Source organism: Vanessa cardui, chromosome 4 (genome assembly GCF_905220365.1).
Source record: "Vanessa cardui chromosome 4, ilVanCard2.1, whole genome shotgun sequence".
Classification (NCBI taxonomy): Eukaryota; Metazoa; Arthropoda; class Insecta; order Lepidoptera; family Nymphalidae; genus Vanessa; species Vanessa cardui.
Window position 1 is genome coordinate 14,494,473 of NC_061126.1, and position 72,089 is coordinate 14,566,561.

General features: G+C 34.5%; 1 protein-coding gene across 1 annotated transcript; it reads right to left on the bottom strand.

The window, feature by feature from the left end:
- Window positions 1–7,838: 7,838 nt before the first annotated feature.
- Window positions 7,839–39,333, bottom strand: LOC124544388 (tetraspanin-2A). The gene is made up of 5 exons (XM_047122916.1): window positions 39,132–39,333; window positions 17,134–17,331; window positions 16,244–16,420; window positions 9,584–9,769; window positions 7,839–8,169 (listed from the first exon to the last, which is right to left on the bottom strand). Exons 1-5 carry the CDS (start codon window positions 39,237–39,239, stop codon window positions 8,089–8,091), a joined length of 750 nt encoding a protein of 249 aa, XP_046978872.1. The 5' UTR covers window positions 39,240–39,333; the 3' UTR covers window positions 7,839–8,088.
- Between the last annotated feature and the right edge of the window lie 32,756 nt (window positions 39,334–72,089).

Consider the following 72,089-nt stretch of genomic DNA (forward strand, 5'->3'; position numbering starts at 1 on the left):
CATGTTAGTTAAATACAATTATTTGAATTAATATATTCTGCTTGGAAGTCAACAGGTATTAACTCCACGCTCTTTTATCGTGTATAAAATCTTGTATCAAATACTATGCATTTATTCCAATGTATTTTTTACAAACGATTTGAATTTGCGAATCGACAAAGTTAAAAACTACAGCGAAGATTTAGTAATACTAAAATGATATTTTAAATTAAAATTAAAAAGCTGTTTTAAGCCAGAAAGAGAAAGAGTGGAGAGAAAGCCTGGAGGTAGTATAGTGCTTCTGAGGTGTGACAATTGTGGTGACATTTTCTACCTGATCATTCTACTGGAAGCTGTGAAAAAGAACTTCGTTCCAAAAACAGTAGAAAAAAAACAATGACGGCTAGCACTTTTATAATACTTTTAACAATTTACAGTTGTTTAATTTTAAATCGTAGTGTATGTAAACAAATAATAATTACACTCTTTCGCTATACGCTATTATATATACGCTACATGGATGCTAATAAATACCAAATGCTTTAAATTAGTAAGCCTTAGTGCTACTACGCAGTACGCCCTAAGATCAATAAGTAGCATAGCAAGCTTTGTTTAGATACGTGAATAATAAGTATCGATACTGAATAACAACGAGCGATTAATCGAATCATTGCTCATAAAGGAACGAATAAAGGAATACATTAATTAATCCAATCATAGAATCGATTTAATATTATTTTGTATCCATCTATTGATAAATTGCTGGAGTGTATCGTATTTAGTTTTCATCGGACATGGCTTTCTGAAACGCTGCTTGCATTTCAAAGGATGTGCTCGATAAGACCATTGAATACGTGAATATTAAGTAATGCTTCAGTAGTCCCTGTCTAAATTCCAACTGGGGCGTTCATTGACTAAAGAAATTGCATTTGTGTGAATCGTCCTTACATATAAATATATGCTTGGCAAAAAGGTGTTTTTAGATAAATCCTGTGGGGAGAAAAATGATATACTGGTATGTGGATTGTTTTAAAATGTTGCCCTATTTCAAAGCAAATATATAAAGCAGAAAAATGAAACAAGAGGTGAAGTGTCAAATTACATTATAAAATCAAGTGGTGAAGAAAACTTCCCGGGAGTCTGCACATATGCTGTGGTGTTCCACGTAGGTTCAAGCCTTCTTCTCAAGTGATGAGGATATCTTTGTCCAGCAGTTCGAAAATTCCGACCAATTTTGACTTTATTTGAAGCCTTTGATAATTGTTTCAATACCTGTTCATATACGATTCAGATAATTACTATATTAATTCTTATATACATTAATAAATTTGATAGCGTTAATAAAAAAAAGTTTATCCTTTCTTTGTAATATTTCTTAATAAGATACGAAAATGCCGCCCAAGCAAAGTATTAATATCAATAAAAAATCTTTCGTAGTCTTAAATTTATTCTTTATGAATTTGCAAAATCATTCGAATCCGATTAGTTGAAATAAAATCTGCGGATCAATTCACGTTACAAGAGTTTACGGTCAGATATAATTTATTCTAAACTTTGAAGTCCCTTCTCTTATATTTATAGGAGGGATATTATAAGGGTTCAATAAGTATCCCATGTAATTGGTACTTATCTATAAATTTTAGAATGTCTGAGTGTTTTGCTATTTAAATTTATTGTGTTTAAAGTATCATGGCGGCTATTTGAAATTCATTTCTTTTTGACAACGATTTTTTTATATTTAAATATTTATGGATATTTTTTAGCTTCATCTTTTTGTCCGTGACTTACTTAAAATATCGAGGAGATTCAACAAAAAAACATAGCATGGCTTTTGCCTGCGGATGTGATAACATATATTTGCTCTCTGGGGGGTACAATCGGCCGTTGTCGTTATGGCAAACGGAATGATGGTCTCTTCGCCGTATAAAAACAATATTTCAGAGGATTAAGTTGGATTATGGAATTGTAATGAACGAAGCTAAAACATGATAGAAATTTAATTTCAGAAATCAAAGGTGGAATTTAGGATGAATAGTTAGAACTCTTTCTTCCTATCGAAATTGGTGAAGTTCTGTTACTGAAACGGCTATACGTTAAATAGTTCCAATCTATTTCCAGTCAATCATCCCATGTTTAGTCGATTATTCCCCAAGCGGAATATCAGCGCCGTTTGTAGCAAAGTTGCCTACCAAACAATTAGTGAAAGTAAGTTAGGATCGGGGCTCAGAATTATTTGTTCTAAGTCGTTGTTTGTTGCTCATACACATTCAGCACCGGATATTAGCCGTTGTCCGGATGCGTAGCGCCTTCAGGCTCCCTCTTTTCCTCGTGTTTAATTTATTCTTCAGTGTTTCTTTTATATTGACCTATATTAGAGAAATGGGTGACCAGCGCCAGCGGCTTTTTAAGTGTAAACATATTCTTCATGTCGTATATTGGATTTTATTTCAAGTTTTTTTTTTGACTCTGTATTTCTTAACCGTAAAATGATTTTTAATATACTCGAAGCAAATCGTTGATCTCAAAATTGACTGACCTCGTCAGGACATAGAGCTCTGCGCAAGATAGGATGACCAATCCGACACTACCAGAAAGAGTGCCAGACACAGGACGATATCCCGCGACAAGAGTTTGTAAATAATGCCATCGTTTAGATACTGAGTATTTCTCAAAAATACCATACCCAATTAAATGATATTGACCGATTCTGGAATGTAATCTTGGGGTTAATACCATTATGAGGTATACGACCTAGGCAGATTTACATACAAATATAAATTAACAAGTTCTTTCCCAAGAACTTATCCGTGCCTTAGTGGTATCCAGGTAAAAAAGACTTCGTCAATTATATTTTTCCATATAAGACCAAATATTAAGATCATGAAACAGTAAACATGTTATTATTGGTATCATATAAACAAATGGTTCATCACCATTAAAATATTGGTGCCATAAGAAACTTTAATCATTCCTTACAAATCCAATACGCTCCTAACCTTAGAAATTAAGATATTAAGTATATCCCTTGTGCTCGTACGTACACTCGCTTACTCACCTTTCAAACTGGAACACAACCATTCCAAGTATTACGACTTAGCGCAGAAAATATGATTGTGCCTATACAGACTGAATTTTGCCATCAGGACTTTAATTTTAAAACTATGTAGTAAAATAATTGCGATTCTGTTTGCATTGCATCAAAAGAAGTTTCTCATTAAAAAGCGCTAATAGAGTAGAAAATATTTATTGCACGAATATTCCAGTTAATATGAAAAGGATGTGAAATTGTTTCAATTCAGCCCGTATGAGAAATAGAAAGCGCCTCCAAGACAAATAAATGTCAACATTTCCTTCAATAGAAACCTATCAAACGTCGAAGGATCACAACTTATTACAGAAGCAAATGAACCGATAACAAACTTACATGTTTCTTTAGCGAGCATCAATTCTCGTTAGACCTCTACGATACTATGAAGATATCGTTCTCTCCTTTGACTTAGTAAGAAAGGGCGGTTATATTAAGGGTCAAGTTACGCTAGTCGTATTCTGTACTGCAGAAATTCATACAAGCTAGGGGCGCCTTCCGCCGCGACGTTGGTTGTTATGTCGAGGAAATGGACCCGCACTACCGAACGGAAAAGTCAAAGTGAAGAATCCCTGTCTCACTGTTAGCGTTGTTTTCATTACGGTGGATGTGTAAACAAGAAATAACGATACACACTGCTACTGCGTTCGTATAACTTAGAAAACTAAATATTTTTCAACTTAAATATAAACATAGTAGTGATGAATAAACGTTATTACACATTGTATGGTATTGTTTACACTCAAACCAATTGATATGTATTTTCCAAAAAAATGTTTAAGTCTATTTTGCAAGAGTTTACTTCAATTAATGTTTTAATTAATTATTTAATAAAATGGTTATAAATAACTTCAGTTTTTAAAAACTATATGTTTACAACTATAAAATCTTTACTGACATTATTAATGGAAATATGATTCCGTCGATCTTTAAAAAAAGTAACAACCTGTAAATTTCCCACTGCTGGGCTAAGGCCTCCTATCCCATCAAGGAGAGGGTTTAAAACATATTCCACCACGCTGTTCCAATGCGGGTTGGTTTCTAATTCCATCGACCTATATACAACAACAACATACAACGAAAGATGGAATTTCTTGTAAAGAAAAGTAAAGTAACAGCCTGTAAATTACCCACTGCTAGAATAAGGCCTCCTCTTCCATTGAGGAGAGGTTTTGGAACATATTCCACCACGCTGTTCCAATGCGGGTTGGTGGAATACACATGTGTATTCCAACAACATTGTTACTTTACTTTTCTTTACAAGCCAATTCCGTCTTGTATTGTATTTATAGTTTTTTATCGTATTATTTTTCTAATTAATTTGTATTTAAAAGTTCCACGAAACATTCGACCGTATGTAGTCGACAACGCATTACCCAAAGCTTTGTGTTTCTGATTTATTTACTTTGTGTTCGCTTTTAAAAGCAACAGAGCGATTGTACACTTCTATTTTCATAGTCTCATCATTTCGCCGACGTTGTAAATGAAAAAAATAAACTATTTGCCAGGGGAAATGCGTTTTTAATGCTCGAATTGATAGTTAAGTATTTATTTCAACAACGCTTTCATGTTTTATTTAATATCTTAATATATTTTAGTTTCTTTGTTTTTAATAAACACGGATAAGCTTAATGTTTTATAGTAGCGACCTGCCACCTTGTACGCGTTTGAATTTAACAAAAATAAAAAATATTTATATATACTGTAGCCTTAGATACTCATTATTATATCAGTTATCAGCTAGTGAAAGTTCCGTCAAAATCGGTCCAGCCGTTCCAGAGATTAGCGGGAACAAACAGACAGACAGATAGAAGTTGTAAAAAATGGTATTTTGGTATATGTACCGTGTACACCAAATTCCTGATAGTGTGAAACGACGCCTTTTTTGTTAATTTGACAATAATTAGTTATTAACTATAAATAACTTTTGACGTATTAGCTAAAACAGCTCTATTTGCCTTTCGTTTTGTAATCCGATCGTATGTCCGGAAATTAAGTAGCAGATTTTATGGGGTATCCCAATTATTTTAATTTGATCTTTTAATTATTTATTCGCTTTTGTTGCTTCTGAATAATGCTACAAGCGCTCCATTTGCCTTTTGTTTAATTACACCGTAACGTATCTACGCAAGCATACGAGTATGTTATAAAAAGTGGTAAGATCAATTGGGCAGTATTTTTTACGATTACCATTCCGCATGAAAACAAAAAAAAAAATCTAGAAATTCTTACACACTAACAACTAGGTAGAAGAAGAACGATAGAAAATGAGTACTTGGAATAATCAGTTCTCGTTACTGAGTATTTGGCGATCTTTGTAGATATAGGTGATATTTGTAGGAGCATATGATCCGATTTAAGAAATTGTTCAATAGTAACATAAAAAAGAAATATCTGCGATGTTTAACGTGCTATTAATAAACTCAATACTCCATCACTAATAATAAATATCAATCATGGATTAAAATACAGATAGATAATTTAAATTATACTTTCTCGTAAACAAAATCAATAAACTTTATTCAAGTGGGCTTTTACAAGCACTTTTGGATCGTCATTTAACAATTAAGTGAAGCTACCACCGGTTCGGAAAGTAGATTCTACCGAGAAGAACCGGAAAAAAATTCAGTAGTTACTCTTTTTCAACAATTGAAAAAATACAACCATATTATTTAAATACCATTATATATGTATGTAATGTATCCGGCCTGGAAGTCAACAGGTATTAATTCCAAGCTTTTTTATCATCTACAAAATCTTATATGGAATAATATGCCTTTTTTTACCAATGTAGTTTTTATAAACGATTTGAATTTACTAAACGGCAAAGTTAAAATAGTAATAATATTTATGTAAAATTTAACTTGATGTCCTGGGCAATAACATTGTCCAGTCGTGGGATATTTATAGATATAATTTCTATATAATTTCTATAGAATTTAAAAATTATTATTTTACAAACGAATCATTTAAAAGTAAACAGCGTGTAATGTTAACTTCCGACATTAACAGCTTGAAAATGTATGATGTGCACTCTAACTGTTTGTACAACTTGTTTTCGAAACTGAATGAGATATCTGAGTTACTAGTTTGTAATTTATCGCTTCGAAACACTTCTAAATAATATTTCACCTGCTTTTTAAGTTCATTTATTTATTGCAATTGTTATACTTATAATAAACTACTAAAATGGATTAAAGAACTACAATTTATAACTACAAACGAAAGAATACGAACCGGTACGTCTAAAAGTGAAATTGCCTTCATCTTAAAATATAACGATTACTATAAGAATGCATTTAAATAACAAAATAGAAAATCAAAAGAAATTATATTTTTTAATTTATTTGTAACTCTTATTTTAGTATTATATATTTTTATTTAGTACATACATAATAGTGAATTTTATTAATGTCTTAGGATAAGATTGAGGAGGTCAATGACATTGGTTTCGAATGGAATCGAAAAAATCGCTTTTCGTATCATTTTATCAGACAATATTTTATTCTGAACAATCTATTGACGCGCCCTAGGGGTAAGGCGTTTCGTATGCCTTAATGGCATATACCATGCACTCTTCGATTCTCTTATACCGTCATGCCAGCTCTATCCCACCGCTCTATTCCCTTGTGTATATATACAATATAATTAATTCATTGCTCCATATTTTATTATACAGCAACGAATACTAAAAAAAAAAATAATGGAACTCTGTTTTGATTTAATTTGATAATGGTCTACTAATTATAATTCTTTGTAATAATCATTCATTTTCATGAATCATTTCTCCAAGATTATTCATCATACAGGCTTGTCTTTAAAAGTATACATATCGATGTTTTAAGAAACGTATAATTTGTTAATTGGCTTTAAGTAATTCATTGTTATTTTGATAGAAATTAACACGAACCTTTTTTTAAAAAAACAACTAACACTGAATATCTTCATACATTAATATTTTATCACAATCACAAAATTACTTGGTACACGATAAACGGGAAATTATGGTGAATAAAATAAATCGAAAATCAATAGTAATACATTAGTACATTTTCGTTTAATGCCAAACTGAAGAATCAAACAAATATACATATATTATTCTTTTATAAAATTTATAAAAGAAGATGCAACGCGTTCTGTAAAACGTTTAGGTATATAATTCGAAGTTTATATTTTATTTTAAGCTTTGAAATTACAAGGTAAACTCGTGTTTGAATGGATCTGGAAAATGGTATGTGAAAGATGTATTATTATAACTTCTATAACTTCTAAATAATACTTAAGTAGGACTTATATTGCTTAAGTATTATTTTCAATAAACTTTAATTTTCCAAGAATAAACACAAATTAAATACAAATTGGAATATAATTGTTTAGTTTTTTAGTGTGGTCTAATTTTATTATAAATCTATGGTCTAATTATACCATAATTATCCCTACTCTTACACTCACACACACATTATAATAATAAAAAGTATTTTAGCGTGGAGCGTGCGGATCGAGTTGTACGTAATAATTTATATTATAAATAATGATTAGTTTATATTACATAAAATCTGAATCTGTTGAACCGATAATCCATTAGTATAATTTTATTTCAGGACGAGTGCGACTTACAGTTACATTTTGAAAAAAAAAAATTTTATTAGCTGTGCCCGCGGTTTTGTCCGCAGATACATAAAACATGGTATATTTTTCGCCTGTTTTGAATAATGATAAGATAAGACTACCATGGAACGCGCGATTTGAGACTATTGAAAATAATAAAAAAATATATTGTTGATATCAACTTTATTACTATTATCATTAAATGTATTACAATTATAACTAGTGTATAAAACGATGGGAAGAGAAATACAACAAGTAAGTAATTAATAAAAACTTGTAATATTTTATTATTAATAAAAAAATAATCAATTAAAATAAAGATTATAAAAAAACAATTTCATCGGGGAAATAAATTTCTATAACATTGTAAGCCTAATTATTATTAATAATATTAATATATTATTATTTTTTATTTATTAATTCTTATATACGACGGATTCTTCTTCTTCTTTCTTTACAGCTTGGATTAAAACTAGCGACATAACGGCATTTATGACCTGAAAAACAAAGTATTTGTTTACTGGAACCGACTATATTACATTGACACTTAAAGCCCAGAAATTTATTTGTGCATTTTGTTTATTACATTTAGGTTTTTAGATATTTTGAAAATAGTTTTTCTTCAGTAGTTTAAGAGCAGACACAGCTCATTAGGTCACGTATTCAAAAAGACTAAACGTCACAATTTTCATGTGCCTAACTCATGTGTAATAGTGACAGAAGATCATCGTTATTATTATGAAACCATGTGTCGAATGAAATTCCAACACATAGACTTCTAATTGGGGGAAAAAGGATTTTGGAACAAGAGAGGTACATTGACAGATTATTATTTTCTGTCACAACATTGTTAATACAGTCATTAATAATATGTACAACCTTTTTTTTCTATTGTAAATAAATCTTGAATTATTTTAAAATCGAGAACAAAGTTTAGTAGTACTTTATTTATATTTATTTCTAAAGTAAAAAATAATGTTTAATATTTATAAGTAGTTAAGATAAGTACAACTTGCAGTAAGACACGCCATGCTTTGCCTAAGCATGTATAATGTATATAAACTGCAATAGCGTGACCGGTGATTTAATGACCATTTAGTTTAAAAACTTATTACTTTTATAATAAAAAATAAAAGCGCGTGCATATTAGTACACGAAGTCATTTTGCGTTTGAAACTTTTAAATGTATATACAAAAACGCCACATTCACATGCGACCTTGGAATATTAATCACATTGCAACACAGATTAAAATATATTCTTTTAAAATGTCTAAAACCTAGAACCTACATACAGATAGGCAGACTGGTATACGTGCCACCTGATGGTAAGTAGCCGACATTTATCATTGAGACGGTAAGAAATATTAATCATCAATCTCGAATCGTGAATACGCTACCAACCTGGAAACAAAGATGTCTCTTGTGTCTGTAGATAATACATATATCACACACAAAAGAGTCAATCATTTAGAACCAATGGCTCAAAACTCTTTGACATGGTATCAGAAGCAGAAATCGTTGTGGAGTATCAAGGAGGTTTACCTCGATACCTGTGCCTATAATTACACTAATTCACTCAACTTTCAAACTAGAATAAAACGGTACTGCTGTTCCTGGGTAGAATATGTGACGAGTCGGTTGTACCTACACAGCTGGGCATGCAAGCCTTATAAAAAGCAACACCCTCTATAATATGTCCTACCTAATTTCATCCCGCTGCTACAATGCGGTTGATACTCAAGTAGCAAAATTTCATTTAACTTAGACACACGCAGATTTCCTCGTGAGTTTTTCCTTCACCACCAAGCACGAGGTAAATTATTAACAAATTAATCATTTAAAAATGTAACCCAATCACTGGTCCATCTCGGTTCTATACGAATTCTACTCCTTACTTCGATACTACTTACACATATCATGCAAGACGCAAGAACGATGCCAGCCAGCCAGCCGGTCTTTCCTTCTAAGTACCAAGTCAGCTCGTCAACGCAACCGTGGAAGTAAGCGTTGCCAGTGACTGAATCACGACACTCGGATGGTAAAGGCTTGTTCATGCTGATGAAATCCATCGCACCATCTGCTCCACAGCAGCCGATCTGTTGAAAAAAAGATGTAATATTTAAAGTATTATTATGGCCACTAACTGTACGGCAGAGGGCGGGCCACCGAGGCACAATGCTCAAAGAACCGACGCTCAATGGGGCCGACGAGTTCTCGTGTGGCGACCATGGACCGGAAGACGCAGCGTGGGTAGGCGCTCCGAAGACCTGGTGAAGGTAGCTGGAAGCCGCTGAAGCCGTTACGGGCTGCATAAGACCGGTCGTTTTGGCGATCTTTGGGGCAGACCTATGTTTATCAGTGGATATTTTAAGAGTTGAAATGATGGTGATGATAATTGTATGGGTTCTATACAATGCCTCTTTTAATTTGCCTTCCTAAATATTCTCTTTGCCCAAATGTGTGACAATTCAAAGATTGACTGCGAACTGTTACAGGATTGATAAGCCGAATATAAAAGAGAAAAATCTTTATTCAATATAGAAGCATAACGTTGATAGTCAAAAACAATCAGTAAGAAAGTGCAACGTTCTACCATTGGTTCGGAAATAAACACTTCGGAAGTTAGAAAAACCGGTGAAAGAATTTCTGGAAAATATTGTCATGGTAATTGCTTAAACGGTATAAAAATGGATGTGCTCCAGTGCCGTCCACGGGGAGTTACAACAAAAATATGGCACAAAACCAACATGGAAAAAAATCGAGAAGTGTCTTGGGACATCCAGCTTAAGTAATATAAAAGCGTATAAAATAGAAAGAGACAGAGCGTAAGAGAAAGAAAGGGAAAGGTAGCCTGGAGGGGCATAATGCTTTTTCCTTACGTGACGATTCCTACCAGTTCACTTTACTGTGAGCCGCGTTAAAGAACTTCGTTCCAAAATAAATAGTTCAAGGATAAATGGTCAAATATTATTAAAGTATTTTATACACATTTTTCCATCTTCGCTCATAATATCGTACTCCTAGAAGTATTCACATTCTATAACCCTCATGCTAGTATATTATTACATCGAAAATAAAATTTGTGTCTATTATTACTCTTATTGACGACCTCCGTGGTCGACTCGTGTGTACACCGGTATTTATGGGTACGCCACTCCGAGGTCCTGGGTTCGATTACCGGCCGACTCATTGTAGATTATCATTAGTTTTCTATGTTGTCTTGGGTATGGGTGTTTGTGGTACCGTTGTTGCTTCTGATTTTCCATAACACAAGTGCTTTAGCTACTTACATTGGGATCAGAGCAATGTATGTGATGTTGATGATATTTTTTTTATTATTTATTTATTACAGGTAATTCTCCTTTAGACCGAAATAAATAATAGCCATATAAAGCAACATCATCGGTATAACTAAATAAAGAACTAATATCATATTTTTTTATTTGAAACAGTAAGATAATAGAAGACAAGAACAAACGTGTTATCCGATAATAATTTAATTTTATCACTTTATGTTAAGATAAACAATCTCAATACAAACATTTAATAAATATTTATTTAAACGAAGATATTTATTGAATGCGTATTGTATTCATAAATAATAGCAAAATCTATTGAAATTTTGAGGATTTCTATGGAATATTAGGGCAAATTCTTATAGCGGATGTAATTTTTATTTCATAATCATACCGTGTACTTTTGTGTTTAATAATTCGTATTTAGAATATAAGAAAAAATAGCGACCCGCCCGTCTTCGCACGGGTGCAATAATATGAAATCTTAGTACAAACTTCTAAAATTATCAGCGTTTGTGTACTAAATTGTCCATGTATTATATGTAAAAACCTTCCTCTCGAATCAATATATCTTTTAAAAAAATCGCATCAAAATCCTAAAAGTTAAGGGATACAGGGACAGAGAAAGCGACTGTTTTATACTATGTAGTGATTATGATACTTAAAGAAAAACAAATGACTTTTTTTTTTTGTTTAATTACCAAAACAACTTGATAGTACTGACTGGATTCAGACTGTGTTGACAATCAAAAGTACATATCTGCGATCACGAGATTTTTGTTCCGATATTCAATCGGACATCGCTGTGAACGCCGTCGAGGTCATTTGATTAGTACCGGCGTCCCTAACGGCAAACCTACGCTACGTTTCAACATCGACTGTCCATTTAGTAAATGTGTTTTGGGTAAGGTTTGATTTCGTCTCGATACGTCAGGCGACATTGCGTAGATAAAGAATGTTATGGTCCCACTTTATTTATAGTGCTTACGAGTTTCATTTACTTCGTTCAGGTTATTGAATAGAAATTCGTTAATACAAGAATAATCTGAAAGTGACTTGTTAATTCTACATGTTTATACAGACGTAGAAACATAATGACTTGTTCGTTTTGTTTTCTATATACGTACATATATAGTCAAGTCGTTTTGCACCACCTGTACCCATAGATTTTTTAAACTACGCAAAGGATTTTAAATTTTAATGCGATTTTCATCAATAAGAGTCAAGTCATTCATTCAAATCAGAGTGATTCAAGAGGAAACTTTTATGAGAAACGCAGATAATAATTTAATTGTTTCTTTTGGGGATGTAAGGGGGCGCAATCTACACCTTAGTGCCCCATGCCAACCTCACCTGCCCGTGGTGCATCCTGCCGACCAGCAAACGAGGCTCTGGCGACCGACTGATGGCGGTATAACCATCAAATAAAATAGGCGTAGCTAAATACCACAGACCGGTGACGGGTAGCAGCGTCACCGGTGCGAGAAGCTACGCCCTGCGATCGCCAACCCGCCTGCCCAGCGGGGCGATTATGGGCAATAACCTCCACATGCTGCACACACGCAAGCCACGGCCCCCAGTTCCCGGCAGCCCCGCTATTCCTCGTCATGGTGGCGACGATGGTAACGGCTGGACGGGGGGTGCTGAATCACCGGGCTACGGGAGGCCACCACAACCGACTGACCCTTGCGACGTACAACGGACGCACGCTACGGCTTCACTCGCATCTAGCGCAACTTGAGGTAGAACTTGGGAAAATTAGGTGGCACATATTAGGGCAATGTGAAGTCCGTAGAGAGGGAGAGGACACCGTAACCCTCGAATCGGGCCACCTAATGTACTTCCGAGAGGGTGACCAACAATCCCAAGGTGGCGTTGGGTTTCTGGTAAATAAGTCCCTAGTTAACAACGTTATGGAAATCTCCAGTGTTTCGAACAGGGTAGCGTACCTCATTATAAAGGTCACCGAGAGGTACAGCCTGAAGGTGGTGCAAGCGTACGCACCGACCTCGACACACTCGGACGATGAAGTGGAAGAATTATTCGATGACATATCGAGGGCTCTCCACTTCACCACGAAAACCCACTACAACGTTGTCATGGGGGACTTTAAGGCTAAAGTGGGAGTACAGAACTGCAGCGAATCGGTAGTAGGACCCCATGGATTTGGAAGCAGGAATCATAGGGGGCAAATGCTTGTCAACTTCCTCGAACGGGAGGGGCTCTTCTTGATTAACTCCTTCTTCAAGAAGCAGCCGCAAAGGAAGTGGACGTGGCAAAGCCCTGACACTATGACAAAAAATGAGATCGACTTCATAATGACGGACAAGAGGCATATATTCAGAGACGTCTCAGTGATTAATAGGTTCAATACCGGTAGTGATCACCGACTCCTCCGAGGCTCTCTGAATATCTAAAGCTGCTCCAAACCATTGCAGGATCTGAAACATTCCAGTCAATCCTGGAGTACCGATTCGCTGCTGTGGAAACCACAACTGACATAAACCAGAACCTCGAAAATGTAGTTCGAATTTTCAGGGAAGAAGGCACGAGATATTGTGGCATGCAGTGTAAGGGCAGGAAGTCGAACCTTTCGGAAGAGACTTTGGGGCTCATGAAGAAACGACGTGAAAACCCACCTGTCACTTCGTCAGAGAAACGGCAATTAAACCAAGAGATCAGCAGGCGCGTACGACACGACCTCCGGTGCTCCAATACTCTTGCAATAGAAAGAGCTATTGAGCAGAATCGGGGGTTTAAGGTGTTCGTACAATCTCTTGGAAGGAGCCACCTGACGAAGTTGACCACCACCAATAAATATAGGCACAGTTTATTCAGAGTCACTTTTAACGTTTTTTCATAATTTATACTAATCTATACTTATATACCAATATTATAAATGTGAAAGTATCTCTGTCTGTCTGTCTGTCCGTCGCTCTTTCACGACCAAACCGCTAAACCAGACAAAATTTGGTATGAAGCAAACTTGAGCCCCAAGAAAGGACACATGCTACTTTTATGCCTACCATAAAAATCAAAATCAAATAAACTTTATTCAAGTAGGCTTTTTCAGGCACTTTTGAATCGTCATTTTACAATTAAGTGAAGCTACCCTATATGTCAATCAATCCATAAAACGCAAGCGAAGCCACGGGTGACAACTAGTAATGTATATACAATATATTTCCTTAGTTTAAATTAAAGTAAAGTAACAGCCTGTAAATAGCCCACTGCTGGGCTAAGGCCTCTCCTTAATGGAGGAGGAGGTTTTAACCACCGCTTTTAGATTAAAAAGTATCATATACTTTTATATATTGTAAGATGCATAATTCTATTATAATGAAATAAATATTCTGTTGCTGATTATTTTCAACGAAAACTACGTTAATAAAATGAAAATAATATTATAAACATAATACACATAGTAAGTTATAAAAACATACAAAGCTTACATGGCATAAATAAAATTATACATTGTACTCGTGCTGATCAAAATTAATAGCTGTTTCAAAACGTACAATTAGAATAATGTGTTTATGTATGAAATTCAATTAATTATTCAAATTCGATTGGATTACACTATGTGTTGATAGTATATGAATTAGTTGCACCTGCTCGCTCTACATTAGGTAAGGTAATCAATGACGGCGACTTTATTAGGTATAAAGCTGTGCCACAACAACTGGGAAATGAATACTTTCTGTAATATCAATTTATGTATTGCATTTTGGTACAGTGATAAAATTCGTGGTGATTTTTTGATGAATTCCAAAAAGATTTTTTAATCGATAACTAGGTATGTCGCTGAAAACTCACTTTTATATTTTAACTATTTAAATCAATAGAGATGAACAGATAATTTATTTAGAGTCATTTTATGTATGTATATGTAAATTAGTATAATTCTTGTTAACTTAACTAATTATTAGTATTGATATAAATATCTTTAATGATGTACAGTAAGTACGTAAAATTACAATGCTGATTGAGTTTATATAAATTAATAAATATACATTTTAGTTCTTTATCTGTTGTTTTAAATTTATTTTTAAAAATTTCAGCTATGTATACAGCAAAGTGGTGTTGTATTTAATTTACAGAATAGCCTAACTGTTCCACTATAGGAGAGTAAGACGTTTATTTGTCTCGTCTCAAGTATTCTATTTTAAGCGTGGCCGTAGTAACATGGCATGTCACGTGGTTATTATTTCTAATACAATGACAATAAGCCGCTTTTCACTATCCGTTTTCTGAGAACTACGTCACTGACATGAAAACGTAGGTTACGAAAGTTAAGATGTTTTCTCACGAAGGGTTTGTAATTCAGCGTAGGTAAACAGTAACATTTCTTTTTATTTTATAAGTAAATAAATATTGGACAACATCAGATACATTACTCTGGTCCCAATGACACTAGACAACATACAAAATTATTTTTTTCTTCATCGACTAGGCTGGGAATTGAAACCAGGAATCAGTTGCGTACCCATGAAAATCGGTGTACACACTATACAACCACGGAGGTCGTAATAAAAAAAATAAAAAGCATTTTCTCATTGCCTTATTTTTTTTTATTTTAATTATGCTTACATTTAACTAAATTCATAGCTAATGATGTGTTCTCATATAGTTTACTCGTATATAGCTTACTTATAGCTATGGTTGATGATTGTAATTACTAATTAGGGATGTAGCCTGATTAACTGTAACCTTTGTCAATCAATTGATCAGTCTAATTCAACTATACTGCTTCATAATACTGTCCTGTCTAGTTTCACTGATAAACGTTACTGCTTCTCTCGTGGGTTATTTTTATCATACGAGGTGTTATGTTTTCTATGTGTGTGTTAGCATTGGTAACAACTGAACAACGTCAAAATTTAAATATAAATTAATTCGCAATATCTTGAGTTTGGCACAATAAATAGGTTAAAAATATTAAGTTCTATTTAATAATTCTTTTAATTTTTTATTGAATTTGTTTTGTTCTATGTTATTAACTTCATAAGTTATATTACAAAATTCGTCAATTATAATATTAATTGTCTGTTTTTTGGTAATTAAAAATTATATGTTTTAGTAAAAAAATATACTGTGTGTATTGTACCTTAAAATACATGTAACCGTCTTAGAGAGTTGCACACTTTATATTAAATATAAACTAATAATAACGCTTTACATATAACATGTGTAAGTGTAGCTGCTGAATGTGCTTAATAAATAGAACTAATATAGATAATAGAATTAAAAAGTTTAGAAATGTCTATTACTTACACCTTCTTGTACCATCCTAAGTATCTCCCGACTGCCTTCATGTTGAGGGTTGTTTACGAGTCTGAGGATTACATTCCTGATGAGAGGCTGGATGCTGGAGTCATACGTTGAGAAGTCTAATACGACACACGCGCCCACCAGCCCGAACACGAATAGAGCGCATTGTGTCGCTGTAAACTGTGAAAAAGGATATAAAAATAAATAGAAGTGACAAAATGTTATGTTAAATTAATTGAGAATTACGTATAATTCTTATGATGTCACTTCCTACCAGTTTTACTAAAATATATTCTCTGTAGTCTTGTAATAATCAAAATAAACGAAGATTAAGATTAGAGTTTCGTATTGTGGCTTTTAAAGCACCATTCGATGTATGAAATAAAATGCATTATAGTTTTATAAATAAGGAAAAAAAATTATAGACACCTTTTTTTTTTAAAGACATCAGTCTCAAATTAGCTAATTTAAGCTTTATCTAAATTGTCATTGATTATTGACAGCTAGCGATGCAATAGGCGACCAATGAACGTTCAATTAAAAACAAAATTAGTTAATCTTAAAACTAACTTAATTTTTTAACTGTTTGGTTTTTGACATCTTATATAAAAATATTTAAAAAATATAACTTTTCTTGGTGGCAGGGCTTTTTGCAAGCCCGTCTGGGTAGGTACAACACACTCATCTGACATTTTACCGCCAAACAACAGTATTTAGTATCATTGTTTTCTAGTTTGAAGGGGTGAGTGACCCAGTACAACTAGAGGCCCGAGAGACGTAAGTAGTTCCCAATAGGTTGGTAGCTAATTGGTAATTTGGCAAGGGTGACGACTTATACCATAAAAAAGTATTATTAAGCTCGTTTTCTAAACTAATATAAAATTAGACCTTACCACTAGCAGCAGAAATACGTTTTCCATTAACGCGGAACCGCATCCAATGAAAGCTACCACCATGATGCCAAGCGATCCGATTAGAATGATGTAGATACCGATGAAGTACTTCTGCAGCTCCAATATTCTCATCCACTCGTTGAAGCCCGGCTCGAGACATATCCAGAGACATAGTGCGAATATTGACACACCAAATAACTGCAAAAAAAATTATCAATTAAAATTAACTTTAACACTTTGTAGTAGTTGTAGTGCTTCTGAAGGAATTTTAGCTATGACCAAAAATCTCCAAGTACTAGAAGACGAAGGGGATACCACTAGATTTACAGTGGGTGTTTCGGTATCATAGGATGCATTAAGCATTCGCGTCACCAACGAGTCCCACATACCTTGTTTGCTTACAAAAGCGTTTTTTCAAGGATATATAAAAAGTCGGTATAAGTATGCTTTATCAAGTTATAAATATAATGTAGGCAAAGTTACCGAAATTTTATAGGCTTAAAAATATTAATATTATTAATATTAATGACGGTAATTAACCCGTGACATAATTAAAATCTTTCGATAATTTACAAAATGAACAACAATTAATTTCAAATGTTTGGTCCAATATTATCTAATTGTCTATTTGATTGTAAATTAATTTTCTATTCGGTATTTGTTACAGATTCAATACTCTTTTTTTTTAATTTCATTTATCCGAGTCGAGTGTCAAAGGAAAAAGCACTATTGTTTTCTTTTACACCAAATATATTCTTAGGTAAAAAAACTCATGTCTCAAGATAAAATTTAATGTTAAGCAACTGATTCAGAATGTTGATGAGATTGTGCTAAAGAACCGGTAAGAAACTCAGTCGTTACTCTTTTCTCAAAGACACTTACGACACCAAAAAAATAGTACAAGATCGATGTTTCAAAGGTGTATTAACCTCAAACAAGCAATTTAGACAATTTTTGTACAACATGTTTGGGCATATCCCAAAAGTTTGGATTATTTGATATACCAAGATTATCATACTACAAAAGAAATTTTAACAAACGCAAACGTGTTAACTTCATCATTTTAGTGTGCGTGTAGTTCTGTATTACATAGACATATAAATAACATTAAAGCCTAAAAGTTGGTCATTATTAAACCTTGTGTACAGCAATCCTATAACTCGAAGAATAGCCCAATATAACCCCATTATATTTTAAAAACAACTATAAAACTATGCCTGATCTTTTTTTTTTTTTTTTTTTTTTTTTATGGAATAGGTGGCAAACGAGCAGGAGGCTCACCTGATGGAAAGTGACTACCACCGCCCATGGACATCTGCAACACCAGGGGGCTTGCAGGTGCGTTGCCGGCCTTTGAGAAAGGAGTAGGCTCTTTTCTTGAAGGTTCCCATGTCGTATCGGTTCGGAAAAACCGCCGGCGACAGCTGGTTCCACAGAGTGGTTGTGCGAGGCAGAAAATGTCTAAGAAATCGCGCTGTTGTGGATTTTTGGACATCAAGATGGTGCGGGTGAAACTTAGAATATTGACGAGATGTCCGAAGGTGAAATTCAGCAGCCGGGATTAATCCGAACAATTCCTCGGAACATTCCCCGTGAAAAATTCGGTAGAAGATGCAGAGCGATCCAACATCTCTACGCAAAGCCAAAGGATCAAGGAGATCGGAAAGGGCTTGATCGTCGATAATTCGAGCCGCTCTACGTTGGATGCGGTCAAATGGAAGGAGCTGGTACTGGGGAGCACCCGCCCAGAGGTGAGAGCAGTACTCCATGTGAGGCCGAATTTGCGCCTTGTAAAGTTTTAGGCGATGGGCCGACGTGAAGTACTGTCTCGCCTTGCTGAGCACACCGAGCTTCTTTGAAGCCAATTTGGCTTTGCCTTCCAATTGACCGCGGAACTGAACGAGGCTCGAAATATCAACGCCAAGTATTCCTATACTACCTGTAGCGGCTATCGGGATGTTCTCAAATCGTGGAGATACGACAAATGGTGTTTTTTTAGCGGTTAACGCGCAAACTTGCGTCTTTTTGGGGTTGAAATGGACTAAATTTAGCCGGCCCCAGTTCGAGACTTCGTTTAACGAAGGCTCGATTTCAGACACAAGTTTGTTCCGGTTTTCTTCGACGTTTTCCCGAGAAATATTAGCGCGGCCGGTGTATAAGGTGTCAACGGTACTGTCGTCTGCATAGCAATGAATGTTCCCGATTTGCAACAAATCATTGATATGCAGAAGAAACAGAGTGGGTGATAGGACGCAGCCTTGTGGAACACCAGCATTGACGAATTTTAAGTCAGAGCATGCACCGTCGACAACGACCTTGATGCTCCGATCTGCCAAAAAGCTGGTAATCCAATTGCATAATTTCCCGGGAAGCCCATAAGAAGGAAGCTTCGAAAGAAGCGCTTTGTGCCATACGCGATCGAAGGCCTTCGCTATGTCCAAGCTGGCTGCTAATGCCTCCCCCTTGCTCTCAACTGCTTCAGCCCACCTGTGAGTAAGGTAAACTAGAAGATCACCGGCTGAGCGACCCCGACGAAAACCGTACTGGCGGTCACTAATCAGCTGATTCTCCTCTAGGTACCGCAGGAGCTGGCAGTTAATAAGGGACTCCATTATCTTGGAGAGCAAGGAGGTGATGGCTATAGGCCTATAATTGGACGGATCTGAGCGGTTGCCTTTTTTAGGGATCGGATGCACCAAAGCAGTCTTCCAGGAGTTCGGGACGACGCCTAATGCGTAGGATTGCCGGAAAAGACGCGTTAAGACCGGTGCCAACTCGGGAGCACATGTCCGTAGCACGATTGGAGGGATGCCATCGGGTCCACTCGACTTGTGAATGTCCAAGGAAAGAAGTGCTTTCCGAACTGCACTTTGCCGAAATTTAACCTCCGGCATCGTCGTATCACATCGCGGGATTGATGGAGGTGACTTTCCTTGGTCATCCAGAGTCGAGTTCGACGTGAAGAGAGACCCTAAAAGATCGGCCTTCTCCTTCGCGGTATGGGCCAATGACTCACCGTCCCTGTGCAAAGACGGAAAAGAAGGCTGACAGAAATTCCCTAGGACAGCCTTAGCGAGAGACCAGAACGCACGTGTTCCTGATGGGAAGCGCACCAGTCTCTCGCCAATTCTGCCAATGTACTTCGACTTCGCCTCAGCTATCACGTTTTTGAAGGACCTGGAGGCAGAGTTATATTCCTTTCTGAATGTGCTGGTGTTTGTATCACGAGACGCCGATGCGTTAGCCCAGTCTTGGTAGCGTTCCCATTTTCGGCGTGAAGCCGTCTTACAGAGGCGACCAAACCAGGGCTGGGACTTGCCACCAATGGGCACCGCAGAATATGGAATGAAAAGTTCCATACCCTGAAGCACCACATCGGCGACAGAGTCAGCAACAACGCTCGGATCATCCATCGAGAAACAAACTCGCCCCCATGGGTAAGATGCAAAGAAGGACCGCATCCCATCCCAATCTGCTGACTTGTAGTGCCACACGCGACGACAGCCCGCGAAACGAGGTCGTGAGTACCGTGCAACTGGCACTGTACTCCGGACGAGACAGTGGTCCGACGAGCCCAGAGGGGGATCGACGACAATCTTATAGCCGTCCGGATGCGAAGTCAGCAGAAGGTCCAACAGGGAAGGTGTATGATCCTCCACGTCCGGTATTCGCGTTGGCGAGGTGACCAGTTGTGTCAAATCATATCTATGTAAAACTTTTACAATCTCATTAATTCCGCGAGTGTCATAAAGTTTTATGCCGGAAATACGCAATTCCGCGATTTTTACTGCCAACAGTTACCTCGAATTTATCGAAATGATAATTGCATAAGTTAACATTGGGGAAACGTCTTAATTCTTATTCAAAAATAATTTAGCTGAGAAAGACTATTTAATTAAATTTTATCTACAGGTTTTTTTTTCAAAAATAAATGATCATACTTTTTAGTTTCAAGGGAAAACCAAACACTTTCACATTTCAACGTTCCAAAAAAAAACATTAAAATGTTCTAAAAAAAATCAATACACGGAATATAATGATCTAAATATTAAAAAATACTTAAATCTTATGTTATAAATCGCTTCGACGACAAATAAAGTCGACAGTTTGACCTGGTGTACAAAATATATTTTATCAATAAAAAAGAAATGCGACGTCCATTTGGTACCTTCAAGATTTACTGCTTGAATCATTAAGGGAATATTATTTTGTTCCCATTGTTGAATTGCCAAACAAAATATTTTCATGCGTTTGTTTACTCCCATTAGATCAAAAAACCGTTCGTTAGTTTGCTTATAAAAAACTTTATTTCGAGAATAATGAATATCCTTAGATCAAGCGATTCCACCTAATAGCCTTGTTTTTGCCTTCCTGGATTGTTACAGATAAAAGTTAAGTCACTTTCCTCTTATATTTTGTTTGCTAACATCGACGTGTCTTCTGATTACTTTGCTGATTTATTGCTGTATTATGCCTAAGCTCATATAATAAACCCTTAATAAAAGGGAGTCCGGGCATAAATATTCTTTTAGGAAGAATAATCTGGTACCGGATATACAAGATCAAAATATACTTCATTCAAGCAGGCTGTCACAAGCGCTTTTGTCATTTTGAAAGGTTAATTTTGTAGTTTCTACCACATTTTATACCATTATGTGTAAGTATGATCGTTACTGGATAGTTAAGACTTATGTATATCATTTATATGATCCTGAACAGTAAGATAAGACTAATTTATTTAAAATAAAATTAAATCTGTTTAGAATTCAGTAATTGGTAAATGTCAAATAGTCGGCGATATTTAATACTATCGATAAATCGCTCAAAATATTCTTAAAAGAAATGCTCCTGTCAATAACGTAATGGGTTTTAAAACGGAACTTGTTAGAAATGTAATAAAATATTTTCTTGTTATAGTTTACGGTAGCGTTTGCGGAAGTAATGGAAAATCATTTTTGTGTCAAAAGTATTTCATTTCGAAAACTTTTCGCACAGAAATATTGCTATCCAATTCGACCTTGAAGTTTTACTGTCATAGCGTTTCTCAAAGAATTTTCACTTTAAAATATAATATAACGTGCAACTTCTTTGACAATTTGTATCAATTTTGCGACATGGCGCTCGCATTATGTGTCGTGCAATCGCGTCGACAAATTCTACTCATTTGCTTTCTTTTTCTTTCCCAAATAGACACATCTTCCATATTCGCAACGAGACGGAAGCTTCGAAACGTGACATGATATGAACTTGTTATTTTGCTCTCTTTGCAGCCAAATCAGTTACAGTTCAGGAATTGCATCTACAAAAATGATTCCATGATATATTGGGTAGCATGGAGTATAAGATTTGTCGAAAAGTTAAAGGCGAGTGAGACTTAAATTTTTCTTTATAACCTGTTTGTATTTAGTAAGTGAAAACGAACATTTAGAATACGGATTTATCAGAACTAGACCATCTATATTTGAATTTAATATACGACTGATGATGTTTGTTCATAATAAATATCACTACTTACATCAGAGCTGAGATTGCCGAAAATTTGTGGAGATTGGATTTACAAGCTGGGCAAACATAACAGTCTATTCATACTTAATTTATGTAACAATTTATTTCGACCTCGAAAAAGCTCGAAAATACAAAAAACCCGCATAACAACGTGGTGGGATAAGGTCCAAGTCCAAGAGTGGACCAATTATATTTCTTTGTTAAAATATTCAGGACTGGACATAAGGGCGACCAGATGGTACGCACTGCCCAAAGGTGTCATCTATTTTAATTTCTTACCATTCAAATTTACTGAATTAAAAATATAAATAAGCCATCTATTTTAATATTGTTATTATAAGATACTACGGACGTAGCGGCGTCATTGTTTATAGCTTATAATTTTTATGGTAGACAACTGAAATACGTCAGAATTTTAACTTAAACTTACGTGGAGTATTTTAGTTATACCAGAAATATCTCGTTCAAAACGTAGCCTCAGTGTTTTTGACAAATTGCGGAACATCAACTATCGGGCGAACTTTCTTACCTTATTCAAACTTGTACAATATTTAACTGCTCTTGTCTGTTCTCCTTCGTAATAGAATTTTTATTTCGTTTGTCGGACTTATTTTGTACAAACATGAAAAATTAATGCCCGTGTCTTCATTTATAAAAGACGGAGAATGGGAAATGTTTTGAGTTTTTTTTTATTTATAAACATGGTAAATGTCCCGAAATTAATAACTTTAATAATGTTTTGAGTTAACCAGAAAATAACTGTTTGGACTTCATTCGTGACTTATGTACTAAAATTAGTGAAAGATTCATATTGCTCGACTCAGACGAGTTTTATTGAGATACGGAAATATGCAGCATGCATTGTGCTATTTTTAATGCAATTAAGTTTTGACTTTTAAATATTAAAATTGACAACATTTTCTGTTTCCATATTTAAAACATTAATAATTACGGTTTTTAAATATCCATAAAATAATCTGAGTTAATTTAGATTTGATCAACGGATTGGAATTTTTACTTTGTGATGATAATGGTAATCTTCACTAATCTTACTAATGTCATCTTGAATATTTGTATCTAGCTATCTGGAATATCATAAACATAGCATAGTAAATAGCACTATATAAAAAGGTACATTATATCTGAATCCCCCTTATACGGGCAAAGCTGCGGGAATTGAATTATAAATGCGTAAGCGAGTTTGCTTATTCATCTGTTTGTTCACATGCGTTTCCGTCTTGAGAATTATTTGAAATTTCAGTGGTTTAGTTATTACAAGACCACTTTTTTTTTTTTTTTTTTTTTTTATGGCATAGGTGGCAAACGAGCAGGAGGTTCACCTGATGGAAAGTGACTACCACCGCCCATGGACATCCGCAACACCAGGGGGCTTGCAGGTGCGTTGCCGGCCTTTGAGAAAGGAGTACGCTCTTTTCTTGAAGGTTCCCATGTCGTATCGGTTCGGAAAAACCGCCGGCGAAAGCTGGTTCCACAAAGTAGTTGTGCGAGGCAGAAAATGTCTGAGAAATCGCGCTGTTGTGGATTTTCGGACATCAAGGTGGTGCGGGTGAAACTTAGAATTTTGGCGAGATGTCCGAAGGTGAAATTCAGCAGCCGGGATTAATCCGAACAATTCCTCGGAACATTCCCCGTGAAAAATTCGGTAGAAGATGCAGAGTGATCCAACATCTCTACGCAAAGCCAAAGGATCAAGGAGATCGGAAAGGGCTTGATCGTCGATAACTCGGGCCGCTCTACGTTGAATGCGGTCAAATGGAAGGAGCTGGTACTGGGGAGCACCCGCCCAGAGGTGAGAGCAGTACTCCATGTGAGGCCGAATTTGCGCCTTGTAAAGTTTTAGGCGATGGGCCGACGTGAAATACTGTCTCGCCTTGCTGAGCACACCCAGCTTTTTTGAAGCCAATTTGGCTTTGCCTTCCAATTGACCGCGGAACTGAACGAGGCTCGAAATATCAACGCCAAGTATTCCGATACTACCTGTAGCGGCTATCGGAATGTTCTCAAATTGTGGAGATACGACAAATGGTGTTTTTTTAGCGGTTAACGCGCAAACTTGCGTCTTTTTGGGGTTGAAATGGACTAGATTTAGTCGGCCCCAATTCGAGACTTCGTTTAACGAAGATTCGATTTCAGACACAAGTTTGTTCCGGTTCTCTTCGACGTTTTCCCGAGAAATATTAGCGCGGCCGGTGTATAAGGTGTCAACGGTATTGTCGTCTGCATAGCAATGAATGTTCCCGATTTGCAACAAATCATTGATATGCAGAAGAAACAGAGTGGGTGATAGAACGCAGCCTTGTGGAACACCAGCATTGACGATTTTTAAGTCGGAGCATGCACCGTCGACAACGACCTTGATGCTCCGATCTGCCAAAAAGCTGGTAATCCAATTGCATAATTTCCCGGGAAGCCCATAGGAAGGAAGCTTCGAAAGAAGCGCTTTGTGCCAGACGCGATCGAAGGCCTTCGCTATGTCCAAGCTGGCTGCTAATGCCTCCCCCTTGCTCTCAACTGCTTCAGCCCATCTATGAGTAAGGTAAACTAGAAGATCACCGGCCGACCGACCCCGACGGAAACCGTACTGGCGGTCGCTAATCAGCTGGTTCTCCTCTAGATACCGCAGGAGCTGGCAGTTAATAAGGGACTCCATTACCTTGGAGAGCAAGGAGGTGATGGCTATAGGCCTATAATTGGACGGATCTGAGCGGTTGCCTTTTTTAGGGATCGGGTGCACCAAAGCTGTCTTCCAGGAGTTCGGGACGACGCCTAATGTGTAGGATTGCCGGAAAAGACGCGTTAAGACCGGTGCCAACTCGGGAGCACATGTCCGTAGCACGATTGGAGGGATGCCATCAGGTCCACTCGACTTATGAATATCCAAGGAAAGAAGTGCTTTGCGAACTGCACTTTGCCGGAATTTAACCTCCGGCATCGTGGTATCACACCGCGGAATTGTCGGTGGAGACTTTCCTTGGTCATCCAGAGTCGAGTTCGACGCGAAGAGAGAGCCTAAAAGATCAGCTTTCTCTTTCGCGGTATGGGCCAATGACTCACCGTCCCTGTGCAGAGATGGAAACGAAGGCTGACAGAAATTCCCTAAGACAGCCTTAGCGAGAGACCAGAACGCACGTGTTCCTGAAGGGAGGCGCACTAGTCTTTCGCCAATTCTGCCAATGTACTCCGTCTTCGCCCTAGCAATCACGTTTTTGAGGGACCTAGAGGCAGAGTTATATTCCTTTTTGAATGCGCTGGTATTTACATCACGAGACGCAGATGCATTAGCCCAGGTTTGATAGCGTTCCCACTTTCGGCGTGATGCCGTTTTGCAGAAGCGACCAAACCAAGGCTGGGACTTGCCACCGATGGGTACTGCAGAGTAAGGAATGAATAGTTCCATACCCTGAAGCACCACATCGGCAACAGAGTCAGCAGCAGCGTTCGGATCATCCGGCGAGAAACAAATCTGCACCCATGGGTAAGATGCAAAAAAAGACCGCATCCCATCCCAATCTGCTGACTTGTAGTGCCATACTCGGCGGCACCCAACAAAGCGAGGACGTGAGTACCGCATAACCGGCACTGTACTCCGGACGAGACAGTGGTCCGACGAGCCCAGAGGGGGATCGACGGTAGCCTGATAGCCATCCGGATGCGAAGTCAGCAGAAGGTCCAACAGGGAAGGTGTATGATCCTCCACATCCGGTATTCGCGTTGGCGAGTTGACCAGTTGTGTCAGATCATATGCTAGAGCGAAGTCCAGAACAGATCTACCCGCATGATCGGTGGTGCGTGAGCCGAGCCATTCAGCGTGGTGGGCATTAAAGTCGCCCAGAATAATGATCTCTGCGGATGGAATCTGCTGCAGCACGGAATCTGTAGCCAATTGGACGTGCTCAACCAGTCGGTCGGTTTCGGCATTACCGCTATGGGACCTATAAAGGCACGCATAGATTCGCGGATGGTCATCGCAGTCTACACGCAGCCAGATAATCGATAGGTCCTGTCCTTCAAGGCTGCCGAGGCGTCGAGAACAGATATCATCTCTGACGTAAACGCATACCCCAGCTCGTGGCACAAAGGAATGTTCCAATTTGTACCCAGGGTACGAAAGAAAAGTCGTATCGGCAGGAGAAGATATCTGGGTCTCGGTTAGAAAGAGCAAGGCCGGCTTCGCCGTTTCCAGATGGTAGTGAACGGCGTTGAGGTTAGAGTTGAGTCCCCTTATGTTGCAGAAGTCCACAGCGAGGGTGGTAGGGGTTGCCTTATGATGCCTGCTCCGCTTGCCTCGAACAGTGGCGAGCGCAAAATTGCCCCCCCCAGAATTCGGAGGGCAGCCTGGGCATCCCTGCTCAGGTGGTGTATGTCCTGAACATGGATGCCCAGAGAGGGATTCTCCACCGCTGTCGCTGGTGGTACCCTCCTGGGGTAATTTAACCATATTCTGCACAACCATCAAGTTTTGGGGGGGAGGGGGATTGGGCCTCCGGAACTCTCACTTACCGGGCGAAACACGTTAGCATAGCTACCATTTTACGCCGATTTTAAGTGAGAGAGTGGTACTTCCCCGGGCGTGCCGGCCCATTCGGCTGTAACCCGAAGGTATACAGCGTGGCACTACCACTTACTTTAATACACAAACATTTTAATACGGAACCAGATTGGTAATAGATTTTTTTTTTATATAATATGTTGTCTATGGTTGATGTACTTTTCAGAAAAAGAATATAGTTTCATTAGGAAAATTGAGTTTCACTGTATATTCCCCACTACACAGGACGAATACATTTCTAAGTTAGAACATCAAAGATGAAAGTAATCAAGCAAAAACTGCAAGAATCAGGTCGCTGTAGCGGTTGCGGGAAGTCTTCCAGAGCGCTTCATAATCTCACAAGCAAAAAAGAGCCATATCTACGCATCATTATACTCTGTCTGCAAAAACCTTTGTCGAGACAACAACTCTGTTCGCAATCCATTAGGGCCTCGCCAAATGACGCGGAAAGTTGACTTGTACGTTTGTACGGTTTGCAGCGGGAAAAATCATATAATGCTAGGGCCAGACCGCCATTAACGCTCGAATTCACTCGCTGATACACGCTCTCGCGATGATAAATGGGACAATCTGGAAACGAAGCCGACTAACTAATAAATTTGAAACAAAGAAAAATCGATTCTGTCAAATTCTAGCCGGCTTATTTTTAATGGAGCGATTATTATGCTTGAGTTTACGAAAGTTTATTTGATAGCTACCATTTAACTAAATTACAGTTGTTTCTTAGAGTTTTATTTTAAAATTACTTTTGATCACTTCGTTTTAATATTAATACAAAAACTTGATGCTATAAATATGATATGGTTCGGTAAAATATGATCAAAAATGGTGTGTCAGCCGTGGATTTGCTTCCTGAATTACCAAACCTTATGAGATATCGCAAAAAAAAATTTTTTTTAATTAATTTGACCTGATTCTACTTTACGATGTAACTTTGGGGAAATTGAATAAATAATAAGCTGTAATTCAATTTCACTTATTCCGCTAACAGCAATAGTATATTAGCAACCGCTAACAGTAATAGTTCGAGAACCGGTGAGTTTGCCAGTATAATTTCATAGATAAGGAAAATTTTAGTTTCCTAGGTTGGTGATGCATTGGGATAGTGCGATCTTCGTGGTAGAGATACTTTTTATTTTCATGGGTAGACCAAATTGCTTATGTGTCAATAAAATAATTGCAATTTTTTAAGAACATGCAATTAAAAATGTATGTGAATTTTTAAAAGTTTAACTTAAGTAACAAACATTCCACCATTAATAATTAAAACGAACGCTTTTTTTCATATCGGATATAACTCAATTTATATTCTTGTCCGATGCTACGTAGACTATGTTTTGTTCGTTTTGGGAGCCAAAGACAGAGTTTTTGTGATGTTAAAAATTTATAGCATCGTAAAAACTCGCACCGCGTTTGTCTGCCGCGTGAAAAGCGTCGTATATGGCATTACAATGTAGATACGTGAATATTTTACGCGTTAAATTTTATATCAAACCATAGATTACTACATAAAGGGCACCTAAGAAAATCTAGACGAAATTGTTCGTGAAACTTATTTTGTCAACACGTGACAAGTCTATCAGGAGTCGAGCAGCACTATTTCGGTAATGTCGCGCCGATTTCACATCCAGAGGAACCGTCAGTTCTGTCTCCCTCTGTATCTCCTCTGAGACACCTGTGAATCCGGAATAATAAAGACTTTTACAACGTTTCAAAATGGGACTTTTTCTCGCAATTCAACCGCAGCGTGCACTTAAGGGATTTGAATATCTTATATGGTAGATTTTATCTATTCCACGCAACTCCCGGGAACGAATCCGTTCCGAATTTTAAGTTTTTAAACAAACACTTAACACCTCCAACGTTTGACGTTTGAGTTGGGTTAATCGGCTTTATTTTAACGTGGATAAGTCAAAATTTATATAATCGAAATTTTGTTTTCAGTTAAAGCGAACAAGAGTCCAATTTGGTATAAATTGCAATCATACAGTTAAAAGTGACTTCTTTACGGGTCCGCCCAGCGACTTAGCGTTGCCGTTTACGGAGAACATTGCGGAAAAATAAATTTTGTAAATGGAATAAGGCGCCAGAGTCAGCGAAAATACATGGAATTCAAGACGTGGGCGTTTTGTTTTTTCAATTTCGAAAACGTTGCCTTAATCTTCCACAATGCTTCCCTCCTCAAAACCCCCTTTTTGCCTGATACATATTTATTCTTATATTAAACATCTCAATTGAAAGTATTTCGTATTTCATTTTCTATAAAAGTAAAAGTACATTCGACATATTTTAAAGGTTAAATTAATATTTTCTGAAGCGCATAATCAACTAATTGAAGGCAACGAAGCAAGATCCTGAACTTTTTGCTGAAGTTGAACGAGGGAAGCGTCTTCTTTTTACAGGCAATTATTAATTTAAGTAGCTTAGACTCTAGGTATTTATATTGAATCGTATTTATATTAAGAGTATATTTTTCTGTAGAACTACATACGGCTATATATGAGTATTGCAAAAATAGTTTCTGAGTTTACAGTGTATTCCAAACTGGTAGCAATTTCAATAAACTTGTATAATGATGTATCAAAACTCTTTGTAATAGTAGTGTAGGTGTAGGTAAAATATTATACGATTATCTGAAATATGTAAAGAAAAATTCTTGATTATCTATGCTATTGACGTTCAGCTTACTGTCTTATATATCTCGGACTGTCAGAAATATAGAAAACTTTCGTTTAATGACTCATTCTAAAAAAAAAGAAAGTTTACCTGAAAGGTGAATTTTCATCGTCAATGAATTAAATTAATGTATTACTAATCGATATAAATTAATTCAGATTCCCAACCGGTGTTCATCATAAACTGAAATCGTAGACTCGTAAACCATTGTATATTAGCTGGAAGATTTCATTAAGTGTATTCCAATTAACTAATTGTGATTATTTATCCGTTTCAAAACTTTAACAAATCTTTCCTGTTCAGTAATTATATCTATTTTAATGATCGCTACGCAGAATTAATTTAGAAGAAATTAATTCGAATGTTCGAAATACAAAATATAAGTTAAGTTTATTTTATTATTTTTGATTAAAAGAAATTTACAATTTCTATTCGAATGTTTAGAAATAAACCTTCTACGATATAATAGCTTCGTTTTGCAGAAGTTCGTCACAAAAATAGAACCGTATGCAGAGGTGACATTTTAAATGGGAACACTGATCCATCTTGGCACAATTCCAAAAGTCAATTATTGGAAGTGACCTCGCGGGTCGACTCAAGCAATTATTTCTCATTTGTGCAGGAACACCTTAACGATTGTTCAGGTTTGAATGACACTTGACGTTCAGCATTTTTGGCGTCAACTCGCTCGACACTCCAATTTAAAGCGGTATTACGATTATCGTTCATTTTATAGTCATGAGTTTGATACGGTTTGAAGTTATAGTTCATATCCGCGATCGTATAATGTGATTGATTTTAGGCAAAATAAAATTTCTACGAAGTGTGAATTAATTTTTGCTTCTGTCTTAAATTAATGTGATCTCGATGCTTTCGAGGCTAAATTTAAAAATACAGATAAAGGAGATATGGAAATAGGAAAAAGCTGTTCAGGTTTTCTGGAATTTTAAACGTTAGACTATTACGTTTTTTTTTGTTACAGGCAAATTCATCTTTTTCAAACTCTTGATAAATAAAATGTTTTTTCAACTGTATAAGCTTTACTAAAATTAACAATCGATCTTGTACAATTCATTGTAAATTTACAATATTTAATAATCACCTTCAGAGATGACCGTACTAATTATCAGTCATAGAATATAAAACTTCAAACTTTATTCCTTTAACGATTACTGAAACCAAAGAGCACTTAACAGTAATTGAGGTAACTCTTTAAGAATTTTGTCGATATATCCAGTTCTCATAACTTAGTATATATATATTTTACTAGTACTTGAATAATATATCATATAAATATTAAATTACCCAAAGTAAACTTAACAATTTCTTTGGAGAATAGACCACATTATATGAAAATGATATTGGCGATTTAATAAATAATATGGTTGAAAATTATTAATTATTTAGCGATCAATCTATTCGGAATTGATACACGTTTACAAGACCGCTTTGGTAAGGAATTTAATCACTAATAATATTCACAGAATTATCCTTTATAATGTAAGACCTATAATAATCAGAATTTATGTTAAGTGGAAATTTGTCATCAATTGAGGAAATTTATTTATGGTGATTGTGTTGGGACATATTTTGCATTGGAAAGATGGAATGAAGTACATGTATATATATATATACATTAGGGACTTAAAGCAATCCTTAAAAGAATGGAATACTCAAGAAATATTGACAATGCACTGAAAAGACAAAAGGTCATGGAAAACAGTCAAAAGAACTACAAAGTCTCACATCGCCGATGTTTACTGGGCGGAATTGCTTTTTGCAAGACCGTCTAGGTAGGTAGTACCCACTTATTAGATATTCCACCATAAATCAGCAGTTCTCAGTATTGTTGTATTCCAGTTTAAAGGGTACCCTCCCTAGGACCGAGTAAAGGAAATAACACATTAGTTTCTAAGGTTGTTGGCACATTGGTGTTGTAGGGAATGGTTAATATTTCTTACAGTATCATTCTATATGGGTGGTGGTGACAACTTACCATCCGGTAGGCTATTTGCTCAAATACCATCATAAAAAATATATCCAACAATGATCATAAATAGCTATGACGATTCAGGTTTTATTAAAACTCACCATACTGACCTATTACCTAAATATCACATATGCTACAGTAATATTTATTCAGGAAATAAAAAAGTATCTCGATTTTCAATAACCAGCATCGAAAGTACAATAGCTCGTTTTAACAATAAGGTTTTGATTACGCGTTTCATACAAATCATTTCCTTACATCCTATATGTATATAGTCAGGTATTAATAAAATCGGCAACATTATTAATAGGGAATGTAAAAAAAAATGAATGAATATAAATATATAAATATTGGACAACATTACATACATTCTGATCCCAATGTAAGTAGCTAAAGCATTTGGGTTATCGAAAATCTGACGTAACGACGGTACCAGAAACACCCAGACCCAAGACAACATAGAAAACTAATAAAATTTTTCTACATCGACTCGACCAGAAATCGCGCCTGAGTTGTGTATCCATGAAAACCGGTGTACACACTAATCCACCACGGAGGTCGGTCAGTTTTAGGTAAGGTAGTTTATAAGCTACCTTTATACAAAACCGAGCAACATTAAAGTTTGTTTATGAAAATTATTTCAGCTGGTGAGAATTATGAATCACTAGAAAGGGCTCCTTAAAGTGGTATTTCTAAGAAGGGAAATAAATAAATACTGAAGCGACCGAAAATAAGTACTGAGTGGGCGAATTTAATAAGAAACGGGCGAATATTTTATTATAGGTGAAGGTAGAACATATATAATGTTTGCATAAGAATTAATATGCTAGCTATTTGTATGTTTAAATACTGTCTTGATTTAAAAAGTATGACTGCCTTGTTGGTAAAGTAATGTTCAGATTTTAACGTAGATATGCCTTTTCTCTGTAGGAGATCTTATGTCAAATGCTTCGTCTGGTCAATACTAAGGTATTGAGTTTTTCTGAGAATAGATTCTAAGTAACAATACGCCAATTTATGACTTTAAAACTCCCTGGAAAGTATTCCCATTGGTGCTGTGCCTCAAATTTTGGAAATTAGCGTATTGTGTATTGGAATATGTGATTTAGGTAACGTTAAGTGCACATACCTGGGCACATACTAGAGCTAGGGAAAATATACAGTTGGCTATTCAGGCTATTCCATTGATAATGATTGCCGTGACTGAAACCGTTCATAAGGCTGCTACTATTAACATTAGACAACAGGTTTAATCTCGTGTGGAGCAATAGATGCATCCATCTATACTAAGTATTGCTGTATGGCGGTATTGACGTTCTGGTTCGACTGGAATAACGATAAAGGACGTAAGGTTGATGGCTTACCGACAGTAAAGTCATAATTTATACTTCAGGCAGTGCTCATTTTAGGGTTAATGACTTTTACATAACCCTATTGTTGCTAATTGTTTTGGCAAAACAAAATCCGTTCCTATTTGTACTAATACAAGGAAGATTTATTACTAAGTTTAACTCGTACATCTTAGTAGCTGTCTTGTTTATTTCTTCGTCAGAATCGTTTCACTCAAACTTGACATGAAAAATTGTATTGACATTTTATTTCTTAAGCTCTTATCATTTATCAAAATTTTTATAAACTTTTTAAATGATTTCGTCGTTGTTCCTAAAATATATAGCTTTAATCTGCACTTATATGGTAAGAGATTAAACTAGGCTAATAACAGTAGCCTGTAAATTTCCCACTACTGCGCTAATGCCTCCTCTCCCTTTGAGGAGAAGGTTCGGAACATATTCCACCACGCTGTTCAAATGTGGGTTGTTGGAATACACATGTGGCAGAATTTCTATGAAATTAGACAAATGTAGTTTTCCTCACGATGTTTTCCTTCACCGCCGAACACGAGATGAATTATAAACACAAATTAAGCACATGAATATTCAGTGATGCTTGCCTGGGTTTGAACCCGCAATCATCGGTTAAGATGTACCAATTCTAACCACTGGGCCATCTCTGCTCCTGAACTATGTTTATCAAAACAATACTTTAACAGACCTATAAGTTCACTACCCTTATAGTTGATGTTTAATTTTCCTAATTAACCGTGCCTAATAACCGCTGTATCGAGCAAGTTATGTAAGACAATTTACTGCTGACGCCGCGTGCCGCTAATGTTTGCCTTAGATAGCGATAAGGGCGATGACACAGTGCAATTACTATTGTATTAATTTTAAATAATTACATAGTATTAAAGAAAGTCGCTTTCTCTGTACCTATTTCTCTATGTATGCTTAAATATTTAAAACTACGCAACGGATTTTGATGCGGTTTTTTTAATAGATAAAGTTACTTGAGAAGGTTTTTTAATACAATACATGGACAATTTTAGTAAAGACACACTGATAATTTTAGAAGTTTCTACTGTGATGTCATATTTTTGCACCCGTGCGAAGACGGAGCCGGTCGCTAGTTTTAACAATATAACATACCTTCGAAATGATCAAAACATCCTGACTCATTTCGAACCTCGTGAAATTTTAAAAGATATCATCTATAAAGTTACTGGTTTCCGTTTGCTACCACTAGGTATTACTACTTATAGTTTGGAAAGGGGATAGGGATTTAAAGATGAGTCAGCTAGTGTAATTACAGTCACAAAAGATTTTTCAGAGGTGAATTGAGTGTGTGGCTTTTATTTTGACTAGTACAGTATAACAGGTCCTCTGATCTGATCTTAGAACAATGTTCCAACAATATTAGCCCTCAACTTATAAAAATATGAAATCGTCATGTAAATATAGTCTTTATATCAGGAGACTTTAATTAGCTCGTTATATACTGAAGCCTCTGAAACGGGCGGTGTTTTTTTGATATCAATTTTTATACTAAAGAAGCGTTACCAAAAAAACATGATCTGCTTAAACTTGGATTTTTTTTTAATAAACGGACGAACAAATTGACACCTGATGGTGAATTCATCACCACCCGTAGACGATAGCGAAGTAAAATACCTTACATCACAGATGCACCACCTTGGTAACTAAGATGTTATGTCCGTTGTACCTGTACTTAGACTGCCTTAATCACTCTTCAAACAGGAAGGCAGTAATACTGAGTACTGCTACTTGGCGATAGAATATCTGATGTGGGTACCCAGGCTTGAGCAAAGTCCTACCACCGAGTAAAATTTATAAATGTATATTCACTAGATCTTTTTTGTGACAATGTGTACTTAAAATTCAATGATGGATTTTTTAAAAGAAGTGAAAGGGCAACAATTAAGAAGTCATTCACTTTGTCATTTTTTATATTAGAATATTAGTTACTTTTTTACTTTCATGTTCACGTGTAAGTTTTAAATTTGACAGATAAGTCTAGAATATCATTATTCCCAAATTACTTATTATTATTTACAATCGGATAAAATCGTACTTATTTAACCATTTCTATCGAAGTTTTTTGATAGCTCGTTAAAGCTTTGTAATAAACAGATTGAAAGGCATTGAAATAACTGCATGATTTTTGTTTTAAATTTAATAATTAGGTTTGAAATATCATACATGTAAATAACTATTTTAACAATATCCGGATGTAGTGAAACTGACTATACGCAATCGTTGAACTAGAATTTTGATAAGGCTATACTTCTTATCTTTACTAATTTCACACATAAGAAAGAGATAGCAATGTTTTATTCCCGATAAATTTTTTGTTAGTTATTAAGAAATAATTGTCTCTCGTATCGGAAAATTGCTTACGAATTAAAAACATTTTTCATTCTGTGAAATGTGTCTGATTTTAATATCATTGTGTAACCACTTGTCTGAGAATGAAATGACAAGTTAAATCAGATCTACCCAATGTGCGCTTACCCTTAGGCTACCCCTCTCTACAAAATTACCGGCCCGAGGCCATAATTCGTCTGTCCATCTAAAATTATGTGGAACATCTGCCTTTTTATATAACTTTCTTAAGTTTAATTTTGTTTCATAAATTTCCTGTTCGTGAGTTTTTCTTAAAACCACGTTACGTTAATTAGCTTCAGAGAGATACGATTATGAAATATAATTTAATAATTAATCAGAACTTCTTGGATAATTATACTTTAAAAAAATATGTTTTATTAATTTCTGCCCGTGGCTTCACTTGCAAGAGCACTCAAGAAACTCAACAATCTAGCACCAGTTTGCGATGTCTTTTTTTGTACTCTTACTCCTAGGGGAAAGAGAAACAAACGAAGGCAATTTAGCATTTTTAATATTAGGTAAAACCACAATGAGTAACTTCAACATATTATGTTTCGATTGTGAACGTAGTACGCTTAGAAATGAATTCGTCTTTGAAGTAAAAGTAAAAAATACACAAAAAGAGGCAATCGAGATCAAATAACCTGGTAACTAAATACGATCAAAAACAAACATAACGAACAATTGCTTTCGATAAAAGAAACTGTACAATTACATCGACAAACGAACGACAAAGACACTCATAACAGTTGAATCTATATTTTAATAAATGACGTTTTTCCGCAACGCCTCTTTAGTATTAAAACGCAACCCGTTTCAAGGAAGGTTTTAGTTTATTAGTATACGACCTAATTATTATCATCTCCCCGTATAAAGTTTACTGACGTAACGATTTTGTATTCTTATATTAGAAAGAGAAGCATTGTTTACATATTTCTTTAAGAAGGCAGACTAACTACTCGCCTTGTGTATTTTAGCTATTTCCACAGTATTATGTCGTATGGCATCCTACTCTGGGGTAATGCAGCTGACATTAACACTATTTTTGTACTGCAGAAGAGGGCTATTCGTGCAATTTATAACCTGAGCCCAAAAGATTCGTTAAGATGTAGATTTAAAGAAATTAAAATAATGACGTACGAATGTCGCTTCTCAATTTGTTTTTGATAATATTATGTATGTACGCAAAAACATAAATGATTTTTCCAGAAATTGTGACGTACATTCCATTAATACTAGGAACAAGAATAAACTTGCTACGCCTAGTACCCGATTACACAGGGTTAGTAAATCTTTTTGGGGCAATGTATACGTTTTTACAACAGGATCCCAGAAAATGTTCAACAATATTCAATTATAAAATTCAAAAGAATCGTTAAAAAGCGTTGTGTGCTAAAGGATATTACAGCACTAAGGACTTTCTAGTTGACTGCACACCTTGGGAATGAGATGATCGGTTCCAGACTATTCCAAATGACAAGAATATGTTTATGATCCGGCTGAATTTCTTTCGCCGGTTCTTCTCAGGTCTGAGGTATTATATTTCGAACCGGTGGTAGATTTTCGACAGTAAATAAGAAAGTGTAAACACTTCTATTTTGAATAAAGGTTTTTGACTTTTGACTTTGACTTGACTTTAACTAATAACTGTCAAAGTTAAAACCGTGTCTGCAATACTATCTAACTCAATCATTAAAAAGAAAACCGAAATACAAAGTTTTATTGATTGCCAGTTAAATTATAAGTGATGGTATAATTTTTTTGATGGAATGCAGGAATGACAACTGAGGCTTTAAATGAAGTATGCATGATAGACGCCGGTACCCAGGACACAAAATGCGCCTTCGTACACCGGAATACCCCACAAAAAAACCAGCATTATCCTCTCCGGATAGGCATCAAGGGATCGCTTTCGCATACCGCGACCCATCCAAACCCTACTTCCGGTAATTATTTTCTTATCATTGACATCATTGTAAGTAATGAAATGTATGATTAAATAACGCGAACGATAAACGAGGATGTATCCACTTGTTTCAAAACGTAAATTTGTTCATTTAACTTTAAACAAAAATCATAATAAAAGGAATTTAACAATGGTAAATTTGTTATAATTATTTATGATTCACTATGATTCGGTTACTCGGAAAACAGGACAAGTGGCTTATCAAGCTGATAAAGGTGCTTACGCCCTTTAGTTAACGACGCTCAATAACATTTAATGCGATATTGAATTATTTCACGAATGAAAATATCGATTCGTTTCTATAATATTCGTGACCCATTTAGGTGATAAGCTTGACTTTTTGAAATAAGATAGTTAGATAGAGATGGCACAGAGAAGTTATGTGGGAGCCGGTTGTGATGCAATGGGCACGTTATGCGGAGGCATGAGGTCCATGGTATGAGGAACGTCTTAAGCGTAAATATGGATGAATAAAGAGGAAGGGGACGACCAATGAAATGGTGGTTGTGTGAAAGACGAAATGCCTGAAAGGAATGTTATTTGTGAGATCACGTCAGAAGAGAAAGTAAAATTTGGATAAGGGCAGGAGAATAGTGATGAAGTAGAGATGACTCATGATAACGTTTGCATTTACGATGATTTCGGGTATGTATGTGTATATAATTCATTCTGTGCACAGCAAAGAAGAGAAACATCGTGTAAATAAATAAAAAATTCTGTCACATGTTTATATATGAACTTCTACACAATTAGTTTCAAAAAACCCTCTCAAATCAAGACATTCTATTTTGGGATATTCCCTTAATTTTTATTTACTATAAATAGAATACTGAATAACATAAAACTTTTATTCGCACTAACATCAACAAAGAAAATGCATTCACAAGAAATAACCCTTCAAAATGCACATAAACGGTATCAATTAACTAAACTTAAAAATCAATCAATAAAAGAAAAAAGAAACACAAAGTGATCTGACGTCACAAGATAGACCCACAGATGACCCAATAAGAATAACCATATATGTTTATTATGACGCAGCATGTATTTGACAACGGAAACGTAGTAAACGCCATATCTTAAGACGATTAGTCATAAGTTTCAGACACAATCTTAATCATGACTGCGAGTCGAACATCGAAAAAGTTTTTATATTTATTACATTCAGGAGATTTACGAGTCATTGTTGGTTCAACACCTTTTATCATTATAATGGTAAAGTTTGACGCTTATACTAGTAAGATTCTTTCGTGTATAACGAAATTAAATGTGATAGAAATAACAAAAAATAAGGACATTAAATTTACCCGGGTTTGATCTAGTGATCTTTCGTTAATATCCACGTGTCTACCTACGAGGCAACGTATCAACCATGAGTCAACCTAATAATGTTTCACAACGAACAGCGCAAACAATTTTCAATTACGTCGTTGCATTTCTGAAATCGAATCTAGTGCTGTACCGTAAATACTAACAACTAATTCAAAGTAAACACACTGAGAGAAATAGAGTTGGAAGGAACCACTACTTCCAATTCCCAATACCCACCCACAGTACAACGTTGAAGCAGAACAAAGTGTACTTGATACAATAAATCTGGGACTCCAGTTTCCCGACCGCCGGTCCTTGTCCTCCGCCTCTGCCAACCCCTGCCATAGCACTTTAATATTTCACTTCACTACAAACAGTTTTGTCTCTTGAAACTTATTTAGGGCTGTCCATTCAGACGATCGGATCGTTACTGCCCGCTATCAGTGAGATAAAGCGTTACACATAGCTAGGTTATCTATATTTGCGAAGATAAAGGTTTGATATGGCGTTGGTTTCAATTGCCACACCTGTTTGTTGTAGTTTTTTTAACATATTTTCATGTCACATAACCTCTTTTGTGTCCTTCGATCATACTATAAAGAAATACGGTGAGATTGACATAATTACATGACAGATAGAAAACGTCTTTGCGTAAAAAATATTAAACTTGCAGCTTACGTGAATTGTTACCATCAAATTTGACCTTGAAATATATCTATTTTAAATTTAGTAATAAACAAAAAATACATTTTTCGATTTACTCAAAGAAGATTTTCTCAAAATATTTTCTCTTACCTCGTAATTCTTAGCTTAAAGGATAGAGTAAGCCATTGAAGTAGGAAGACTTCATTTGTATTGTAGTTCACAATACAAGCTACGAGCACTGAGTGATGAACATATATTATTTGCCTTTTTAAATCTATTCTATTTACAAAATATTATACTTTTGAGTCGAGATGGCCCAGTGGTTAGAACGCGTGCATCTTAACCGATGATTGCGGGTTCTAACCCAGGCAAGCTCCGCTGATTCGTGCTCCGCACATCTCGTGCTCTGCGGTGAAGGAAAACATCGTGAGGAAACCTGCATGTGACATTGTTGTTGTTTGTTGTTGTATACTTTTAAATGACAATGACGAATCTAATCCTTTTTTCAATAGCGAATCATTACACATACTTATTTATTGTCAAATAAGACACTACTATCGGTTCCACGAAAGACACTCGAGGGTTTGTTTTGAAGGTTCTATCGGCGTGTTTGAAAAATGATTAGAGTGAATAGAGTGAATTTTTAATATATACTTTTTCTCGCTTAGCCGCCACTGTATCAATTACTTTGAAATAGACAAATTTAAACGTAATTTGACTATAGGTAATTTACTACAAATTTAAATTGTGAATGTGTGTATTAGTGACTTAGTGTATAGTAAGTACGAAAAATGAAAGAATTACATTTCATTGCATGTTAATTATTGGCCTGCCATTAAAAGCGGTTGTTAATTATGTCGAAGAACTAAACTGTGTTATACTTAAATTTTTATTCAATTTGTGATTGTTTACATATTATACTACATATAATATAATATTACAGTATAAGACAAAGTCGCTTTGACGACGACCTCCGTGGTCGAGTAGTGCGTACAGCGGTTTACATGGGTACGCCACTCCGAGGTGGCGGGTTCGATTCCCGGCCGAATCGACGTAGAAATTTCATTACTTTTCTATGTTGTCTTGGCTCTGGGTGTTTGTGGTACCGACGTTACTTCTGATTTCCATAGCACAATTGCTTTAGCTACTTACATTGGGATCACAGTAATGTTGTCCAATATTTCTCTGTCCCTATATCACTAGTTAGAGTGTTTCGATAGGATGGTATTTGTGTATGATACATAGACAATATATGAAAAAAAAATTAAGCATGATTCGTGTTTGGAGTCAGCTGCTTGTTTTATTATTCTGCAGGATTTTTGAGCCCCCCCTAGGCATTATTTTGCTCATGATTTGATGTGTTGATAACCAATATATCAAAGAGACAAGTATTGCATACTGCGTACTCATGAGTATGGACTCATATAGTTTTGATAGAGGAACTTATCCTTTTTACAGATCTTACAACGGGGTAGGCTCGATCTTACTATTGATATTACTACAAATATTTATGGGCATATGCTCTCAGTGTGGATAACGGAAATTCTATTAAAATATTTTCAATCTATTCTGATATATGAAGGTGAGTTTTTTCCTTATAATTTGGTTGGGGTGAAAGCTTATATATCAAGTGTATCGAACGTTCGACCGAAACGTGTTCGAAATCCGATAAACGGATTCAAACTACAGAAACGGCAGCGGCCGGTATAAGCTGTTAACATAAATAAGAAAGATATACGACGTTTTAGAAAATAACAACGCACAAAACTCAATGGGATTCCATGCAATGGCATAAATTGTTGAATTCGAAAACGTTTCACAATTTAAAAATATTTACTTAACAGTTGGTGGATCTGAAAACTAAATACTTTTAAAATACGAAGGCCTTCGGAGATTTATTACGCGGCACGGAAAAAACCTTACCGTACCTAGGGGCAAATATAAATTACATTAGTCAAAGCGGCTCCGAAATAAATTATTTTTTAAGTGTACAAAACAACGTAAATGTAAATTTAAAACTTTTTTTATAAATCTACTATGAATGTTATTTTAGGTTCTATATTTAAAATTAGAAGACGTAACGATGAAATTAATGGGGATATTGTTAACTTATGGGGATGCGTGAGACATGAGTGTGTTCGTTTCAAGTAACTTAGTTTAAGTATCCCTTAGTGGTATAGTCGCTTAAATATGTAACTACTTATTTCTAATCGGTATCCCGAAAATAAAGTTTCATATATCAAACTTAAAAATGACGTACTTCCATACAAACTTTTCACCTCTATTTCACCCCCTTAGGGAATTTCCAAAATTCTTTCCTTAGTGTCTGTCTCCTTAAATCATCCTATTCACTAAATGTCATGGCGCCAATGTTAATAATTTATGTTCGGCCATGATGAATTAGTCAGTCAAAACATGTTATGTATATAGGTATGCTTAAGTACATATATTGGACGATTCTTTGTAAATTTACATTTTCAAAATTTCTTCTACACAGGCAATCGCAGGAGACTATACTGTACTTAATGTAAGAAATTACCATACTTTAATAATCAGCGTCAAAGAGTCACCTATCAAAACGAGTATGCATATAGCCTTACCGCCAGTACTAGGAACGAAAATTCGTCTAGCTGTCATTTGGTTTACCCAAACAATCAATTTACTCTGTAACACTGCTAGAAATGTGCATTGAATTTCATACAGAAGCGATCAGTTTATAATACAATTATGCACTTTGGGTAATTATTGTCAAGTTAATATTACTATTCAACTTTCAAAGCGTATATATGGGAGATTAACGGATTATTGTTATTCTGTAGTAAGGCCAATCAAACTAACTAAATTGAAACTTAAAATAATTCGCTGCTGTGAAAGATGTTGCTCAATTCCTTGTTAAAATTTGAGACAAAAGAAACGTACACACATGCGTACATTCATACATAAAAACAGTCAATTTAAAAAAAGCGCTAATTATAAATTACATTAATATACTGACATATATTGTTTTGAAATAGTTACAAATCAAGACAAAAAAAGTTTAGTAATTATATTAAAGATTGATGGTTATAATCAGATAAATTTATTATTACATAATTGTTTTAGTTTTAGATTTAACTGCAATTTCAAATTGTCAAAAAAGTAATCTATGTCATTTCTTGGAGTTCAAGTTTGCTTCACAACAAATTTCATCAAATTCAGTTCAGGATCTGGTCGTGAAAGAGCGACACACAGACAGAGTTACTTTCACGTTTATAATATTAATATAGATTAAACAAAATTTAATTTTAAAAATGGCTTTGTAATCTCCCTAAGTATATACTTGTATTTTAGACTGTAGACTCGATTGTCTGTTAGCAGAGGTTTAATAAAAGTGAAGGGTATATTGTAGTGACTGGTGAGTGTCGTTTCTCTTTGAATAGTGAGTCACGACGATGCACTCTCACTTGAAATTAATCTGCAAGAAGCCATTGCGGTGACTATTTACAAAGCGTCCTGGCGTGCTCCCCTTGCCTCATCATTCTGCCAGTGAAAGAAACTAGGGCTGGCAAAATAGAAAAAAAATACTGTGATGATAGACTTTTTTGATTTATCTGTGCTAATACGAATCATTTTAAACTTTAAACATTTTCAAAGGAAAAGAGGTTTTAATATAATGATCAGAGATATATTGTAATCGTCATTTAATTTTTGATATTAAATACCATTCGATAAATATTTTATGGAAATTTAATAATGAATAAATTATCCTGCATAAAAATTATCATAATAATCTATTTTTAATATGTTATTTATTTAGTTAATTATAAATTCCGAACTCATGATACTCGAATATAAATTGAAACGTGCGTAAAAATAACGTTTCAAATTTGCTTGTACATCTATTGTGTCATAGAGTTCGTAAGAAAATTAATAATACAAATTAAATTATAAATAGCTCATGTTCAATCATGTTCACGTAGTAGCCTCCGTCTGTGGAAATAATTTGTGGTTTTGTGAAGTAGTATTAATATGAATATATTACGTTGGTAATATTATTATTATGTGATTTATTTATAAAATAAAAGGTGTCGCTCGCGGCTTCACTTTTGTCTTTCGATTGGTCGTGTGGCCTTCGGTATAAAAAAAATAAATTGTTTCAGTGGTTTGGTCGTGAAAGCCTAATAAACAGACGCATCTATAATATTTATCGCATTTATAGTATTAGTAGATTATAGTATATTGAAGTAAATTAAGGAAACGTCAAAGTCCGAATTGTTTGCACTATCTACGTTGAGAAGCAAATCAAATCAGTTTTGCTTTACTTGGAAATAATCTACAAAAAGCTCGTCGGTGACTATTTTCAAAGCAACCTACCATATTTCGCTGTAGCTTTTGATTCTGACGTTAATAAGAAATAGGGCTGTGTATTTTCCAATAAATAATCATAATTTCTGTAATTCGGTGTTACGATAGTGATTACCGTTTACGGGACTACGGGTACCCCTATATACGACTTTGAGCGCCATATACGAAATATAAATTAAATTTAGGGACCGTATTGTGTGAATACATACAAAGCACCGTGGTATAATTTTGGTTATATTAACTCAGCAGGGTTGCCACGCATAAGGCAACATCTAATTCTAGACAAATGATAAAATATAAAAAATCCATATCATGTTCAAAATTAAATACTTAACTATAATATTTGTTGTGTTGCCAATTGCGAAAAAGCTTTTCCTAATGTAAGTTAAGTTGTCACCGAAATTTGTAAAAGATGAAAATCCTTGAATCATGTTTTCAATATAAATATCAAAGGAATTCGAATACGTAAGAATATCGATATTGATTTGATATATCGATAACGCTTACTAAGTAGACTTTTTTAAATCGATAGGAATAAAAACAACCAACAGAAAAAATGCCGATTATTATTCAAAGATTAGACACATCTCTTTGGAGAGAAGTTCTTCACGCGAATTATAGTAGAGAGGACTGGCAGAAATCAAAATAGAACAAAGCGTTATGCTCTAAACAACTTTACCATCTCTTTCTATTATCATATACACGGCTTAATATTACTAAAAAAATGTTTTGTTATGGTTTTAATTCACCCGCCATCTTTAATAATCTTTATTTATTTACTGCATAATACATAGGGAAGGTAACTTATTCCAACCGTTTCCGATACTAATAAGTCTCCTTATTAATTCTAGTTTTACATATTCTTTTTTTTTAGTAATGTAATTCGAACAGACTATTCGAATAGTCCTTTCCTTTCCTCAGACCATTGAGGAAAAATCTAAAAAAAAAAAAAATTCAATTCATAAATTTCTAGATATCTCAGCAACCCTAAATGTATTTTGCATCGAGGCCCGTAGATGTGAGTAAATAATTTTCCTGATTACCGTGCTGCGTCTTCGTCGAGCAAAGAGAGGAAGCAGTCTGAACCACGACAAAAATATTAAACCCTCCGTTCTCGCCCGTTCCTTATTTAGCTCAATTCGAGCCAGCTTAATACTGCTCGGGCAAATTGATTTCCTTTCAAGTATTTCGACGGGAATAGTGTAAAATTTAGATACTTAAGTTAACTGGATGTCGTCTGTCGAAGACGCCGTGGCGCTAGATTGTTACATTGTTTGTTTATTATGGCAACAATTTAAATGGACTATTATTCAGTTTACGTTCTAATAAGAAACTATTATATTTCTGATAGTAACACCAGATAAAAACAAAGTACTCATATCAATTTTTTCGTATAGTCAAATGATATGCCCCTTAAATAATTTAATCATTGGGCAATAAACAATAAAAAAAATAACTGTCGTAAAAATATGATCACTCATGCTATCACTGCTACCATCAATTGCAGTGCTCAGCATTTTTGTGTTCCGATTTGTACGGTAAACGAGTCAGTGTAACTAAAGGCTCGTAACATCTTTGTTTCCAAAGTTGATAGCGCATGGGGGTTTTAAAAGATGACCATTCTATATGAGCAGTGGTGAGTGGCTAACCATCAGGAGACCCATTTGTATATTAAAAAATGGATTAAAACCTTTTTTTATTTTCATTGTTAATTAAGTCTTTTCATTGTTACACAGCATATAAAATATAATAGAATAAATAAGATAAATAAAGTCAGAATAGCTCAGAAGACTTACCCGAGAAGACTTAGAAGATCAATAAACGGATTTTATTATAATTAAACGATAACGGTCCCTTTTGTCAGTAAAACTAGATAGCTCAGTATTATCTTGTTTTACATAAAGAAGGATTAATTTCCATGGAATCCGGCTAGTACTTTTTGTGATAATTCAGTACTCAAAAACGATTTCAATGTAAATTTTTATCTGTTAATTGAATCTTTGTAATATCCGGTCCACGGTCTATTTACTGAGCGCTACTGTTAAAGTGTTTGCCAAATAATCGAAGTGGACCGCTTGAAGGAATGAAGTGCTTGCATAAAAATTTTTCGCATCCTCTTGTTTTTGTTCTATCATTTCTATCTTTGAATGAAAATATTCAGATATCAATAAGAACTTATTTTATTAATTATATCGCATCGATAATGATAAATTTATATTTTTTTAATTTTTTGAACTCCAAGTAACATTTACGCAATCTGAATGTACAAAGTTGCATTAGGTTCAACATGGGGCCTTATTGCTAAAGCAGCGATCTCTAAGAGGTTTTCTGTGGGCAAACTATATACGTAGGTACAACTTATTCAATTGATATTCTGATCTGATACTGCTAAAGAGGAACATCTTCTATTGTTGTGTTTCGGTATAAAATATGAGTGAGTCAGTGTAACGGCAGGCTCAATAGTTATAACATCTTTGTTCCAAACATTGGACGCATGGGCGATGTAGAGAATAGGTTATCTTGCGCAAGTGGACTATTTGCTCTTAAGACCTTTTACGTAAAAAATACAAATGTCGATTATTGGTTCTAAGGCAAATATGACCAAGCCATTGTCACTTCAACTGGATGATCTTCTTCCATTGAGATCTAGTTATAAATTTCTGAATTTTGAATATATGAATTCAGAAAGAGGTGAAATTTAATAAGCACCGGACTTTGGGTTGAAATTATACAATCATGAAAGTTAATAAGGGTTTCTTTTGAATGAAACTACTTCTATACATCAAGATAAAGGAATCGTAGCACAAGTGGAGAGCGCAATTAAATTGTGCAGGTAGTAATGCCGTCCAAGGAAATGTAATAAACGACTCGCCTCCAACAAATATTTAGAGAATCAGTCAGTGGCCACAGCTCCGGCGATTAATGCTAATCTGTCAATAGAATTTCTCGATTCAAGTAATTTATTTGATTCCAAGTCGGGTTCACAAAGCTTCTCGTCGTATATAATCTATTTAACAAAATTATTCTTTATTTTCATTTATAATTCATAAATATATAGCAAAGGAATGTGAGGAATAGTAGTGTCTATCTGCAGTGTGAGTTGGTAAGAATTCACAATTCACTCGTAATTAAAAGGTTGACAACTGGACATACGGTGAATGACTTGATACGTGGTTTGGATAAATATAATATTATTGTCATTTTCGTATATCAAATACTGACATGTCATGGTCAATGAATATCGAGTATATTCTTACAGTTTTTTGTAAATAAACTCAAGCAAATTTTCTGCTTAATACAACAACTTATAGCATACTAGTAGTCGCCCGTAGCTTCGCTGGCGTTTTAAGGTATTAGTTGACATGTGTTACGGAAAAAAGTAGTATGTCTTTTCTTGGAGTTCAAGTTTCATACCAAATTTCATCAAATTCATACAGACAGACAGAGTTACTTTCACTATATTTAATATAGATTCTTGTCTGTACATGTATTTGTACGTATTTAATCGCTACCGCTTCCGCTTATGGCATAAGACAGCAATTTACGCGTGGCTGACCGCGGGATAGTAAGCGTATTCGCAGACCGCCCCCTGGCGCCCTGATTCTATTAACGCAGCAATTTCAATCTCGTACGAATGTCTTTTGGGTTATTTCTTGTTGTGATATATTTATATAATAAATAACCTCGTTATATACGTTTTAAGTAATACTATTAGCTAAATAGTAGTAGTAGTAGATTATACGATACAAGATTTTATTGATGATAAAAAAGCGTGGAGTTAATTAATACCTGTTGACTTATAGGATATATTAATTAAAATAATTGTATTTAACTAACATGACTTTGTTTTTTTTTTTTAAATTTTAAGAAAGAGTAACTACTGAGTTTCTTACCGGTTCTTCACTTCGTTGTAAAATGACGATTCAAAAGCCTACTTGAAAAATGTTTATTTTGATTTGATTTGAATTCCTAAAATATAACCTGACTTACAACGCAAACTATGTTGGTAATTATGAAGGCAAACAATTGTTATGTTTAAACTGCCTGTCTTAAATTTGTGTTAAAAAATAAAATCTAAGAACTTTATAAAAGCCATACATAAAAAAATCGTTTCAGCTATATCACTTCAATAATATTCTATATAATTATGTAGTGTTACAGGAACATTAGTGTTTTACAACAACATAATATATAAGATTTCTAATTAATCAAAGTTTAATGTAGCAATCGACGTTGAAGGTAAACTTACTGTGGGAAAATGAAGGGAGAGATCTTGCCATGAATTCATCAAACTGCAGTAAAGTTATCTTTAACTTACATTTACTAAAAATTTTTTTTTCGTAAGGTATCTAAATTTAGAAGTATTCCATACCGAAGGAAAACTCACCACGATAAATCCCAATTTTCACTTTGAAGACCAATTCCAAATCGAAATGATTGCTATTTAAAACTAGTATTTGTTTCTTGTATTGTAATTATTGACTAGTATTCCGTACCTTTTATTTATATTTTTTGTTGCATTTTGGCGACATGATTAACAATGGTCGTTCTATTACAACTGTTGAGCTGAGATAGCCCAGTGGTTAGGACGCGTGCATCTTAATCGATGATTGCGAGTTCAAACCCAGGCAAGCACCACTATATGTATATGTGCTTAATTTGTGTTTATAATTCACCTCCTGCTCGGTGGTGAAGGAAAATATTGTGAGAAAATCTGCATGTGTCTAATTTCATTGAAATTCTGCCATATGTGCATTCCACCAACCTGCATTGGAACAGCGTGGTGGAATATGTTCCAAGCCCTCTCCTTAATGGAAGAGGAGGCCTTATCCCAGCAGTGGGAAATTTACAGGCTGTTACTTTACTTTACTATTTACACAAAAATCATAATAAGTTATGTACCTAAACCTTCCTTATGAATCTTTCTGTCCGTTTATGAAAATCGCATTAAAATCTGTTCAGTAATTTTAGAGTTTATTACGAACATACGGACAGACGCGACCTTTTATAATATCTAGCGATATACTTTACTAGTCATAATATTGATATAATGTTATAATAAATATAACAATAAGTTAACCAATAAAACTGGGGATGATTTCGCAATAACATTCACGTCCCTCAAATCGTATCCTCAACCAATCCCTAAGGAAATATGCCATTCATTCACGACGTCAAACAATCTCCTGTATATGTATATTGGCTTTAACATACGAAATAAATATGTACATTATATATTGCTAGAGATATTTTGGTACACATTGTGTAACTATAATTTATTAGAATACTTTTATTAATAATATGCCGATTGACTATTTTTAGAATATGTTGTAATGTCATACTTGGTGATAGGGCTTTGTGCAAGCCCGCCTGGGTAGGTACCACACACTCATCAGATATTCTACCGCTGAACAACAGTACGCAGTATTGTTGTGTTCCGGTTTGAAGGGCGAGTGAGCCAGTGTAACTACAAGCACAAGGGAGATAGCATCTTAGTTCCCAAGGTTGGTGGCGCATTGACGATGTAAAGAATAGTTAATATTTGTTACAGCGTCATTGTCTATGGGTGACGGTGACCACTTAGCATCAGGTGGCCCATATGCTCGTCCGCCAACCTATTCCATAAAAAAAATATATCACGATTAATACTTGCCGAATGTCTGATACTGACCGGTAAGAAAGAGAATGTCAATAAATCGAACGCGGCTGTAGTGTGTTGTTATAATTCTAATTATTTTTAAAATAACTAGAATTATAGGCCAGATTTGGATAAATACGTGATTGTATTGTGAAACACGGATTAGTGTTAATAAATGAATCTAGAAGAATATCGTTGTTTAAACTCGTTTCCATCCTAAGAATATTAAAATTGATATATCGGATTTTTGAAGTCAATTTTATTCCCGTTTAATGTTACTGATAAGGCCTTCAAAGTTTTCAACACTTCATATGGTTCTAATTTTAAAAATTGTTGTTATTGTCTTATTTTCTTTGTTATTATTTTGTTCCTTTCTCATGTTTGGTGCAATATTTCTACATAATCCATTGAACTGATTAACTTTGAAAATAAGAATGCTTGCTTTCTTTATTCACGACGAGACATAAGTATTAAAGTTTTAGTTCATAGACACATGCAAATACAAACATATATAAAGACTAAATATATATAATATAAAACACAAAATGAATGAAATAAAATTGCATATATTGTTATGATGGGGTACTCTTGCTACGAATTACTATTGATAACACACAATTTAAAAGTAGACATATATGTACGACCTTTGCTGTATCTACGAAGTCTACAAAGAGACAACCAAATTTTTTTTTCTAATTTATTTCGATATAATTCGAAAATATACAAGAAGTTGATAGCTGTTTGTTGTTACAATTTTAGTATTTCAATCATTAAGGCAACACCATGCCTATAGTCAAAAAGCTTCAGATCACGGACATCCTGTGCTCAAACCTCGAGATGTGCCAATCAAAAGTTATTAGATGTTTTGTTAAGATATTCCTAGTACAGACAGAAGTTTCAAAATTGGCATAGCTGTGAGGCTGTTGGTGCTATGAGTCATGTTTACGATTTGTACCATCTTATCACCTGTGTTTGTTTACACCGCTCTTTTTAGACTGTGTCTCAAAACAAAATTATGTTAGCATTGTTTTTATGTTTATCAAATATTTACGTAATAATATAGATTTTACATTGCTTGGATAAGATGGGACAGAAAGAAAGATTCTATTAAGTGACCAAGTTGCGTTCAAATATTCTAATTATACACTAACACCTCTTAATAAATTTGATGGAAACACAAATAAGAAAATTGTGTATTCAATTTTAGAATGCATTGAATTTGCAGCAGGAACAATAGAGAGTATTTTCGCATGAACAATATTTGCATAATAGACGTGTAGCGCGCCTACGTAATTGTATAGTTGATTCGGAGCACGCTCATCGTTTGCAGACGTGACGTTGTGCAAACACTAATGCGTCGAGACTTACTCAGCACCAAAACTGTTTCTTTTAATGAATTTTACTCAAAATATACACATAGTCATGAAGGAGATGAAGCTGAGAGGAATTCACGTTGTAAACGCTTCTGAAAAAGGCAAAATAGATACTTGGTGATCTATAGACGTATATCTAGTAGTACGTATAAATAGTATATCTTCTATCACACTGTATGTGTTTTAGTTTAGTTTTCCTTATGTATTATACTAGATTATATAGACAGGAGTCATCAAGATATGTCTCATTGATATGATTATATAGTATAAAACAAAGTCGCTTACCACTGTCTATACCTGCTTATGTTTTGATCTTTAAAATAACACAATGGATTTTCGGCTTTTTTAATAGTTAAAGTAATTCGAGAGGAAGATTTTTATGCATAATACATGCACAGTATAGCAGAGAAACACAGATAGTTTAATTTTAGAGGTGTCTAATGTGATATCGTAAATAATCACATTTTTTGCGCTTACATTGCAAACGCTGGCACCCTACAAGATAGATCAAAATAATATATACTACAATATTACACACATTAAAAAGTTCTACAAAAACAAAATTACACAACAACACATACATGACTCTGATACAAACGTAAGTAGCTTAAGCACTTGTGTTTTGGAAAATCAAAAATAACGACGGTACCACAAACACCCAGAATGATTTTTCCTTTTCTATATCGACTCGAAGAATTTAACACGGGCCCTCGGAGAGGCGTTCCAATGAAAACCGGTGTACACACTACTAGACCACGGAGGTGTTTATAAACCAGGGACTTAAAACGTTACTCATAACATAATTCATAACGATATAATAACGTTATAATGGTATCGTTACCTCAGCAGACATATCGTTTTCAATATTTTTTATATCGTTTTAAAAATAACAGAACGAAATGATGACAGGCAATATAACGTTAATATAACGATAAAAAGGCGACGTTGCCAAACTTATTATCTTCCAAAAGTGCGCGAATACGCGCGACTTACGAGCTAGGATCTCATTGGCCTATTAGATAGCTCAGGCTAGGTTCGTGAATCAAGCTGGCAACGTTTTAATGCATGGACATTTCTTAACAATAAAGACATAAACCGTTTGCGAAGTATTACTATATATCTAATAATATCGTAATACTATAATTAATTACTAATATTATCGTAATCTATAATTTGTTGGTTCAATTTGACACTATAACGTTATATTATAATATTTTTTTAAATAAAACTCACGACACTTTCTCATGTTTTTAGTGTTGAATTTTCTAATTAAATTGTCCTTTATAATTTAATATATGGTAATTCACCCTATGTTATTATATAATTATCCATTGTAGTAAATAACTCAATTTAAAAGACAGAATTTTGTTTACACGGGGTTCGCAGTTGCTAAGTAAAATAACTAAAAATTAAAAAATAATATCTTTCTTAAATTTTTTTAACTAACTTTGTTTTAAGTCATTCTTACTTGGTTATTGAAAACATGTAAGTGTAATAAAACTGAATGTTACGTTACATTAGGTAACTACTTTATTTACCTCATAACTTTTCACTGGGTGGACCGATTTTGATAATTTTTTTTTTGTTTGAAAGGTAGTGCTTCCCGTGGGGTCCCATTTTTTTTATTTTTTTTTCCGATGATGGTATCCATGTGAAAACGACATAAGTCTTAAATTTGCATTACGTATATGCGCGACAAATAGGTGAATAACTGAAAATCACGTTAACCAATTTTGATAATTCTTTTTTTATTATAAAATATATACTTCAAGGGTAATTTGGTGAAAGTTTGGTAAGGTTCTGAGCACAGGATCCATGTCAAAGTAACGGAACGGAAGGGAACGGAACAATTCTGAGGAGCACGTTAGCGATACTCGGTCGAATCTTTTATTTATAGGTTATTTGGATATTTGAGTCACCTTCCGTAATGTGGTTATGTTTATGTAATTATCATAGTCGAATATTATAATCAACTAGCTACCCACCCCGGCTTCGCACGGGTGCAATACTGATACTAAATATACTACAGAATTTGTTTATATACGACATCACATCGCAAACTTCTAAAATTATCAGTGTTTCTTTACTATATTGTTCATGTTTTATATACACAAACCTTCCCCTTGAATCACACTATCTTTTAAAAAAAACCGCATCAAAATCCGTTGCGTAGATTTAAAGATATAGGGACAGAGAAAGCGACTTTGTTTTATACTATGTAGTGATGGAACTCCTATACGGCTCGCAGTTAGGGTGCGATATGGGGCAAAATTTCTTACTATCTTTAATCAAATTTTGTGTATGTGATGTGATGTCATATGATGTACGAAATATAGTTGGTCTTTTTCAAAGTTTTTTTGCTGAGTTCGATTACAGCTCTTTCGAGGGATCCTTGTAGTTTACGCCGCGTGACGTATTAAATCCGCATTTTCGAAAGTCTATTTTTGCTTTATTCGCAAGTTTCCTTTGAAATTGTCCTCGAAGTAGTTTCTGACTCATATAAACGGAACGTTTAATCTATCCATATTAAAAAAAATTAGTTAGTCAACATCAGCTTCACTTAAAATCAAAAAATAAATAAAATTTTAACAAAAAGAAAAACCGACTTCAAACAAAACACTATTTTAAAACAAATGAATATGCACGAAAAAGTAATAAAAATAATTGCGTATTCAACATATTTTTTAGAGTCTTCCTAAGTTAAATGAAATGAAAAATATTAGACTACTTAAAAGTCGATTAACGATTATATTATGTAGTTATAATTATTGTTATATTTGGAGTCGGTTTTTTCGCTATTCAAATCAAAATAAACTTTATTCAAGTAGGCTTTTACAAGCACTTTTGAATCGTCATTTAACAATTAATTGAAGCTACCACCGATTCGGAAAGTAGATTCTACCGAGAAGAACCGGCAAGAAACTCAGAAGTTACTCAGTTTTTCAATATTTAAAAAATACAGTCATATTAGTTAAATACCATTATATATATGTATGTAATGTATCCTGCCTGGAAACAGGTATTAATTCCAAGCTTTTTTATCATCTACAAAATCTTGTATCGAATAATATGCCTTTTTTTCCAAAGTATTTTTTTATAAATGATTTGAATTTACGAAACGGCAAAGTTTATTTTATTCTTGTGAAAGATATCGAAAAATTACTGTAATGAAAATTATACAGTATGTTCCGACATACAAATTCGTAATAATTTTTGTGATACGTTTTTCGTCTTTTTCATTAACTCGCTAATAGAAAATTGACATTAGTTGGAGTTTTCTTTCAGAAAGGAATAAATTACCTCCATCGCCTCGTCTACTTTGTCGACCGTAGGTCGTCCTTTGATTATTCCTCTCCTCAGGTAGTACATGATATAGATGAGAAATACATGTTCGATGGTATCGAGCTCTGCGACGAGATACAAGTATATGTACTATGAATACGCTATTGTAATCGATCTAATCGCTTACAAAAAATTGATAAAAGTTATGCTTTTATCAATTTTTTTTGCGTTTTAACATCTTTTGGAACTACAAAATACAACTTTTCCGGCGAATTGGTAGTTGTATTTTTACATTTAATCAAAATACATGATTTCCTAGTATTTGGACTGGACATTTTTAAAAGTATTTGGGTATAATATCGACGGCGCGGGCGCGCAGTCGCGGGCGGACCGAGTGAGCCAGACTGAGCGTGTTGTACAATGACGTCACACCGTCACCGGCAGCCCGCGTCGTGCGTAACAACTTGTTTTACTTATAACTCGGAAACTAATTGACGTATCGAATTAATTCTTTCACTGTTATTTTTTATTTTTGTCAGACAATATAGAGCGCTAATAATCAAAATTAGTGAACATTCTCCATTGGACAAAGTATTCATTTCTTCTATCGTCACATATGTGCGTAGTACAACATTCAGGCTTAAATATTTGGACGCTGAAACGTGTTTTATTTTTATTTTTCTCATCTGTATTGGATCTCGTAGGCCGTAACAACGATGGGGATATTGGGCGATTATTTGCTTCCGGGTCCATTCTATCAGGAGAAATATTTCGCTTCATTCCTAAATTTCAAAAGACATAGATATGTCAGTTAATTCTCATCCTGCAGAACCATGTAAGTTTATAGAAATTATATAATTAAATAGAATAAAAGCTCTATAAAACCAATTGGACCTTTGACGTTAAAATATGCTACTTCTTACTGCAACTATTATTTTGTTCGGTAAAAAGTTTTTTTGTTTATTATTTAGTTTAGAATAACATACAAGTACATTTTTTTTTTCTTTTTCATGCTTCCTGATTAGTTCGATTATAATAACTAGTGTTCGTCTTCTTTCTTTTCTTTCTTTCAATTCAGTATTAAATATTTGTATTGCTATGGTATCTATATTTGAATCAGATATTTGAAAAATTGTTTGCAAAAGAAATATTAAAATGGTATCAATACGTTATATAACATTAGGATCGCGCGGAACTAATTAACGTTAATAAGTAATCGCGAGCGATTTTTTAATAAGTAAAGTTATCAAGTTGGCTTAGTTAACTGGTTCCAATATTATATCAATCTGCGGATCCGTTTATTAACGATAGGTGTTTGAAATTAGCCCCTAACAAAATATTGATTTACGAAAAACTTCTATCTCTAGTAAAAAAAATAGACATATAGGATATTGAAAACGGTTGTTAACTACGTAACGCATATAGCTAAAGATTTTATTATAATTTAGAAAAAATACAAAAGATTTATAAATTATTTTAAACAAACTCAGAGCTGGTTACTTAAGTCAAATCTTGTCTCAGTTAAATAGCTGCGCTGACGATCACAAAACGTACGCTATTGCTTTAGACACGACGCTCGATAAAAAATACGAAAAAGAGAGTAAACAGCATTGAGTAAAAGAGATGGCATAGAATAATAAATAATAACGTTATTATTTTTTATAACGATATTTTAGAAACGTTTAATTTAGAAAGGTATCGTAACGTAATTTAAACGTTATACACATACAAAGCATAGCAAAATATCGTTTTTATGTATCGTTTCTCTCAAATATAACGTTATCTTGCACTTGCAGAGAAAACGTTACTGTGTTTTTATCGATATTTAAGTCCCTGTTATAAACACAGTTAGCGGATTCAACGTTCTTTGTAATTAAATTAGTTGCTTGATTTACGTCAGAAAAACTACATTTAAGCAATAAACATTATGGTTCACTCTTGATTGAGCGGTGTTTACGTAATTGACGTCAACGTAATTGTCACGCTGATTCGGAGCCCGCTCCAAGTTTGCTGACGCGACGTTACGCAAACAGTAACGCGTTTCACATCACTGAATATCGATTGGTTTGCTCAATAAACAAGTTATATAGATATAGATGAACAAATATATATAATTTTTTAATCGGTGTATTTTATATGTAATTTATTTTTATCGAAGATTTGTTAATGTTTTGTGATTTATTAAGATATACTCTCATATTTCATTTAATGATATGATCAAATCAATTCTTCAGTACTTGTATCATAATTGTGATAGTACCTCTGTCTGTTTGACTGCCTGTCGTTCTTTTACTACCAAAGCACTTAACCGAATTTGATGAAATTTGGTACGAAGCATATATATATATATATATTCTTTATTGCACTAAAAAGACATTACAGAAAATAATAAAATAGAAAAAAACATGAGCAAAGGCGGACTTATCTCTAAAAGAGATCTCTTCCAGTCAACCTATGGAGGTGAGTGATAAGAGTCAATCAGCGGGCAATGTAGTGCAGACTAAAATAAGATAGATTTGATATATTTATATATAATGGATAGCAAATAAAAATATACTTCTATTTATTACACACATAATTACTTATAAAAAAATATTTATATAAATACACATTCATACAAATATATATATATATATATATATATAGATATATATAGATATATATAGATATATATAATATACATAGATACACACATATTAATATCAAAGTTTATAATGAAGGGTAAACTTGTGTCAGGAAATGCTGTCTTAATCGTTTTTTAAACATATCGATAGTAGCACTGTCCTGTATGTATTTAGGAAGTTTGTTCCATAGTAGCGGAGCTCGTACTGTGAACGACTGAAGTCGGAATTTGCTGTTACTCCGAGGCACATCGAGCATCATAGTGATACAAGAACGCCTGGAGCGGGTTGAAGGAGGAAGCAGGTTGAGGCGGGAGCTGAGGTATTCAGGAATATTAGGGTTTGTGAGAATATTGAAAAGGACCGAAAGGATGTGCATATCACGGCGAAATCGGATAGGCAGCCATTTAAGTTGAGCGCGGAAAAGAGAAACATGGTCGTACTTACGTAGCCCGAAAATAAAGCGAATAGCAAGATTTTGTAAGCGCTCTAACTTATTAAGCTGTTCCTCTGTCACATCCAGAAAGCAAACATCAGCGTAGTCGAGAATAGGGAGAAGAAGAGATTGAGCGAGCATAATTTTGGTGTTGAAAGGGAGAAAATATTGGAGACGTCTGAGAGAGTGAAATGTGAAATGCATACGTTTACTAACATCGTTGAGATGAGACGTCCAAGACATGTTGCAGTCAATGATCAGGCCCAAGTTTTTTACATTATCATGATAGGCTATTGGAACCCCAGCATACTTGATACAGGGCACAGATGGCCAGTCAATTTTACTTCTTAGCCTACTGCTACCAATGATCATTGCTTGTGATTTGGCAGGGTTAACCAATAAGCCAAAAGATTTGGCCCATAACTGAACAGCCAAGAGGTCTTCGTTTAGGCAGTCAACAGTCTCAGACAACTCACACAACTGACAATGACGATACAGCTGTAAGTCATCTGCATACAGATGAAAGGGAGAAGAGATGACACGTGAAATGTTATTAATAAAAACAGAAAAGAGAAGTGGAGAGAGTATGCCGCCTTGAGGAACACCGGCAGATAAGTTAGACCAATCAGACGATGAATTTTCTGTTTTCACGCACTGCCGGCGCCCGAAAAGATAAGAGTGAAACCAATCAATGGTAGAGGAAGAAATATTAACCGCTCGGAGGGTACCAAGAAGAATGTCAAGATCTACAGAGTTAAAAGCACTACTAAAGTCTAACAGAACAATTACAGTAAGCTTGGTGTTATCCATAGCATACCGAATGTCCTCGGTGCTCGGTGCTCGGATGCTCGGTGTGAATGTCAGCAGTGCTCCAACGGTGCTGTGTGATGGACGGAAACCGGATTGGAAAGGACACATGAGGTTGTTGATGGTAAAGTAGGAGTACAGTTGTTTGTGAACTATAGATTCTAGGACTTTTGATAGGATAGGCAGTATAGATATGGGACGGTATTGAGAACAAGAGGAAGGATTGGAGGTCTTCGGTAGCGGGATAACGTAGGCGTTCTTCCAGAGTGTTGGGAAGATATTGCACGAAAGTGAGAAATTAATAATGTGAGTGATCACAGGTGCAATATCCTCCAGCACAGGAAGTATCATATCCAGGCTAAGCTCAGTAGTTAGTGATTCAACCATGGCATTAATATCATTAGCTGAGAGTAGTGACGACCAGTCAATACATTTCACATCCTCTCTCAAACGATCCAGGTCCATATGCTTAAAATCGCGCAGAAGATAAATTTTGCCTCTAACCTTTGTAGGACGCACTTTGTAAGTGAGGAAAATCAAATCGTGGTACGAGAATGGAGCAGTCATTTGACCGTAGGAGGAAACAAAATTAGGGTTAGAGACGACAATTACATCAATTAGAGTTGGTCTACTGTTGGGAAAATAGTGTGTCGCAGAGGACATGGGGAGAATGTTTAAATTAAGTGATGACGTTAGCGTTTTTAACTTTTGTGCTCTAGAATTATTGTTTAATATACAAGTGTTTAAGTCGCCCATACATATGACATGGTCATACACAGGGACGAGATTTTCCAGAACACCTTCTAGTATGTCAAAATAGTTAATTTTATCATTTGGACAGTATAATACCCCCAGCAGGATCTTTTTATGGTGTAAAACTATCTCCAGGAAAAGATACTCCAGGAATCCTTTTGTTTCTGAGGAGGAAAGAGAAACTACTCGGGCAGGAATGTCACTGCGAAGGTAAATCCCAACGCCACCCCCATCCTGATCAGTGCGGTCATTACGGAAAAACTGGTAGCCTGGAAGAGCACAAATAGTAGATGTAATCGACGGTTTTAACCAGGTTTCAGACACCAGAATTCCGTCAACCACGCCGTTGCTGAAGGAAGTGAGAAGATCGGATTTGAAGTCTAAGGAAGGACATAGGGTATTTTCTGACTAAAACAAACACTACAAAAAAAACCAAACCCCTTAAACGCGAGCGAAGCCGCGGACACAAATGGCGAGCCTATTTTTGTGTTATTTTGATAGATATTATAATCCCTATATTTTATCCGAATGTTGCCTTGATTTGTATGTTACATCTAGTTTCCAACCGCGGTTTTAGTTTCTCGTGAGGAAAAGGGTGACAGATGTTTAAGATAAAAGTAATCTATGTCCTATTCCAGACTACAATCTATCTCTTTGTCTAATTTAATTTAGATCTGATCACCCGTTCTGTTCACATTCAGTAACAAACAACCATCCATAGAAACATTCGCATTTATTTTATTCGTAAGATAAGAATACTTTTGGAATTTAATAGTTATTATTGCAGTAGTTTTATTATTCGAACTTGTTGGTTATTTTTTATATCATATTTGATATATTAAATACTCAAGACATTTCAACAGGGAAATTCTGCTAACATCCTTGCTACGATTCTACGCGGTCATGATTTGCTACTACTATTATTATTGATTCTTATTTATGTATAGTTAATATTCTATTATTCTAAAGTCTTAATATTAATAATTATTGTATAAATGTCACTTACTAAAGTATAAGTGTTTTCTTTTAAACATAATTATAAAGCAACGAACAAGAATGAAATTTATAAATAAATCAGCAAAAAATTAGACTTGACTAATAGACTTTGTTATGTGTGTACGCCAATATCCACCATATTACGCAGCTGGGCAAAAAGACCAACTGATGGCAAGTATTAATCTGCAACCTTGTATCGAACCACTATACCAACTTTCAATCTATAATGATACTAATATTATAAATGTGAAAGTAACTCTGTTTGTCTGTCGCTTTTTCACGACGAAACCATGAAATTTGGTGTGAAGCAAACTTAAACTCAAAGGAAGGACATATGCTACTTCTTTACCGAACATCTGACAACCAACCGCCTAACTAGTAGATAAATATATTTGAGTGTAGATATTCAAACTAAAGTTTCAATCACTTGGTGGAATAAGAAAAAACTCATGATATACAGTAAGTCACCCACTCATCAGATATTCTACCGCTAAACAACAGTACGCAGCATTGTTGTGTTCTGGTTTGAAGGGTGAGTGAGCCAGTGTAACTACAGGCACAAGGGTCGTAGCATCTTAGTTTCCAAGGTTAGTGACGCATTGACGATATAAGAAATAGTTAATATTTCTTACAGCGTCTTTGTCTATGGGCGATGATGAAAACTTACCATCAGGTATACCATATGCTCGTCCACCAACCTATTCCATAAAAAAATGATATATACGGATATTTACGGACTATCACCCCATATTTTCAGTAAGCGATAATTAAATAAAGAGATTGTCGCTACGAAAATCCACGAGATACATAATGCCTACCTTACCAAGCAGTGCTATAGAATCATGTAGGATTTTTAATATGTATCCTCCTGAGGCTGTTGCCGTAACATGTTCGCCGTTGTTAAGGAAAGGCACAATAAAATTTGTTACAAAAAATCCAGAGGAAATTGCTTGCTTCTACCACGCACTTTTATTAACTTAAACATACATATTTAACATATGTGTAAATTGCATAATAATGTAGTTTACTTTTGTAATATGGTACTATAAATTAATCGCTGCCTTTTTCCAAATTTCATAATGATTAAACAATTAAAAGTACTGCATGGAAATAATCTGTTAGTTATTTCAAGCTAAAATACAACAGTATCTTAGATTTTAGAGTTTTGTGTCATCCATCTTAGGCACCATCCAATCCAAATATTCCACCACAAAATAGTGACTTTGTATTGTGATGGTAACCACTTACTATAAGGTAACAATTTTTTTTTCACATTTCTTCATATTTCAATCAATGACATGGAAACAATTAATAATATTTATTCCGATATTAATTGTGTATAAATGATTAATAAAAAGATTGTTTAAAAATATTAATGGTAATTAATAGTTAATTCGAGTTCGGGTCGTGAACAAGCAGTAGAACTGTATAGATTTGCAATTTTGCAAAGTAAAACGCAGTAATAGGAAAATAGAGCGGCCAGTGCAAGGGGGACTCGATTAATTGAAGTGTCAACTCTAGCCCTTTTTCTATTTAATACTTTGTTCATTTACGAGTAAAATGTGTGATGAAACATTCTCTTTTATATTTCATTTTTTAAATTTTACCTAAAAATTTAACATTTTATAGTAAAATTTTTATGAAAATTATTTTTAGCTCAAAGCTTACTTTGACACAGGTTAAAGTTGAGAGGTGTAGTAATTGAGAGCTAGGTGTGACTTTAGTTCATGTTAAGAAATATAGCAATTTGTATAAAATACTCTTTGTTGAACGGGATCTAGTCTTCTCTGTAAGGCTTACTTACTTTTTAAAGTTAGAAGAAAAAGATATATTCGTACAGATGTATGGATGAATCTTATATAGCCTAACCAATACCAACATTAAAAAAAATAGTTTCATATGAAAGAGCAGAGGAAATAACAATTGTAGTTTAAAATCTAATTAAATGTTAAATTAAAATCTAACGCCCGGCACTTTAATTGCTTGTAAGCAAATATCTACTAATGTATCTGATTAGAAAAAAAAAAACATTAAAACAATTAATGAAAATAATATCGCCCAAGAAAAAAAAGTTAATAACGATTGTATTATAAGCGAAACAGATAAGATAATTAAAAGGGCCATAAAGGTCGTAGTATTATTTATGACGATAACTTTTTTCTTATCATGGTCATAACAGTAAAATCGCACCAACGAACGCAATGAAAATGCTATCGCTAAGTGTGCTTTCATTTTGATATTAAAGTTGTGTTGTAAAAAGTCGTGCTGTAAAAAAGTCGACTTCTCCTCGGCGACTTTTGTACATGCAATGTTACGTTGTTGAAAAATGAAACCAGCTTGTTTTTCCTTATTTTGCTTTTAGATTACATTCTATTTGAGTGACAATGTGGGCGATTTGTATGTTGTATAGTTGATGTGGTTATTTCTGAATAGATGGACAACAGTAATTTCTCGTGTTCGTAATTAAAAAGCTGTCCTCATAAATGCACCGAAAACTTGAATGCAAATTGGCATAATGAGAAAATAATTAATGTTTCACAATACGATACAAACGTTAAAGATTGTACGGTATTGTATGGTTTTGGGTTTAAATATGATATAATTAAAATTAAACGAGGTTTTCTGTCAATGAACTCTCAAACTATGTTTGTTGGAATAATTAAATCGGCAGTAAAGAGTTATTTTTTAGTAGTTCCAGCCGGTTTTTCTGGTAGCTTCAGAACATTGATATCTTTGTTTATTTGTATATGTAACATTTTATTTAAGTTGTTTAGATTCACACGAATAACAGAAGCAAGTTTTAAGTCAATGCTGTCGAAATCGTTGTTTAAAAGCTGTTAGTTCAAATTGCGGTCAAGCAATCGTGTCGTTTACCCTCCTCCCTGTTCAGGGTGACACTGCTACTCCCCAGCCGTTGACGCTGACGTTGTAATTGCGAAATTCGAATGCGCTTATTATTAAGTAGTTCTTTTTTAATTTAATTTCGAAAAGCAAACATCATATGTGATAGTGTAAATATAAAAGATGCTTATGTTAATAAATTAATTTATTTAAGATAATGAGCGTATATTAGAACTAAAAATAAGCATAATTATAAGATATATCTTGTACGGTAGTTTCTGAAATCAAACTATCCCCGAAGTTCTAGTAACAATCTAAAAGGGCTAGTCTTGAGATTTAGAGAATTTATTATATCTGGTTTCGATTAATAATACATTTTAAGCCTGACTTACAAAGTAGTATACATTTTTTTTAAAGTGTTAGGCATGCGGACGTGTTAATGGGTGGTAAGTGGTCACCACCATCCATAGACAATGTGAGAACTAAGATTGAATGCAAATGACTTGTAAACTAAAATGTTTTGTTATTTATGTCTGTAAAACCGGAACTCACCTTATAAAACCGGAATATAACAATACTTAGTACAGCAAAGTAAATACCAAAAAAGTGCAAACGCTTAATATCAAATATTGTTTATATACAAAAAAAAAACATCTAATAACGATAATCATTATTGTAATGAGATTCCCGTACCTCTTACAAAGCAGGTAAAGCCTTAAGTTATGTGCTTATTCTGTCTCGAGGCGTTTCGGATAGCCAACGATGACTGCTAAATTTAATTACAATATTAAAAACAAAGTTAAAGTCAGAAATATTTACTCAATATAGAAGTGTAACAATTACTTATTGATAGGCAAAATTCTACCTACGGTTCGGAATTTTTCACATGGGAAGAACCGGCAAAAACAATTCAGTAATATATTTAAGGTCAATGTCATACAATAAAAGTATACAAATAATAAGTGGGAATAAAAAAAAAACGAATTATCAGTTTGCTGTACAAGACTCTTATCTGACCTGATCAGGCCAATCGTATTCGATAATGAATCAATACGGGACTCCATAACCTATGTATGTTACATATGAAAACCAACCAATTATACAAAGTAGACTATTATAAGCTCCATGGTAAGCGATCGTTAATGAGGCAATCTTGGATGTCTTATCTAGCTATTTATAATCGGCCACGTAAATCCGTAGCATTTTGCATAACACGTCGAAGTAATCCTTTTCGCGCTTTCAGCATTTGTAACGAAATTAAACCTGACTAGAAATACTAAAGTTCCTAAAAGGCCGTTAGCAGCCTTAATTAGAAAGATATTTAAATAGCGCCCGGAACTTCGCGTAAATTTGAATATTACATTTAATGAAAGATATATTTATTTCTCATTATGAAATATAGGAGTACATTTTGGATGAGTTCGTTTGGGATTTTAAAATGTTATATTATTTAATAACCGACGATACTAGACTTTGAAACCTGGTTTTGTTCTATTTGTTTTTTTTTTTTTAACAGTTAAAGCAATTTCATGAGTAAAGTCTTATATACATATTGAGGAAGACTTGGTGTTTGTTGAATTATATCGTTTTTAGAAACAAAAATATCATATCATACAAATTTCTCACCAAAACATAAACCCACCTTTTTTCAAATGTTTTACTCCACAATGTATTGATGCAAGCAGTTGAAATTGCCAGATAATCCGAAAAACGCTCTAAGCAGAACATAATTACCTATTCTGAAAGTTCCACATTCCATTTTCCTGAATAATTAATAATAATAAATATGAGACAACATCACATACATTACTCTGATCCCAATGTAAGTAGCTGAAGCACTTGTGTTATGGAAATCAGAAGTAACGACGGTACCACAAACACCCAGACCCAAGACAACATAGAAAACTAATGGTAATCTACATCGACTCGGCCGGGAATCGAACCCGGGACCTCAGAGTGGCGTACCCATGAAAACCGGTGTACACACCACTCGACTACGGAGGTCTTCATTATAATTGTTTTATTGCTTAAATTAAAATTGAAAAGGTTAGAAGTATCAGCCAAAGAAACACAGAAAATGTCTTAACAACAATGTACGAGTATGTTTTATTCCTTTAGCTATAGCGTAGTTAATGCTTATAATAAAATTTGACACAAAAACGATTATTTTAAAAATAATTGATGGTTTCCTAGTGGTCTTTTTTTAAAGCGTATATATTGTCACACAATTATATCGTAACCCTGTATATTCGGGAAACAGGAGTACCAAGTTATATTATTCTTTGAAATACTAACGGGTACATCACAGCTTCTAGAAACTAATTTATATTTTTATGAATATCATCTAGTTAGACGCAACAGTCAATGCTTTTATTCGCTTCAATTTACTTCTATTGGAGCTGAAATAAAATATTTATGATTAATTAGGATTAGCGGAGGAACAGGAGAGCAGAAATGTGTGAAGAGGATATAATCAATTCTATAAAAGAAAACACACTAATTATAACGAAGTTGTTTTACGCGATTTATAGTAGAGGGAACTGACAGACATCGTGAGTAAGGAAAATTTATATAATATTATATTTATATTTCTCTGTGATTCTTTCTATTATACTAGGTATTTAATTTTTATTGAAAGTATTTATTAATTATTTGCATGACTTATCCTTGAATTATTCTGAAACGTTGTTAATTTATTTATTATTATGTGTCATCTATACATAACAAGCTTGGTGTGTCTGTCTGTTTGTTTCTTCCGGCTAATCTCGGGAACTGCTGGACCGATTTTGACGGGCAGACAGCTGATGTAGTAAGGACTAACTTATACTACAACAATAACTATATTGTTAAATTAAATCGAGTACGAATTCACGGGCGCAGCTTGATTGATATATAGTGATAGTGACGTCGATCCAACCAGGTATACTATGATAGCAACCATTTTTTTAATAAGCCTATCTCTTAATAAATATATATATAGTGACAGTGCGTCTGAAATTTCAGACAAAGATTGGTATACATTAAAACTGGTTCGAGAAGTGACTTATACAATAAAAATAACATCACTAAATCTTACGAGTACAATAATGCACAAAAGGTGATAAGGTGTTACATAGCAAGCAGCACTCAGCTCACATAACCCAGTACTTCTACAGTAAGATTTTTATTGTTATACTTTCCCTTTTCGCTAACATAACGCCTGTATACCTTGTAACGAGTAGTAATGACGCGTGAAGCGTGAAATACGACCACATTTGGGACGCCTTCGAAATGGAATGCACCTGCCTCCTTAGGTTTTATGTGAAATTTCCTCACCTTCTTACGGCACCTGGTAAGGGCTGCCAATATCACCGTCCTCACTTTGTGACCCCTCATAATACGAGTAATACTTCTTGAGAGGGTATTGAACGTGGGCGGCTTTCGTCGCGCCCTGTAATTTTATGACAGGATCCTAGACATCGTCCGTTATAAAAATACGGACAGCGAAGCCTTTGCAAGGCAAATACTTTGTTTGAAACAAAAGGATTCGACGGTTTTATAAAAAATATATATAATTATACGATGAATTTTTTTAGTTTTTTTTTTACAGGATCAATTAAAAACATAAAAGTACCTAAACCTTTTACATCAGTTAGCTGCAATTTTTCATACTCTTCTATTTATGTGTGATTCTTATCCAAAAGTAATTTGTGTTGGTCAGTTCTGACGACAATAAAATATAATGGTATACATGACCACATCCAAGATTACACACGAAGGAACTTCTCAACGTCAAAAGCAAAGTAATTTTGTACAAAAAGTTTTTTTTTTAAATTACTATAATAAATGTACTGAGCTACATTAACTTACTCTGAATAAGGTCAGGCAAAAACCAACAGATACTCCTATTTCACGAAAAAGTATAAGCAAAGGCCGGTGGACGAAACAAAAGAAAGCTCGGGGCGTATTACTTTCTTTAATAATCTGGCTCATTCAGTCTTTGGTTACAATGAACAAGTTATTAAGAGGAAAATTATCTTTGTCATTTGTCGAATCTAATCATTTGCTCTGATTACGTTTTGGGATTTCGATCGATGTTAATATAATTGTTATTTTGTTATGATATGAATATTTTATATGATCTAAAATACAGGTAAATAATTATGTTATGGTAAATAAAATATAACTATAGCAATGATAACTAAATTTCATAATAATGGAACTGAGATGCTGTGAATTTCATTTGTGGTAAATCAGCGAAGCTGTGCAGGGCTAGGATTTATTCCACAACATTGGGACATTTAACCATACTTTTTTCCTACAATATTTCGAGGTTTTCCAAATCTTCTTGCCAATAGTGAATTGATTTCATAATAAATAATCAAAAAAGAGGTGGAAATATAACTAAACATTTTTTTTGGCATAATTCTATCTGTAAATAGTTACGAAATACATTTAATTAGTCATGACCTCTTTTCGGATAACAAGCGTGAGCTTACTCCAAGAATTGTTATTCCAGTAACCTTTAAATTTCTTAATCTATATACTTGAATACAGCAATACCAGGTAATTGATTTATAAATAAACATTAGAGATTAAGAATTCAACATTCTGGATATATACATTATTTATCATTTCTCTGATTTGGTACAGTCATCCTATACAAATCAATAAGATCGCTGGTAGGCTATTTTCTCTGAAGGAACATTGTCTAAAATTCATAAATAAATACGTGTAATTAAGTCTTCCTAATAGTATAAATGGGAATGTTTGGATGGATGCATGATTGTTACTCCAGTATACTATAACGACTAAACTGATCTGAACGAAATCTGCCACAGAGATAGATTATAATCTGGAGTAGCCCTTAGGATTTTATCCCAGAAAACATTTTGCCGATATCTGCACTCACTCACTTAATTTAAAAAAAAATCTTTTTAAAAATAATAATAATATTAGTGAGAGAGTCGAGATGGCCCAGTGGTTAGAACGCGTGCATCTTAACCGATGATTGCGGGTTCAAACCCAGGCAGGCACCGCTGATTCATGTGCTTAATTTGTGAGGAACCTGCATGTGAGACAAATTTCATAGAAATTCTGCCACATGTGTATTCATCAAACCGCATTGAAACAGCTTGGTGGAATATGTTCCAAAAACCTTCTCCTCAAACGGAGAGGAGGCCTTTAGCCCACCAGTGGGAATTTACAGGCTGTTGTTGTAATAATTTTAGTTCCCCAAAATAATTAAAGAATTGTTAATATCCCTATTCATCCCTCCTTTTAAGTTTATCCCTTGTTAACACAAGTAAAGCTTAACGGCTAGGATCGATCTTACGACTTTTTACATTGCGAGGCATTCATAATCAATTGCGTTATTGTCTCTTAATATTCTATTATTCGATGAGGTAACCACTCGGATCTGCTCCAAGCTAAGGAAAAACATCAATGAATTGTCCTGTTAAGTAACAAATTATTATCGGATACGAAAAAACAGTGAAAATGTCGGGTCCCTTTCTCTTATGTATATAATATAACTGGTTGAATTTATATACCTTGTTCTCAATCCTATCTACCTGTAGTATTTAATCTATTGGGACGGTGCATTGTCGAGCAGGTCAAAGAACTTTAAGCTGCATGGCAAGGCCACAGAGCTCTGTAAGGCTTATCAGATTTGATAGTAGTGAGGGAATTAAATTTCGCATTCTATCGTTGGAACATGCCTGAATGGAATATTTTGCTTGAAAAATAGTTGATACATCGGACGTTCTCTTCACATTTTCTTTGACGTTGTACGAGTTGATTTCTGTCATTTTTATATATTATATTGAAAGAGTAACTACTAAGTTTCTTGCCGGTTCTTCTCGGAAACCTACATTTTGAACCGGTGGTAGCTTCATTTAATATAGTTGATAAATGACAATTTAAAATGCTTGTAAAAGTCTACTTGAATGAAGTATATTTTGTAAAAACAAATATATCAAATAATTGTAATTATAATATAAATAATAGGGTATAAGATATCCATGTTTTTTTGAAAGACTGACAGGTCTACTGCCATTCCCATAACATTAATTCTTCTGGCAAACAGAAAACTACGTTATGTTTTATGGTGTGTAAGCCAATGTAATTATAGGCACAAAGCACGCATTTATCTAGGTATACCGTTAATAGACATTGGAAATTTAAATATTATTACAGACTCGTTACACTGATTTACACACTCTATGAACTGTCCACAACTTTTGCTGATGGGTTGTTTTTAAATATCCAGACGGCGTACCAAATTTCCACCAAATGAATATCCCAAATTAAATAAAATAAACAAATACTTTTACACTTTTGTGCAGATTCTTATATTTACTATATAAGATGTGCAAAAACTTCTCTATTCCGTAATCCTATTTGAAAATGAAGTTCATTGAAGTGACAGCGCTTCATAAACTGGACGTTTTATACACAGATATGCTATTAGGCTGATGTAGTCACGTCGCAGTGCACTGATAACGCCTTTGTGAATGTACTCGGCGATAATAACGGCTCACATTCACAGAACACTCTATATAGTCTTCAGGAATAAATCGACGAATAATATTCCTTTTTATTTGCTAAACATGCACTTCAAATAGTGTTTTATTTTGTAACGAAATGTAAACACCATTACATGGATTAAAGAAAAGAAATAATTTTTCAAGTTTATTATAATCACTGTCTCATTATTTTTCTTGTCAATATCAAATTTTTGATATCTTTTCGTATGTTATAAAAGATTCAAATTGTTTAATTTTATCCAACGTTGATAATATTTATATTTTAAATTAGTGCTACTTTGTGTCATGCATTTAATTTTATTAGTATACTGCTATGAATAAGTGGTTGGATTGCTAAATATTTATCAACAATGTTGGTTCATACAGTCAAGCACTATTCTACTTCCATCTGTGCATGTGTCTAATTTCAGTGCTATTGTGCTGTCCATATGCCACACAGGAGATTCCTCTTGGAGCAGTAAAGAGGAATTAACATCAAACCTTCTTAAAAGGAGAATAGGGCTTAGTCCAGCTGTAGGATATTTACAGGTGGTACTGTACTTTATATTATGATTTGAAGATTTTGGCAAGTACGTATAAATACAATTCTATTCTTGTATGTGTATATTAGACATCCCCTTACTTTGTTGCTCGTGAGACCGTAAAAGAGATACTTGAATATGCGTCTTAAATATTTAAATAATATAATATCTTGATTGTACTTAAACCTTATTGGAAAATATTTTATATGTAAGGTAATACGCGTTCATGTCGGAATTCAAATCACCATGAGAAATGACTTAAAATAAATAAACAGAAAAAGCCTGTTATTATTTACTTATATTTCCTTTCCTTTGAGGAACGGCCGGCAAAACACCTGCTAGCCCCCTAGTGCTGCAGATGTCCATGGACGGTTGTGATCACTTTCCATATAGCTGCGCTACTTGCTCATGTGCCACCTATCACATAAAAAAAAAAAAACAATTTCAAGTAGGTATAATAAGTAATATTAATAGTCACATTCCTTATTCTTTTTCTCTCATCAAACCCAGTTATTTAACACTCATAGCATGGAAATCAATATTTAATGTTTAATTTGGTATGAAGCAAATTTGAACTCCTTGGAAGGACATAGGCTTCTTTATTTGCCTAACTCATGACAACCAAAGCCCTAAAATGCCGCGGCCGCGGGCGTCAACTAGTGTTATATAAATAATATAGCGGCGTCCGCCATATTGACTTACGAATGACTTCACATTGTTTATCGCATTCCGTTCATCAAACCCTTTCATTTGATACCCATATCATAGGGTTACTACGGAAATGATGAATCGCTTTTTCGTGGCTTGTGCCATATTGTATTTAATATGATGTTATTTAGTTAATCATGCTTTGTCAAAAACAAAAACGTGTGTTGACAATTTTTTTTTTAATTTGTAATAATAAGTGGCGTATGTCTTATTGTATTTTATATGGTGCTATTTAGTTAATCAAACATTTGTCAATTACAATGTGACGATATTTTTTTCATCTTAACCAAACTTCGTGAAGATAGTCATATGTCATTTGTAAGATTGGATCATTTACATCGTGATAACATAAATTAAATAACAGCCTGTTTTAACCATAAAATTTACATATTAGTAAGTTTATAATCTTGTTACAGTATTTTCAATCTCAGGGCCACTGATTAGAACGCTAATATCTGAGCGCTCGTGCTTGAAGGAAAACATCGTGAGGAAGTCCGCATATGTCTAATTTCATAGAAATTCTGGCACATGTGTATTTCACCAACCCGCATTGGAACAGCGTGGTGAAATGTGTTCCAAAGAAAAAAACCTTCTCCTCAAGGGGAAAGCAGGCCTTAGCCCAGCAGTGGGAAATTTACAGGCTGTTGTTATTGTTGTAGATTTAATTTACACTTTTCACCACCACCATTCTTCGTATCATGGGTTGACAATCTACTAACTCACAGATAAATGCAGCCTAAATTTACCAGTTCTGCATAAATTGGAAGCAATTTTGATTTACCGTTAAGCTGATACACGCTTTGCTTTGATAAAGCCTTCGTGAATATAAACGAAGATGATGTAGGTTTTCGGTCTGATAACTTTCATAAACGTGAAGTAAACGAAACAATATAATCGAATCATTTTCTCATCTGAAAAGTTGATTAAATATAATGTTATCTTTGAATCAAGAGAGGACCAAACAAATAAAAAATAATTTACATGAAATTAACGTAATATCATTGGTAGAGAGCATGAATAGTATATTATATTATAGACTATTTATGTTATAAAATATTTATATAGTATATTTATTTAATAAAAAAGTTGTTGTTGTAGCCTAGATTACTCATTATTGCACCAGCTGTCTGCGAGTAAAAGTCCCCTCAAAATTGGTCCAGCCGTTCCGAAGGTTAGCCGGAACAAAAAGACAGACAAACAGACAAAAAAAATTATTGAAAAATATATTTTGGTATATTCATTTAGTAAATAGCGGTTATTGAAATATTACAAACATACTCTTCAATTTTATTATATGTATGTAGATAGACGCATGTGGTATCGGAAATGTGCAAGTGGAATAAAGTGAATATTAAGAGTTATGAGGAATAGTATTGTATTATAAATAAAGCAAAGTAAGGTAATGTAACAGCCTGTACATTTCCCACTGCTGATATAAGGCCTCCTCTTCCATTAAGGAGAAGGTTTGGAACATATTCCACTACGCTGTTCCAATGCGTTTTAGTGGAATGCAAATGTGGCAGAATTTCGATGCAATTAGACCCATGCAGGTTTCATCACGATGTTTTCCTTCACCGCCGAGCACAAGATGAATTATAAACACAAATTAAGCGCATATATATAGTGGTGCTAGCCTGTCTTTGAACCCACAATCATCGGTTAAGATGCACGCGTTCTAACCACTGGGTCATCTCAGTTTATAA

Coding starts and splice junctions, on each gene's coding strand:
- LOC124544388 (XM_047122916.1), bottom strand. CDS start 39,239: ATGGCAGGGGTTGGCAGAGGCGGAGGACAAGGACCGGCGGTCGGGAAA. Junction 17,332..39,131: donor GCTTCAACGTTGTACTGTGG/GTGGGTATTGGG, acceptor TTTTTTTTGCAG/TTATTTGGTGTGTCAATATT. Junction 8,170..9,583: donor TTGCGTCTTGCATGATATGT/GTAAGTAGTATC, acceptor TTTGTTTTTCAG/GTCATAAATGCCGTTATGTC.